Consider the following 72,089-nt stretch of genomic DNA (forward strand, 5'->3'; position numbering starts at 1 on the left):
AAACAATACTAATGCACGCTGGAGGTCGAATTACACGTCACAGGAATTTGCAGCTCAGATCATTTACATAACCATTCGATGATGCGTACGCGTACAAAGGATCACTAACGTCCGCCATGTCTTGTAGGTGCAGTCAGACAGTGTATAATTGGACATGAAAAGAGTAAGGGACAAAGAGATTTTCCAAGCAAATGGATAGCAAATAGTCCAGGGGCAATAACAGATAAAAACCTGAATTTGGCTGAGCCTATAGCTACAGCGATGAGTAAGGCATCATCGTCTCTCCATGTCCTGCAACACTATAAAAATCTCGTGCCTTTTGACTTAAAAATAAACTTGTCCAAACTTCTGTATTTACAATTGCTGATTGTAGCGACTCTGTCCCGTAAGGTATTTCTCAGGAAACCTCACGGCGCGTCTAGTTGGTGACGAACTTTTGTTTACGATGTGTCTGTGGGCTTCAGCCTTTCGATACTTCATCAACTTACGCTTCCCACACTCTGTATCCTCTATCGTATCATTAACGTGTACATTCATTCATGTGAGTCCTCGACCTTAACATTATTCTCTAAATAATACTGCAGAAATACTCGTTCCCATAAGAACAAAATGCTTTCTCTCCCATTCCATCACTCACTCGTCTTCTCCAAGCCCTATGAGCAGAAGAATGATCTGCCGCACTACATTACAGTTCTGAATAAAGTCTCTATCTTCAACATACACATAATGACAAAGCGACTAAAACCACAATAATGACTGCCTTAGTCCCAGTAAGCATCCCTTATCCCTTTTGCATCTAATTATCATTCTGCTAGTATCCCATTACTACTGTTATTGTTAGTAGTAGCCGAAATAATCTTACTGGTGATATTAACGATATTCTTATGAACCCGTCGGGAGGTTCGAGTCCTCCCTCGGCCATGTGTGTGTGTGTGTGTGTGTGTGTGTGTGTGTGTGTGTGTGTCGTCCTTAGCGTAAGTTAGTTTGTTACGTTAAGAAGTGTGAGACCGACGATCTCAGCACTTTCCCATAAGACCACAAATTTGAAATTTTCCAAGTTCTTATCAGTTAGTCAGGACCGTTATTCATATCGTCATTATGTACATTCAAATATGTCAGATCATTTTTAAGTCTCCTACTATAGTTTTTTCCCTATTTAACATATCCACAATGACGTAAAATGTACAAAAGCATGGTCCAATGAAAGAGAGAGCTTGAAGGCTCTAAGCTAATCTGGTTAATAAATAATGTTTGCAATATGTCATTTGTTTTTGGTATTTACAGGTTGTCTGACCGATGTTAGTCTAAGGAAACTTTACTGAGGCACTCAAACGCTGCCAATAATTTTCTATAGGCCTTTGGACACTATCCTTTGATTGTGAGACAACGTGATTATCGCCATGACAAATAACAGACTTTGTGATACGGCAAATTATGTACCTGATTATGTTAGAATCACAATTAATAGCATCTCTTGTACTTCCATACTATCAACAAAACACGTGTTTACACTATTAAAATACAGTATCACGTACAAACCATGCTATTCATTTACGAAAGTGTCCAGCAAAAATGATTACATTTCTAAATTTTTTTTAAGGCAACAACTTCATAATATTGATGACCCCTCTCAAAATAGACTTCTTTGGATGCGATGCGCTTGTCTCACAGGATTTTCTGCCAGTCTGTAAATACATGCTGGATACCAGTTTTTGAAAGGACCTTCTTTGCCTCTGCAGCCTTCACTACTGCTTCTGATGAGCGAGAATGTCTCCCACGATGGTGTTTTTTTCGAGTTAAGTGATAGGAAAGTCACAGAGGGCTCAATCCGGACTATAGGGGGAGTGAGGGATGCACCTCACACTGATTTGTGCACGAAATTTAGTAACCACATTTGCAATATGCGGTCGTGCGTTATCGTGATGGAGCATCCCACTTGTTGCATGGATACGTTGTCTTTTGAACCTTTTTTTTTTGGTCATCAGTAAACTGATGATGCGACCCGCCACTAACCTCTTCACCTCAGAGTAGCACTTGCAACCTACGTCCTCAATTATTTGCTTGACGTATCCCAATCTCTGTCTTCCTCTACAGTTTTTGCCTTCTACAGCTCCCTCTAGTACCATGGAAGTCATTCCCTCATGTCTTAGCAGATGTCCTATCATCCTGTCCCTTCTCCTTATCAGTGCTTTCCACATATTCATTTCTTCTCCGATTCTGCGTAGAACCTCCTCATTCCTTACCTTATCAGTCCACCTAGTTTTCAACATTCGTCTATAGCACCACATCTCAAATGCTTCGATTCTATTCGGTTCCGGTTTTCCCACAGTCCATGTTTCACTACCATACAATGCTGTACTCCAGACGTACATCCTCAAAAATTTCTTCCTCAAATTAAGGCCGGTATTTTATATTAGTAGATTTCTCTTGGCCAGAAATGCCTTTTTTGCCATAGCGAGTCTGCTTTTGATGTCCTCCTTGCTCCGTCCATCATTGGTTATTTTACTGCCTAGGTAGCAGAATTCCTTAACTTCATTGACTTCGTGACCATCAATCCTGATGTTAAGTTTCTCGTTGTTCTCATTTCTACTACTTCTCATTACCTTCGTCTTTCTCCGATTTACTCTCAAACCATACTGTGTACTCATTAGACTGTTCATTCCGTTCAGCAGATCATTTAATTCTTCTTCACTTTCACTCAGGATAGCAATGCCACCAGCGAATCGTATAATTGATATCCTTTCACCTTGTATTTTAATTCCATTCCTGAACCTTTCTTTTATTTCCATCATTGCTTCCTCGATGTACAGATTGAAGAGTAGGGGCGAAAGGCTACAGCCTTGTCTTACTCCCTTCTTAATACGAGCACTTCGTTCTTGATCGTCCACTCTTATTATTCCCTCTTGGTTGTTGTACATATTGTATATGACCCGTCTCTCCCTACAGCTTACCACCACTTTTTTCAGAATCTTGAACAGCTTGCACCATTTTATATTGTCGAACGCTTTTTCCAGGTCGACAAATCCTATGAACGTGTCTTGATTTTTCTTTAGCCTTGCTTCCATTATTAGCCGTAACGTTAGAATTGCCTCTCTCGTGCCTTTACTTTTCCTAAAGCCAAACTGATCGTCACCTAGCGCATTCTTAATTTTCTTTTCCATTCTTCTGTATATTATTCTTGTAAGCAGCTTCGATGCATGAGCTGTTAAGTTGATTGTGCGATAATTCTCGCACTTGTCAGCTCTTGCCGTCTTCGGAATTGTGTGGATGATGCTTTTCCGAAAGTCAGATGGTATGTCGCCAGACTCATATATTCTACACACCAACGTGAATAGTCGTTTTGTTGCCACTTTCCCTAATGATTTTAGAAATTCTGATGGAATGTTATCTATCCCTTCTGCCTTATTTGACCGTAAGTCCTCCAAAGCTCTTTTAAATTCCGATTCTAATACTGGATCCCCTATCTCTTCTAAATCGACTCTTGTTTCTTCTTCTATCACCCTCATAGAGGCTTTCAATGTATTCTTTCCACCTTTCTGCTCTCTCCTCTGCATTTAACAGTGGAATTCCCGTTGCACTCTTAATGTTACCACCGTTGCTTTTAATGTCACCAAAGGTTGTTTTGACTTTCCTGTATGCTGAGTATGTCCTTCCGACAATCATATCTATTTCGATGTCTTCACATTTTTCCTGCAGACATTTCGTCTTAGATCCCCTGCACTTCCTATTTATTTCATTCCTTAGTGACTTGTATTTCTGTATTCCTGATTTTCCCGGAACATGTTTGTACTTCCTCCTTTCATCCATCAACTGAAGTATTTCTTCTGTTACCCATGGTTTCTTCGCAGCTACCTTTTTTGTACCTATGTTTTACTTCCCAACTTCTGTGGTGGCCCTTTTTAGAGACGTCCATTCCTCTTGAACTGTGTTGCCTACTGCGCTATTCCTTATTGCTTTATCTATAGCGCTAGAGAACTTCACACGTATCTCGTCGTTCCTTAGAACTTCCGTATCCCACATCTTAGCTTATTGATTCTTCCTGACTAATGTCTTGAACTTCAGCCTACTCTTCATCACTACTATATTGTGATCTGAGTTTATATCTGCTCCTGGGTACGCCTTACGATCCAGTATCTGATTTCGGAATCTCTGTCTGACTATGATGTAATCTAATTGAAATCTTCCCGTATCTCCCGGCCTTTTCCAAGTATACCTCCTCCTCTTGTGATTCTTGAACAGGGTATTCGCTATTACTAGCTGAAACTTGTTACAGGACTCAATTAGTCTTTCTCCTCTTTCATTCCTTGTCCCTAGCCCATATTCTCCTGTAACGTTTTCTTCTACTCCTTCCCGTACAACTGCATTCCAGTCGCCCATGACTATTAGATTTTCGTCCCCTTTTACATACTGCATTACCCTTTCAATATCCTCATACACTTTCTCTATCTGCTCATCTTCAGCTTGCGACGTCGGCATGTATACCTGAACTATACCCTACTATATCTAGATTGAGCCTTTGCACTTCCCTTTTCAGATTTTATAGTTTCCCTACCACGTTCAAGCTTCTGACATTCCACGCCCCGACTCGTAGAACATTATCCTTTCGTTGATTATTCAATCTTTTTCTCATGGTAACGTCCCCCTTGGCAGTCCCCTCCCGGAGATCAGAATGAGGGACCATTCCGGAATCTTTTGTCAATGGAGAGATCATCATGACACTTCTTCACTGCAGGCCACATGTCCTGTGGATACACGTTACGTGTCTTTAATGCAGTGGTTTCCATTGCCTTCTGCATCCTCATATCGTTGATCATTGCTGATTCTTCCGCTTTTCGGGGCAATTTCCCACCCCTAGGACAAGAGAGTGCCCTGAACCTCTATCCACTCCTCCGCCCTATTTGACAAGGCCGTTGGCAGAATGAGGCTGACTTCTTAAGCCGGAAGTCTTCGGCCGCCAATGCTTATTATATGTCAAAATTTAAGCAGTGGCGGGGATCGAACCCGGGACCGAAGATGTTTTGATTATGAATCAAAGACGCTACCCCTTGACCATGAGTTCACAAATATGTGAATCTTATGGACTTGCAAAGTTTTCAGGACATCACTGAAGTATTATCCCGTTATTTATGAGTGTGCAGGTAAAACATGCTGATAAACCATTGCATCGACATCAAAAAATGAAATGACGATAACTTTCACAGTGGAAGCAACCACCTTGCTTTTTGGGGCTTGTTGATGAAGAAGATTTCCACGCTGAGCTTTGCTGTTTCTTCTCAGTATTAGATTATGTAACCAGGCTTCATCAGCTCAATTACTTCCGAAAGAAACTAACGATCTTCCTCTAACATCAACATCAACAACATGCAAGCGAATGTTGTTTTATTCCTAAATCATTATTCTTGGAATCCATGTCGCACGAACAGGTCGCACGTGTAAATTGTCTGACATCAACATGAATTTTTCAGTATTTCAGAAAGTCTTCGTAATATTATTCATCAGTCCTCTCTCTCAATGATAGCAGCGTTGTTGACGTTTTCTAGGTAGCAGTAACCGGAAAGCCGGGTCCAGCTGCCATTAAAATTGATTGTCTCGCCTCGTTAAAACAATTTAAGCCAATGGTAGTCGCTCTCTTTTACCGACCGCCCACCCATGTATCTCTATTAGCAGTAAAATTTTCCAAGCACCAACTGGTTCAAATGGCTCTGACAAGGGAACCTCCACATCGCACCCCCCCCCCCCCCCCCCCTCCCCTCAGATTTAGTAATAAGGTGGAACAGTGGATAGGCCTTGAAAATCTGAACACATATCAATCGAGAAAACAGGAAGAAGTTGTGTGGAACTATGAAAAAAATAAGCAAAATATACAAACTGAGTAGTCCATGTGCAACATAGGCAACATCAAGGAAAGCACGAGCTCAGGAGGGCCGTGGTCCCGTGGTTAGTGTGAGAACCTAGTAAACGAGAAGTCCTTTGTGAATGAAAGTCTAATTTTTTTTTTCAGGCAATTATTTTCTGTCCGTCAGTCCGTCCGTCCGATGCGAGGTTTTCGGCAAGTGAAATACTTTCTGAAAAGATTCTATGATTTTGCGAAGCTGCACAGGTACACAGAGTAGTATTGTTTACGTGATCGTGTGTCAATCATCAAAGTTCAGGCACACACACATAATCAACTTCGCTCTCCAAAATTCCAGGACATGTTCAGATTTGCTTGGACATATGCAGGATTTGACGGTCTACACACGGAAAAATTTGAAAACGTTAAAAACATATGTTTTGACAGAGCACAGTGAAAACTGTCCGACTGTGAAACTGTTGAATTCATTTGGTGCAGTTTATGTGACAAACTCTGAAGTTTTCATCACTTTTTCGGGAGTGATTATCACATCCACAAGAAAACCTAAATCGGGCAAGATAGAAGAATCTTTTTACTCATTCGCCAAGTGTACAAGTTAGGTGGGTCGACCACATATTCCTGTCATGTTACGCCCATGCCGTCACCAGTGTCGTACAGAATATATCAGACGTGTTTTCCTGTGGATTAATCGGTTGACCTATGACCTTGCGATCAAATGTTTTCGGTTCCCGTTGGAGAGGCACGTCCTTTCGTCTACTAATCGCACGGTTTTGCGGTGCGGTCGCAAAACACAGACACTAAACTTATTACAGTGAACAGAGACGTCAATGAACGAACGGACAGATCATAACTTTGTGAAAATAAAGAAAGTAAACTTTTCATTGGAGGGAAGACTAGAACCAAGGACTTCTCATTCCGCAGCTGCTCACGCTAATCGAGGGACCACGGCGCTCCTGAACTCGCGGTTTCGTTGATGTTGCCTATGTTGCGCATGGACTACTCAATTTGTATATTTTACTTATTTTTTTCATAGTTCCACACATCTTCTTCCTGTTTTCTCGATTGCCAGCCGCGGTGGTCTCGCGGTTCTAGGCGCTCAGTCCGGAACCGGGCGACTGCGACGGTCGCAGGTTCGAATCCTGCCTCGGGCATGGATGTGTGTGATGTCCTTGGGTTAGTTAGGTTTAATTAGTTCTAAGTTCTAGGCGACTGATGACCACAGATGTTAAGTCGCATAGTGCTCAGAGCCATTTTTTTTTTTTTTTTTTTTTTGTTTTCTCGATTGAACTGTGTTCAGTTTTTCAAGGCCTATCAACTGTGCCAACTTATAACTAAATCTGAAGGGGTGCGATGGGGAGGTTCCCTTGTGAGCACTAAGGGACTTAACATCTGAGATCATCAGACCCCTAGAACTTAGAACTACTTAAACTTAACTAACCTAAGGACACCACACACATCTATGCCCGAGGCAGGATTCGAACCTACGACCGTAGCAGTTGCGCGGCTCCGGACTAAAGCGTCTAGAACCGCTCGGCCACAGCGGCCGGCCACCAGCTGGTGATTCATAAAATAGGGAAATAACTTCGCTTTATAAACTTTCTACAGCAGAGTACTGGCAAGTTAGAACATATAATTATAATTAACTACCAAATACTTCAGATCAAAATGTTATGAAAAATTTTTAAAACCTCTACAGCCTACCTCCCACGATGAAAGCTGGAACGCCTAGTAGCGGACGGTTGAGGCCACATTGACTACCACTGATCTTCGAGCTGTGCTCTAAGGAAGAACAGACGCTCCATACACCTCCTGTAACACTGCATAGACCTCAGCTGAAGATTTGTTGAGCTCAAAGTAGAATTTGAAATCAGCATAATGTTCATGGCGCGCCACCTTTGTAATTGCGGTAGGCGATACTGAACATGTCTCTCAGCTTGCCCGCCTCTCACAAGCGGGAGCCATGGGAGCCAACAATGAAACTAGTATGGCTCAGTCCAGCACCATATCATAACCTCTAGCGCAAGAAATTACGACCGCAAAAAAACTTATGATCATTCTTTACTGAAAACTCCTCGTATTGCGAGAGAAAGTCAACAAGTCAAGACAAATTTCTTCTGGTCCGTAGTTTGACAGCATAGACTCAACAATGACACGCGTTAACCTTTATGCTGTTCAACTATCTTAGTTGTTTCTGCAATAGTTTTGTTCGCTGAGAGCTTAGAGCATTTGTTATGAATGTCCTATTGCTTATATGCACCAAGGAAGAAATGAGGGACGTGATTCGTTTTCTGTACTGTGAAGTGATTAAAGCTGCGGCTCTTATTCTCGGAATACAGCACTAGTATGGTGATAACTAACTTACTGAATGAAACATCCACAAGTGGATAAATCGCTCTAAAAGTGGTTCTGTGTCTGCCTGCGGGTAGGCCATCCACTCGAAAACGGACAGGAACATCTACAAAGGTGTGCAAATAATTCGTGATAATCGTCGTGGCAGAACTGATGAGTTGAACGTTAGCCACGATCCAGCATTTGCAGTCGTCTACGATTCGCAATGAAGAAATACGTTGTCTCACCCCATCGCATTTTGAATCCTTCACTAGTTTCGAGCTTTCTTAAGTGCATCTATAACAGATGTTGTTGAAAATGAGCCATCCTCGAAACATAACGTAAGCTCTGGTCATACGCCCTGGCACATCCATTTGTATCGACCGACCGCCGTGTCATCTACCACAACTTCCTACACTGGATGCCGTATGAAGGGGCGTAGGGTCCGCATACCACTCGCCCGTCCGTTGTCAGTTTCAGTGACCTGGAGCCAACAATAGTCAGTCACGTAGCTAGCCTTTCGGTATCGCGAGACTGAGTGTACCCCAATCCAGTCCTAACAGGAAGGAAAAATCCCTAACTGTGTCGGGAATCAAACCCGGGGCCTCTGCACGAGCGTTAGACGCGTTGACCACTCAGCTAACGAGACGGACCACTCTCGAAAATAGTAGTGAGCAATAAAGTTCAATTCTAAGAGAATACGTTCACGAAAAACACACGTTATTTATAAGATGCACCAAATCCACAGTATTGAAGATATGGCAATGAAATTTTGTACCATGCTTTACATGAAATGAGCAGAAGTTACTTGAATTATACATATTTAACTTAATGAACCCCTTCTCTCAGAAACTGTTCAAAAAATTTTCTCTGTTTAATCTCTTTACTTAAAATAACGTTATTTCATGATATTTTTAAATATATGGAGTAAGAAAATTTTAATAATTTTTTCCTTATAATTCCGTAAGTATAATATGAAATTTATACAAAATTTCAAGCACTTCGCTCCATACAGATCACGCTCAGAATTTCAGAATTTGCTCTTGCGACCACGTTTACTGCCGTTTATAAAAATAAGTGTACAAAATTTCATAATTCTAGCTTTCTTAGATTCTGAGACGAAGGTAAGATGAACTATTAAAAATATAATGTTAGGGAAATGAAATTTAAAGTTCTTATGTCACCTTTTCAGAAGACCCCAGATTTGTACTCAAGGTGCTCTTTCCCTTCAAGGCTGCTCTACTGATTTCTTGTTTTCTGCCTTCTTTCTTTTACCAGGACTTCAGTTGACTTTTCAACTGCAGAGTGGTGCTGCAAATCCATTTCTCGCAAGACATCTTGAGTGAAATTTCCTGTCTTAAAGCCCATTCTCTCTAATACCTTCATCCTCCGTACGTTCTCGTAATTAAATACAAGAACTGCATCATAAGTTTCAATTATGACAACTGTAGTAGATGAAAATGTGGCGAAACAAGAACTGCTTCTTCATAAACAATGCAGGTGGTTTGTTATTGTTTTTAAGATAGGGAAGAGCGTCACAGATGACCTACAAAACCAAAGAGTAAATAATATGACAGAGTTGTAGATATATGCCGTGCAAGTTTGTTAAAAAATAATTCATCGAATCGTTGTTCATAGAGCTACTATTGAAGTGTTGCTTATAAAAGTGGTGGCGGCAGGAAAGTCTTGCCATACGTTTCAAAAATTTTCAGGCATTTCGGACGCGATTTCATCATTGAAACTTTGGAAACTTATTATCCGTAAGTTCTACTGACAAATAAAAAATGAACTGGAAACTGACTTTTTCGATCAGTCTCATGAACGTACCTTCTTAAGATACAGGCTGGTGGGGCAACGCCTGTCTTCCAATGTAACGTGGCTGTGGTGCCCACCCACTGAAAAAGATCGCTAAACTAACGTAAAGTTTGTGTTCATTGAACACCAAGTCAGCTGACAGACAGACACAAACAGGAACGTTTGGAAATACCTAAAGTACTTTTGAGGGATTTTGAAGAGGAAAGGAAGACTTTCTCATTGGTAGTAGCTTAAGAATCGATGATGAGAAGTGGGTCCATCACTACGAAGCACGCAACAATCGTCATAGCAATATCCACTTTCACAATCAGCAAAAACAGTCCTAAAGCCATCATTCTGATGATGACTATGTTTCGGTAAACTCCTAATGAGTGAGCTACTAGGCTATCTGAATCCAAAATCAAAACAGAGAGGTAAACTTTCAAAAGGTATGATTTTCCTCCAGGATTATGCAAGCTGCTGTGTAGCTTAGAAAATTATCCAGTGAACCCAAAATCTTTGTTGTGTGCTGCTGGAGCAAATAATCTACAGTCTTGATCCAGCTCTAATTGATTTTCGCGATTTAGGTCAGATGAGAAAAGAACTGTATGAGTTTTGGGGGAATGGCGAGGTTGTGGATACGATGCTCAGTGGGTGTGCACTATGCCGCAAAGCTTCTTACAGGACGGAATTGGGTTAGGAAGATTGTCTAGAGATGGACCAAGTGTATAGCTGTTAAGAAAACTCGTGTAGACAAATTACGTTGGTTTCCCCCCCAAAAAAAAGCCTTTAATTTTAGGGTTCAGTACTTCAATAGGCAAAATCTGAAGCCCTACAGGATCACTTCGTTGTCTATCTGCCTATCGGTCTGTCTGCCTGTCAGGCTATTCAGACTCGTTTTTTCTCAGGAACGGGTACATGTATCAAGGTGAAATTTGCGTAGCATGTTGAGGTCTACGGTCCCTTTGCGAAGAAACAAGCGGAGCTTCAAAGTCAGTGCAATCGAAAGATACAGCCAATTATGACATATGCCTTGATACTCGCAAACGCACTCATTAAAACCTATAGTGTTATTCCCGTTAACCTACAATCATGAAATTTGGCAGTTATCAAAGTTTTACGGTAGAGCCAAAGGAAAAAATTCGACAGTCGTTAATGTGTAATTATATCACACGAAAAAATAATTTTCTGTCATTTGTTCTCTGTCTGCCTGTCCGTACATCTGCTCAGCCCCCTTTTTCTCAGGAATAATTAGACGTATCAAGCTGAAATTTCTGTCACATACTTAAGTCTATAGTCCTTTGTGGATGTAAAAATGTTAAGCAGCTACGTCAGTGCAGCCAAAGGATACTGTTATTTATGTCAAATATTTTGATACTCGGAAACGCGCTCATTGCGACATGCTTTTAATAATTTCCACAACGAAACTCTGTCTCAAAATCTGGTAGGAAACACAAAGAGATTCTGCTCATACATAAAGCACACCAGTGGCAAGACGCAATCAATACCTTCACTGCCCAATAACAACGGTGATGTCACTGATGACAGTGCCACTAAAGCAGAGTTATTAAACACGGTTTTCCGAAACTCCTCCACCAAAGAAGACGAAGTAAATATTCCTGAATTCCAAACAAGAACAACTGCCAAGATGAGAAACATAAAGGTACATATCATCGGTGTAACAAAGCATCTTAAATCACTTAATAAAGGCAAGGTCTCCGGTCCAGATTGTATACCAGTCACATTTCTCTCCGAGTATGCTGATAAAATAGCTCAATATTTACGAATTATATACAACCACTCGCTCACAGAAAGATCCGTACCTAAAGACTGGAAAATTGCTCAAGTCACACCAATACCCAAAAAGGGAAGTAATAGTAATCCGCTAAATTACAGGCCTATATCACTAACGTCGATTTCCAGTAGGATTTTGGAACATATACTGTATTCGAACATTATGAAGTACCTCGAAGAAAACGATTTAGTAACACATGGTCAGCACGGTTTCACAAAATATCGTTGTTGTGAAACACAACTAGCTCTTTATACTCATGAAGTAATAAGAGCTAGCGACAAGGATTGTCAAATTGATTCCATATTTTTATATTTCCAGAAGGCTTCTGACACCGTTCCTCACAAGCGTCTTCTAACCAAACTGCGTGCCTACGGGGTATCGCCTCAGTTATGTAACTGGATTCGTGATTTCCTGTCAGAAAGGTCACAGTTCGTAGTAATAGACGGAAAGTCATAGATTAAACCAGAAGTAATATCCGGCGTTCCCCAAGGAAATGTTATAGGCCCTCTATTGTTCCTGATCTGTATTAATGACATAGGAGACAATCTGAGAAGCCGTCTTAGATAGTTTGCAGATGATGCTATCATATACCGTCGTGTACAGTCATCAGAGGATCAAAACGACTTGCAAAATGATTTAGATAAGATATATGTATGGTACGAAAAGTGGCAATTGACCCTGAATAAAGAAAAGTGTAAAGCTTTTCACATGAATACTAAAAGAAAGCAGCTAAATTTCGATTGCGCGGTAAGTCACACAAATCTGAAGCCTGTAAATTCATCCAATTACTTAGGGAATACAATTACAAATAACCTAAATTGGAACGATCACATAGATAATATTGTGGGTAGAGCAAATGAAAGACTGCGATTCATTGGCAGAACACTTAAAAGGTGCAACAGATCTACTAAAGAGACTGCTTACACCACGCTTGTCCGCCCTATTCTGGAGTATTGCTGTGCGGTGTGGGATCCACATCAGGTGGGACTGAATAATGACATCGAAAAAATACAAAGAAGGGCAGCACGTTTTGTATTATCGCGAAACAGGGGAGATAGTGTCACATACAGGGTATTTCAAAAATGACCGGTATATTTGAAACGGCAATAAAAACTAAACGAGCAGCGATAGAAATACACCGTTTGTTGCAATATGCTTGGGACAACAGTACATTTTCAGGTGGACAAACTTTCGAAATTACAGTAGTTACAATTTTCAACAACATATGGCGCTGCAAGTGATGTGAAAGATATAGAAGACAATGCAGTCTGTGGGTGCCCCATTCTGTACGTCGTCTTTCTGCTGTAAGCGTGTGCTGTTCACAACGTGCAAGTGTGCTGTGGACAACATGGTTTATTCCTTAGAACAGAGGATTTTTCTGGTGTTGGAATTCCACCGCCTAGAACACAGTGTTGTTGCAACAAGACGAAGTTTTCAACGGAGGTTTAATGTAACCAAAGGACCGAAAAGCGATACAATAAAGGATCTGTTCGAAAAATTTCAGCGGACTGGGAACGTGACGGATGAACGTGCTGGAAAGGTAGGGCGACCGCGTACGGCAACCACAGAGGGAAACGCGCAGCTAGTGCAGCAGGTGATCCAACAGCGGCCTCGGGTTTCCATTCGCCGTGTTGCAGCTGCGGTCCAAATGACGCCAACGTCCACGTATCGTCTCATGCGCCTGAGTTTACACCTCTATCCATACAAAATTCAAACGCGGCAACCCCCCAGCGCCGCTACCATTGCTGCACGAGAGACATTCGCTAACGATATAGTGCACAGGATTGATGACGGCGATATGCATGTGGGCAGCATTTGGTTTACTGACGAAGCTTATTTTTACCTGGACAGCTTCGTCAATAAACAAAACCGGCGCATATGGGGAACCGAAAAGCCCCATGTTGCAGTCCCATGTCCCTGCACCCTCAGAAAGTACTGGTCTGCGCCGCCATTTCTTCCAAAGGAATCATTGGCCCATTTTTCAGATCCGAAACGATTACTGCATCACGCTATCTGGACATTCTTCGTTAATTTGTGGCGGTACAAACTGCCTTAGACGACACTGCGAACACCTCGTGGTTTATGCAAGATGGTGCCCGGCCACATCGCACGGCCGACGTCTTTAATTTCCTGAATGAATATTTCGATGATCGTGTGATTGCTTTGGGCTATCCGAAACATACAGGAGGCGGCGTGGATTGGCTTCCCTATTCGCCAGACATGAACCCCTGTGACTTCTTTCTGTGGGGACACTTGAAAGACCAGGTGTACCGCCAGAATCCAGAAACAATTGAACAGCTGAAGCAGTACATCTCATCTGCATGTGAAGCCATTCCGCCAGACACGTTGTCGAAGGTTTCGGGTAATTTCATTCAGAGACTACGCCATATTATTGCTACGCATGGTGGATATGTGGAAAATATCGTACTATAGACTTTCCCAGACCGCAGCGCCATCTGTTGTTGACAATTGTAACTACTGTAATTTCGAACGTTTGTCTGCCTGAAAATGTACTGTTGTCCCAAGCATATTGCAACAAACGGTGTATTTCTATCGCTGCTCGTTTAGTTTGTATTGCCGTTTCAAATATACCGGTCATTTTTCAAACACCCTGTACATGATACGTGAATTGGAGTGGCAATCATTAAAACAAAGGCGTTTTTCGATGAGACGGGATCTTCTCTTGAAATTTCAATCACCAGTTTTCTCCTCCTATTGCGAATACATTCTGTTGCCACTCCCACCTACATAGGGAGATATTCTCATCACGATAAAACAATAGAAATCAGGATTCACACAGAAAAATTAACGTGCCTGTTTTTCCTGGGTGCCGTTCGAGAGTGGAACGGTAGAAGACAGCTTTAAGTTGGTTCATTGAATCCTCTGCCAGGCACTTTTTTGTGAATAGCAGGGTAATCACGTAGATGTATATGTAGAAAAACCATAGGGTACCTTCCGCAGACCTAAAATCAGTAATTATAAACACGAAAAATAAATTTCTTTTGTCACTGGTTTTCTACTTCAAACTTGAAACTGAAATAGCCTCGAAAGTCTTGGGATCGCTGGGACCGATATCTGGCCAGTATCAGAGTCGATAACAGGAAAAAATCGTCGAGATCCTCTGCTCCGAAATGGATGAACTGTTTACATCCATAATTAAGTTTGTACGGCACTCTCAGTGCGAGAGTACTACTTTTTACTTCCTCTCGTATTTACGTTACATTGCAGCGGCAACTTCAATGTTGTATTTCTTTTTACTACTTTAAAGTATAATTATTCTTGATGACTAGCAAATAGCTGTGCTGAAATGATTAATTCCAGTTCGAGGCAACTCTAGGTGGAAATGCTGAGAGGGAAGCACCTTGCGGGCGAAGCTCAGCCGAGCAGCCGCCTTGTCAGCTACCGCTCGATTTGCGGGGCAGGTGTGACAAACGTGAATATACTTAAGCGTAAAAAAAGCAGCATTTCCCAGTTCACGCGAGTGATATAATCGGATTACCGATCTAAGAGGATTACTGGCTCATTGCCAAAAATCTCGATGCTGTCAACCAGAGTTTCGCAAATGCTCTTTAATTTTTGTAACACGACACGTTGTAATTCCTTCAGTAATCTGCTACGAAGCTACAAATTACTGCCGAAATCCAATAAAATATGCAGACATGAACAAGAGGGTTGTCGTGTATGATATCCTTGAACGTAACGGTTCTTTCTGAATTAACCGACCCACATACCACTTTGAAAATGTGTGTATAACTTCGAATCGGATCGGTATATTTGGCTTCCGTGAGAGACACTCTACCAACTTAGCCTCATGAGGAAGTTTCGTGGCTGGTATCACAATTATAATGAGCCGGTAACCTCCACTACGGCTGCTGAGTAACAATATGTACACACGAAGATCTGTGTACCGCAGATGCCCACATCATTTTTAATCAGAATACAGTTTGTACACGACAAACACGTTCGTTGACGTGAATGTAAACAGAATGTGCAACTGGTGATGAACAATATGCCCGAAAAACGGTCTGGCAAATAAATAGTCTTGGAGTGTAGTTCATACTGCACAACAAGACGTTCTTTATCACATTATCTACGAAACAAAATATTCCACAGCTAGAAATAAAGTTTTTACTTCACACACATTTTCAATTATTTGTGGGGTGCATCTCCAAGAAAAATGTCTAAGCAGTTAATTATATTAACAATAGCGGCACAGTATTGGTTTATCATTATAGAAAGCTTCGTACTAAATTTACTTTCTCGTGACATTTTCCATTCACAACGGTTCAGAAATCTAAAAAAAAAAGAAAGTGTTCAATAGCACAGCCAGAAATTCTGACACTTCACTCCTTTTCACATTTGTCAGACATCAGCAAAAACATCCTGTGAGTGCGTTAGCGTCTCTGGAATCAGTGACTGGGATTAGAAGTGGACCCTTATTCTAGGACAGAGCACATTGGTGTTTAGATGAAAAATTGGTTTATTCCTATTTTGTTGTTAAAGAAGCACATGAGTTTACATAGATCGTGACATGACAATTTCAGAGCAGTTGTCAAAATAACGCATTACATCCTATTTAGCAGAAATAACACTGAACACAACAATATCAAATTTAAATAGAAGGTTCTCTACAAGATTTTTCTTACTTACACATAGTGAAGCTGACCAGTATAACGACAAATCATCCAATTCCGGTTCTGATTTGGGTACTATTTAGGATGACAATCAAGTCTACGGAGAATGGTTAATTTTTGTGACGAGATGATCAAAAGATTACTCAAGGTTGCTCGAGTTCACAGTGGACGCAAGCTGGTGAACCAACAAGTTTACGCCTCTGCCAGTGGCATTTACCTTTAGCTGCAACGTGCTGTCAGCTATATGGCTGCTCTCGCCCTCTGAAAATCATATAAAAAGCTAATCAAAATCTTTACTGATTTAATCAGCTGAAACTGTCCTACACTCAGCGTGTATACTAAATGCCCTCTCAGTTCTCGCAAGAACAATTAACTACGTGGCTGTTTCGTTTCTCCACTGTCGGACTCTTCAACTAATTTCTAGCTGAATGTCAGCCAAAGTGAATGCAGTGTTTACACAAAATTCCTTTTTTGGCGTCGTACAGAGCGTGATGCGCCCTGTTCTACACTTGACGCTGGTTCAGAGGAGAGTCCCCAAAGTTTTCGGTATTGTGTCTTTTGTAACAAACTGTCCCCCACCTGTGCCCTTTCGTGCTTCATGTCACAACTTTTTCAGACCAATGGGAGAGTTCCTTTCAACTTGTGGAAACTACCTCTGTCAATGTCAAAGGGCCTACCTTTAAACTGCATCGAAATATCGCCCCTTTTTACTCCTTCATAATTTGTTTTAGCCAAATGGACATTTTATGCCTGCTCCTGACACTAAAAGTTATATGCATACATCACGAACGTACCACGGGCATTTCACATGATCGGCTGCATCGCTGGTCTGTTTGTATCCATCTGGAAATCCCCCAATACAGTTTTCTACAGAATTTCTCCGTTACAAGCAGCGCTGCGCCGCTATTTGCTCCCCTCGATGTGTCGCCCAGCGCATTCGTTGTCCCTCTCACTGTGGGTCACCACCTCTATTACAAGCCTTCCATTGTATGCGGGCCATGGTGTCTTAACTCGCGTCTGCCCCCAAAACTAAAATGATTCTTCCAGCAGCTTTCTTCACCTCTTGCTCATTGACATGCAGGATTTGTGTGTTCGCTGTGTTAATACGATCGAATCGAGTGTCATCCCTTTGCATTACATACTGTACATTTTGATAGGCAAATCTGTTCATTATCGCCAATGTATGTCATGTGACATATCCATCTACTTGTTACACCATATAAAATCTCATGTAAGGTGCGATATTGTTATTTATTCAAGCTACCACCTTAGAAAATGACACAACATTCTCGATATGTACTACACACTTGCTGTAAATATGCATCCGAGCGCACGCGAGGCTCAAACAGCTCTACCCAATGCTCAACAGGGAAAGCACACTGAGTAGGAGGGTGTCGAGGTCCACATACATGACACTGATTGGATCTCTGATGACGTACGCAGCTCCCGTCTGGAGATAGGCAGCTCCTACACGACTGCGCCACCTGCAGATCATACAGAACAAGGTGCTACGAATCATTAGCAACGCTCCACGCTACACACGCACCGTGGATCTTCACCATGAATGCCGCCTTGATATCCTCAAGGAAGTGTTCAAAAAAACACGCTATACGACTGTACAGGAACTCGAGACACTCGAACAATCCTTTCATCTTCACTCTGGGAAACAACGATCACAACCACAGGTGGAAGCACAAGCGGCCAAAGACAATGCTAGGGCATAGCCACCTATGGTAAACTAACACACGCAAACAAGCGAAAAACGTCTGCAAGTCCCTGCATATCAGCAATACTGACTGGTAACTACCAGCTGCTATTAGAGCCGACCAACAGGCCACAGCAAGGACACCGACGAGCTCGCCCACAGACGCACAAACAATCCGCCAACATTCCCTCACACTGTGCTTCCGGTATATGACCTATCGGACACAAGAACGATAGTAAAATTAACTGTTGCAGGTTGCTCACGCTGAACGAGGACTCTTCACCAGCACCCAGCGCCAGCCTCCGAGCAGCAAAACCGCACAACGTCAAGGTATCGACATGCGTGATACCCACTACCAACAAAGCCTATCCTTGGACGACCTATCGCAGGCAGCAAGACAACCGCCACTGCTCTTACCACCCGACCTAACTATTGCAGAGGTTTTTTTTCCCTTGGCTCTCGCCTTGGCACTTTCTTTCCTCTGCCCTTCAAACCGCTCCCTTCGTTCGATTTCGATCCAATCTATCTCCAGATGGGCTCGTATTAATGGTTAACCTTAACCAGACGTACGCAAACACCGCAGTACCCACATCCTGTGACACCTCACTTTAGTGAACACTAACCCCTATGCCGTTGGCCATCATGCCGGTGTGGGCGTGGAGAGGCTCCACCTAATAAACAAAAAAAATAAAAAATAAACAAAAATTTAAAAAAAGAGCTAATGCTGTCTAAAGCAGATATTTAGTAAAGATACTTTAACATGTAGAATTAGATCTACACAGTTATCTACACAGTTTTAACTGTAGGACAACAATAGCCTACAGAGACGACGGCGAACAGATAAAAGATTTGGAGAAGCATGACATTGTCCTATCGATATCTGATTGATGTGATGGTGAGTTTACGTCTGCACCAATGTATTAACTAAGAACAGTGGTACTGCTCAAATAATAGGCGACGATAAGGGGAAGACCGAAAGGCATATTCGTTCTAGACAGAGGATGGAGGTGAAACTGTAATGGTTGTTTGTGGATAAACTGTATGCGTCTGTACTCCTTTCACTCAGGACTAAATAAATTGTAGACAAGCAATTCTAAACGTAACTCTTGGTACTGTGTGCCTAATTTTTCCAGTTCAGAATTGAAATACTGTAATCCAATAACACATGATATCACAATATGTGATGTTGGTCAAATAATAAAGAAAAATAGCTACAAGAAATAGTATCACATTTATTAAAACAAGGGAGATTTTAATTTATAGAAGCAACAATTAATTACAACAAAAATACTATTCCCTCTGCTAGAAGAAGTAAGAGAGCGTAGCACCAAGCACTCGATTATGGAGTGCAAGTTTTCTTCGTTAATTGGTCATTTTCTTTCCCATATTATTGAGTTAGCTGCTGTATCGTGGAACAAAGGAAGGCGGTAGAAAAAACTCTCCTTTATATCGTACCGACTAACTATTGCGTTCTTCAGCATAGTGTTGGCAAGATATGGTCGTATCCCTATTGTTGGAGTACTCATATTCCCCACTGCAGCCTTCTTACGAACTCACCAACAGCTAAACGCATCGTCTTCAGGTGCGGTGTTTGGTGTCACAGAGCGCCAACGAACGTTCATCAGATATATGAGTATCTACTCTGAAATCAAATATGGCTCATCAGTTAAAGTTTAATGATATATCTGAAACATTCACCAACAAAAAAGCTAAGCTCTAGACAGAATGAAATTTATCGCTAACATAAAAAACCTACCAATAACTTTACATACAGCAATTGGTTAAATAAAGTAAAAAATGGATTAGAAAAATGTACCTGAAGCTTAAGGAGACACAAAATGGGAAAGGCATATTGAACAACAAATGATATTTACAGAATTAAGTGAATAACAAGAAATTAAAAAATAATGCGGTACATCACGGTAGTGAAATCAGAAAGCCTCTCCGCAACTGTGTGTCTATAACTGAATTATAAATTAGACAATGAAAAATATTACATAGAAGAACCACGAGAAAAATTATATTCCACTAGCGAGTAAAGAAGTTCACTCATTAAGACACAATGAAGAACTGTAGCAAAACGTAGAAAGATAACTAACATTTACACAGGATGAATGAGAGTCCACCCCAATGAACCATAGACCTTGCCGTTGTTGGGGAGGCTTGCGTGCCTCAGCGATACAGATAGCAACCACAACGGAGGGGTATCTTTTGAGAGGCCAGACAAACGTGTGGTTCCTGAAGAGGGCAGCAGCCTTTTCAGTAGTTGCAGGGGCAACAGTCTGGATGATTGACTGATCTGGCCTTGTAACACTGACCAAACCGGCCTTGCTATGCTGGTACTGCGAACGGCTGAAAGCAAGGGGAAACAACAGCCGTAATTTTTCCCGGGGGCATGCAGCTTTACTGTATGGATAAATGATGATGGCATCCTCTTGGGTAAAATATCCCGGAGGTGAAATAGTCCCCCATTCGGATCTCCGGCCGGGGACTACTCAAGAGGACGTCGTTATCAGGAGAAAGAAAACTGGCGTTCTACGGATCGGAGCGTGGAATGCGAGATCCCTTAGTGGGGCAGGTACATTTGAAAATTTAAAAAGGGAAATGGATAGGTTAAAGTTAAATATAGTGGGCATTAGCGAAGTTCGGTGGCAGGAGGAACAAGACTTTTGGTCAGGTGAATACAGGGTTATAAATACAAAATCATATAGGGGTAATGCAGGAGCAGGTTCAATAATGAATAAAAAAATAGGAGTTCGGCTAAGCTACTACAAACAACATAGTGAACGCATTATTGTGGCCAAGATAGACACAAAGCCCATGCCTACTACAGTAGTACAAGTTTATATGCCAACTAGCTCTGCAGATGACGAAGAAATGAAAGAAATAGATGATGAGATAAAAGAAATTATTCAGATGGTGAAGGGAGGCGAAAATTTAATAGTCATGGGTGACTGGAATTCGAAAGTAGGAAAATGAAGAGAAGTAAACGTAGTAGGTGAATATGGGTTGGGGTTAAGAAATGAAAGAGGAAGCCGCCTGGTAGAATTTTGCACAGAACATAACTTAATCATAGCTAACACTTGGTTGAAGAATCATAAAAGAAGGTTATATACAAGGAAGAAGCCTGGAGATACAGATAGGTTTCAGATAGATTATACGAGGGCTATCCACAAAGTACATTACGTTTTGGAATTAAAAATAAATAAAGAATTAGAATTTTTTAAAATTATATACAGATGAAAGCCACACTTAAATACTACTTTTCTACATAGTTGCCATTTAAATTAAGGCACTTATCGTAGCGATGGACGAGCTTGGAAATTCCTTCGTCGTAAAAAAAAAAAAAAAAAAAAAAAAAAAAAAAAAAAAAAAAACGTCGGCGCCTTCAACCACGTGGCTACCTCATTTGGGACAGAGAAGGTGTGATTTTTATGGATTCCCTGGAAAGAGGCACTACAATAAACTCCCAAAGGTATTGCCAAACTCTGCACAACCTCAGAAGAGCAATACAAAACAAGCGCAGGGGAAGGTTGGGCTCAAAGATCTTGCTGATTCGCGACAACGCCCGGGCCCACACGGCAAATGCCACTCGTGAAGTTCTCGAATCTTTTAAGTCGGAGTTGTTTCCACATCCGCCGTACAGTCCCGACCTGGCACCGAGCGACTTCCACTTATTCCCAGCAATGAAGAAGTGGTTGGCTATGCAGCGTTTTGATGACGACGCACAGCTTCAATAAGAGGTAACCACGTGGTTGAAGGCGCAGGCGGCCGAATTTTACGACGAAGGAATTTCCAAGCTCGTCCATCGCTACGATAAGTGCCTTAATTTAAATGGCAACTATGTAGAAAAGTAGTATTTAAGTGTGGCTTTCATCTGTATATAATAAAAAAATTCAAATACTTTATTTATTTTTAATTCCAAAACGTAATGTACTTTGTGGATAGCCCTCGTATAATGGTAAGACAGATATTTAGGAACCAGGTTTTAAATTGTAGGACATTTCCAGGGGCAGATGTGGACTCTGACCACAATGCATTGGTTATGAACTGTAGATTAAAACTGAAGAAACTGCAAAAAGATGGGAATTTAAGGAGATGGGACCTGGATAAACTGACTAAGCCAGAGGTTGTACAGAGTTTCAGGGAGAGCATAAGGGAACAATTGACAGGAATGGGAGAAGAAATACAGTAGAAGAAGAATGGGTCGCTCTGAGGGACGAAGTAGTGAAGGCAGCATAGGATCAAGTAGGTAAAAAGTAGAGGGCTAGTAGAAATCCTTGGTTAACAGAAGAAATATTGAATTTAATTGATGAAAGGAGAAAATATAAAAATGCAGTAATTGAAGCAGGCAAAAAGGAATACAAACGTCTCAAAAATGAAATCGACAGGAAGTGCAAAATGGCTAAGCAGGCATGGCTAGAGGATAAATGTAAGGATGTAGAGGCTTATCTCTCTAGGGGTAAAATACACTGCCTACAGGAAAATTAAAGAAACCTCTGAAGAAAAGAGAGCCACTTGTATGAACATCAAGAGCTCAGATGGAAACCCAGTTCTAAGCAAAGAAGGGAAAGCAGAAAGGTGGAAGGAGTATATACAGGGACTATACAAGGGCGATGTATTTGAGGGCAATGTTATAGAAAGGGAATAGGATGTAAATGAAGATGAAATGGGAGATATGATACTGCGTGAAGAGTTTTATAGAGCACTGAAAGACCTAAGTCGAAACAAGGCTCCGGTAGTAGACAATACTCCATTAGAACTACTGACAGCCTTTGGAGAGCCAGTCCTGACAAAACTCTACCATCTGGTGAGCAAGATGTATGAGACAGGCGAAATACCCTCAGACTTCAAGAAGAATATAATAATTCCAATCCCAAAGCAAGCAGGCGTTGACAGATGTGAAAATTGCAGAACTATCTCTTCAATGAGTCACGGCTGCAAAATACTAACTCGAATTCTTTACAGACGAATGGAAGAACTGATAGAAGCCGACCTCGAGGAAGATCAGTTTGGATTCAGTAGAAATATGGGAACACGTGAGGCAATACTGTCCCTACGACTTATCTTAGAAGCTAGATTAAGAAAAGGCAAACCTACGTTTCTAGCATTTGTAGACTTGGAGAAAGCTTTTGACAGTGTTGACTGGAATACTCTCTACGTCTGGCAGGGGTAAAATACAGGGAGCGAAAGGCTATTTACAATTTGTACAGAAATCAGATGGCAGTTATAAGAGTCTAGGGAGATGTAAGGGAAGCAGTGGTTGGGAAGGGAGTGAGACAGGGTTGTAGCCTCTCCCCGATGGTATTCACTCTGTATATTGAGCAAGCAGTAAAGGAAACAAAATAAAAATTCGGAGTAGGTATTAAAATCTATGGAGAAGAAATAAAAACGTTGAGGTTCGCCGATGACATTGTAATTCTGTCAGAGACAAAAAAGGATTTGAAAGAGCAGTTGAACGGAATAGACAGTGTCTTGAAGGGAGGATATAAGATGAACATCAACAAACGAAAAACGAGGATAATGGAATGTAGTCGCATTAAGTCGGGTGACGCTGAGGTAATTAGATTTGGAAATGAGACGCTTAAAGTAGTAAAGGAGTTTTGCTACTTGGGGAGCAAAATAACTGACGATGGTCGAAGTAGAGATGATATAAAATGTAGACTGGCAATGGCAAGGAAACTGTTTCTGAAGAAGAGAAATTTGTTAACATCGAGTATAGATTTAAGGTCAGGAAGTCGTTTCTGAAAGTATTTGTATGGAGTGTAGCCATGTATGGAAGTGAAACGTGGACGATAAACAGTTTGGACAAGAAGAGAATAGAAGCTTTCGAAATGTGGTGCTACAGAAGAATGCTGAAGTTTAGATGGATAGATCACATAACTAATGAGGAGGTATTGAATAGGATTGGGGAGAAGAGGAGTTTGTGGCACAACTTGACTAGAAGAAGGGATCGGTTGGTAGGACACGTTCTGAGGCATCAAGGGATCACCAATTTAGTATTGGAGGGCAGCGTGGAGGGTAAAAATCGTAGAGGGAGACCAAGAGCTGAATACTCTAAGCTGATTCAGAAGGATGTACGTACTGGGAGATGAAGAAGCTTACACAGGATAGAGTAGCATGGAGAGCTGCATCAAACCAGTCTCAGGACTGAAGACCACAACAAGAAAAACGAATGAGAATAGGCAGAAAAAAATGCAAACCTTCAAATGTCTCTGAGAAGATGAATTAATAGCTACGTCCGAAAAGTTAAAAGATTTAGAAATACACAATATAAAAGCAAAAGAAGCGACAAAAAGAGACGTTTCCAGAACGAAATGCTTAAATTTAGAACTGCAAGGTAGAAGCAGTATGAGGAGCGATGTGTAATGAAATAAAGAAGGGGAGATGGTTGGTTGGTTGGTTTGTGGGGGTTAAAGGGACCAGACTGAAGTGATATCAGGTGTTCCCCAGGGAAGCGTCCTTGGACCTCTGCTGTTCCTGATCTATATAAATGACCTGAGAGACAATCTGAGCAGTTCTCTTAGATTGCTCGCAGATGATGCTGTATTTTACCGTCTAGTAAGGTTATCCGAAGACCAGTATCAGTTGCAAACCGATTTAGAAAAGATTGCTGTATGGTGTGGCATGTAGCAGTTGACGCTAAATAACGAAAAGTGTGAGGTGATCCACATGAGTTCCAAAAGAAATCCGTTGGAATTCGATTACTCGATAAATAGTACAATTCTCAAGGCTGTCAATTCAACTAAGTACCTGGGTGTTAAAATTACGAACAACTTCACTTGGAAGGACCACATAGATAATATTGTGGGGAAGGTGAGCCAAAGGTTGCGTTTCATTGGCAGGACACTTAGAAGATGCAACAAGTCCACTAAAGAGACAGCTTACACTACACTCGTTCGTCCTCTGTTAGAATATTGCTGCGCGGTGTTGGGGTTCTTACCAGGTGGGATTGACGGAGGACATCGAAAGGGTGCAAAAAAAGGGCAGCTCGGTTTGTATTATCACGTAATAGGGGAGAGAGTGTGGCAGATATGATACACGAGTTGGGATGGAAGTCATTACAGCAAAGACGTTTTTCGTCGCGGCGAGACCTTTTTACGAAATTTCAGTCACCAACTTTCTCTTCCGAATGCGAAAATATTTTGTTGAGCCCAACCTACATAGGTAGGAATGATCATCAAAATAAAATAAGAGAAATCAGAGCTCGAACAGAAAGGTTTAGGTGTTCGTTTTTCCCGCGCGCTGTTCGGGAGTGGAATAGTAGAGAGATAGTATGATTGTGGTTCGATGAACCCTGTGCCAAGCACTTAAATGTGAATTGCAGAGTAGTCATGTAGATCTAGATGTAGACTGCTACGGTCATCGGTCCCTGGAAATGGTTAAAAGATGACAATTCATGGAGAGAAAAAACTAGCGAATGAGAATAAAATGAAATCGTCACAGTGTCATTAGTTGGTCTAAACGGAAGTAAAACGAAACAGATCTTCTTTTGTTGAATATCCTACTCACTGGCCTTAAAATAATAAACAACATATGGAGAGTTCTTGTAGTATATTCGGAGGATCGGACGAGATCTATCCCAAGTCCTTTGTGGCTCCCCCGCAGCCCTGCGCACATGTACTGTTGTTCTTAAACAAACGTTAAGTCAGTTCACAGCGATAGTTTTGTGGGAATGAGTGCCAAGTTGGACTAGTGTCACACAGACTATTGAATTCCTGCGGTGTGAAACAAGGTGGATAACTTGGTCTTGCAGTGACTTCGTTAATGAATAGAGAGAGCTCCGAAAGTGAATCGAGAGTGTGGCTTGAGTTTTTCTGGTGCTTTGCCTTGTTTGTTACCATTGTAGGTTTGTACACGGTACGTAGTAGTTCGACCAATATAGTCTGGGGATGTAATTGTGACTGTGAAGCAGTCAGGTATGGGTTTCCCCAAGTCATAATCTTAGGTCCATTTTTGTTCGTCACATATGTAAATGTTCTTCAGTCTAACGTACAACAAGCAGAGTAAGTGGTTCTTTTTTCAGATGACTCTAGTATCGTAATCACTCGAAATACACATACAGAAACAGGAGAAATGTTAAACAATGTTCTTGCCAGTATCGTTCACTGGTTTTCTGCGAATGGTCTCACACTCAGTTTTAAAAGACACAACATATTCATTTCTGGACATCTAGGGGTACTGCGCCAGTGTGATAACTGTAACATATGGTGAGGAAATAATAAATATTGCAGAAACTTCAAAATTCTTAAGTGTCCTCATCGATGAGAATTTACACTGGAAAAAAGCACATTTTGAAAATGCAAAAACAACTTAGTTCAGCAACTTTTGCAGTTAGAATCATTCCAAATCTTGGGGAGAGGCAGATCAATAAGTGGATATATTTTACACTTTTTTTTGGTTCAATAATGCCATTTGGGACTATGTTCTGGGCTAACTCATCTTTAAGAAAGAAATATTTCCTTGCTCAGAAACATGTTGTATGATTAATACGTGGTGCTCACTCCCAGTCATCCTGTAGACATCTTTTCAAGGAGTTGGGTAGTCTGACTGATGCTTCGCAGTATTCACGGTGTGTCGCCTGAAACTGGTACCGCAAATATTGCGGAAATGGAAAGTGCTATTGATGTGGGGTTTACACAGAATGAATTGATAGTGAGAGCCTCCTATTATTAGCCAATGCACAGACTGCAATAATATTTAGAAAGTGTATTTGTGCAAATATAGTTTTTTAAATGGAACAATGTCTATGGACATTAACAGACTAAAACTAGGGTAAATTAGAATGTCAGCGGTGTTCGTTGCAGGATTCTAGTACGAGTCGTCTACGATGTAGCGCGTTTTGAAAAGTTCCCACACCGTCGCTTGGCTGGTCCATTCAACCTGCGTACTTGCTAGGTACGATGTTGTTATTTCTGCTTACAGTGTGCTTGTGTGTTCCTTGGGTGCATTGCGACTTTCTAGTCAGTTAGTGTATGACAATCCCAGCAGTTGATCGTGAATGGACGATGAGATTTACCAACGCAAAAAAGCCGACATGCTCATGGAGTACGGAGAGTGTAGGAAGAATGCAGTTCGTTCTTGTACAGTGTATGCAGCAAGAGATCCCCATAGATGTCAACTATCTCGGCAGTTGTTTATCAACCACTTCAACCATTTACGTGAAAGTGGTAGAGTGACACCTAGACAATGTAACAGCAGGAAGCAAGTGATGACACAAGAGGGGAAAATTAATGTTCTTGCTACTGTAGCAGTTGATCCGCACGTTAGCTCCCGCTCAATCGCACACGGAAGTGGCACGAGTCAGGCAACTGTCCAACGCATTCTCCATCGAGATAGGTTCCATCCCTATCATATCTCTCTTCATCAAGAGCTTCATGGAAACGATGCTGAAAATTGTGATAACTTCTGTACATGCTCATTAAGACAGAGTACTCCAGATATATTGTGATAAAACTGTATTTACCAATCATGGGTAGGCAAACCGCCGAAACATTCACTATTCGGCTGTTGACAGTCCCCGTTGGTTTCATCACGTGGAACGTCAGCGTCCATGGAGTGTAAACATGTGGTGTTGGATAGTGAACCATCAGCTCACAGGCCCTTTTATCATAAACGGAGACTGGACGCGCAAAAGTATCGCATCCTCCTAACAGACTATCTTCCAAGGATGATAGAAGACGTTCCTCTGCAGACTAGAAGGAACCTGTGGTACCAACATGATAGCTGTCCAGTCCCTAGTGCACAAAATACTACAGTATCTCCTCACGAATTGTTTGTAGATGACTGGATTGGATGCAGAGGATCTTTACCTTGCCCGGCCCGTTCCACAGATTTGACGACTGTATAATTTTTCTGTGGGAAAAGCTGAAAGACGCTTTCTACAATGACATACCAACCACACCCGATGACGTGCAACGAAGTATTACTGCTGCCTGCTCGGAAATCTCCGCAGAAATGCTAACACGTGTGCAGGAGTCATTGCATATCAGACTGGAAGCGTGTATTGCAGCTGTCGGTGGTCATTTTTACTCAACCTGTGATGCTCAGTTGCCTCGTTACCGACCAGAATCTCCATAACTAGTGTATGCACTTGTGTTGTTCTTTAGCATGTACCGCTACTGGTATTGTAGAAGTGTCGGTGTGGGAACTTTTCAAAATTAGATATCTTGTAAACGACTCGCACTACAATCCTGAAACAAACACCACTGACATTCTAATTTACCCTGATTTTAGTTTCTTGATGTCAATAGACATTGTTCCATTTAAAAAAGTGTATGTTTGCACAAAAAATACACTTTCTAAGCATTGTTACATTCTGTTGATTGGCTACCAGCACCACCCCCTGACTACTAATCCTTTCTGTGAAAACCGCACAACAATAACACTTTCCATTTCCGCAATATTTGGTTCAAATGGTTCAAATGACTCTGAGAATTATGGGACTTAACATCTATGGTCATCAGTCCCCTAGAACTTAGAACTACTTAAACATAACTAACCTAAGGTCATCACACAACACCCAGCCATCATGAGGCAGAGAAAATCCCTGACCCCGCCGGGAATCGAATCCGGGAACCCGGGCGTGGGAAGCTAGAACGCTACCGCAAAACCACGAGATGCGGGCCCGCAATATTTGTGGTGCCAATTTTAGGCGATTCGCTCTGCATTTACTCCCTCATCAAGTTTGTTGTAAATAATCCTCTACAGTCCAAAAAGAAAAATTATGTACAAAATTTGAATACCAACAGGGAAATTCACATTCATTTCTCCTCATCAAGGATGTCTATAGCCCAAAAATGGGTGCACTGAGCTGCTACAAAAATTTTTGATCACTTCCCCTTGATATAAAATGTTTGACAGAAAGCAAAGTAAAATTTGAAAACAAACTAAAAAAGTTTCTTCTTGACAATTCTTACTCCGCAGAAGAATTTCTATATTACGCATAACGTTTAAGAAGAAGTGGGTAAGAATTAGTAACTCATATCTATCTTTTTTTTAAGCCTCACAAATGATCAGCAAGTAACCATATTTGCAAATCAATTTGCAACGTGAATGTAAAATAAGTCGTTCCACATCATTACGATTTATTGTGCAAAATGATCCAAGGAAAATGAAACTAACTTTCATAATTATATATTTGAATTGGGGCCCTTGTCGATAAATTTGTTGCGTGATTTGTACTCGCTAAGATTCAGACATTATGTGTATTCGGCTGTACGTGTGGATGTCGTCCCTAGGACGTTTCAGCACTGAGAGGTTGTTTCGAGTAGTTGCTTATTTAATTGTTAATTAAGTTGTTTGTTGTGTGTGCAGAAGCCTTCCTGCACTAGGTGGCTTAGTCTTGTTGTAAACGATGGTGCTGCTAATGATGTTCCAACTACGAGAATTGATTCCAGAATGAACTTTGCACTCTGCAGTGGAGTGTGCGCTGATATGAAACTTCTTGTCAGATTAAAACTGCCCGCATCTCGTGGTCCCGGGTTCGATTCACGGCGGGGTCAGGAATTTTCTCTGCCTCGTGACGGCTGGGTGTTGTGTGATGTCCTTAGGTTAGTTAGGTTTAAGTAGTTCTAAGTTCTAGGAGACTGATGACCATAGATATCAAGTCCCATAGTGCTTAGAGCCATTTGAACCATTTAGATTAAAACTGTGTGCCGGACTGAGACTCGAACTCGGAAGCTTTGCCTTTTACGTGAAAGTGCTACCCCACAGCTTCAGTTCCACCAGTACTTCGTCTCCTACCTTCCAAACTCCACAGAAGTTCTTGCAGAGCACCTGCCCGCGAAAGGCAAAGGCCGCGAGTTCGAGGCTCGGTCTGGCACACAGTTTCAACCTGCTCGAAATTTCACGACAATTGTTGTCCTGCATAAACATTTACTTTATTCAGGAAACGGTATAATTACGGACTAAAGGGACTAGGATTAATTGTGTAATTCTCGACGAACACGAGCGCTGTAAAGAAGGTTGTGTATTACTTTACCATTACGAGACTAGTTGTTATGCAGCGTTTATCCACGCTAAGTTGCCAGAGCATTGGGTAAGCAATTTCCTCCTGGTCTGGAACTTTTTTGATAACCTGGCCAAGAAGCAATCACTTCCGTGTCGTACCTATGCTAGTCGTCTAAGTTCAGTGCACCCTAATGGGCCTTTGATGTGACTTGCTTGTGGTACTCCGTTCGGTGAACGGTTAGTGATTTAACCCATAGTGTTCTTGTTTGACGACTGAAGTCAGTGTTACCCGTGTGGGGTTGAAATTCGTTAAGACACCTGTAAGCAGACCATTGTGATGGCCGTTATTGTGAAGAGACTACAGTGCGCGTATTACCAGACGTTGTGCTCTCAGTGCTGACCACTGCGAACAGCATTAGCAGCCGTGCTCTAGGCTGTTGATTTGGTTAACGCAACAAAGTACCAGCATTCTGGTTTCTTAATGTAGGCTACAAGTATTATCGCCACACTCAAACACGTTTTTTGAGTCTTATAGTTCTAGGCCAAAGTTAAGTATCAGAGTAAGATCTGAAAAGTGAATAGGGCTGGCCTCTGAATACTAATTAAAGGATTACATATTGTGGTTTTTCCAATTTCCTACCTGCTTAAGTTATTTTTAATACCAAGGCTGCCTAGTACCAAATTATTCATAAGGCACGTTACCCAACATGGTAGCGGGCCATATTGGTAAATTTAATAGCTAGACAGTCGGTGCCGTTTGAGTGGTCGATGTGGCACTGACTCAACGAGTCTTTCGAAGTCCCCTGCAGAAGTATTGAACCATGCCGCCTCTATTGCTACCCATAATTGCGAAAGTGATGCCATTGCAGAATGTTGCGCACGAGCTGACCTCTCGATTATGCACCGTAAAGCGATTCATGTCGGGTGATCTGGGTGACCAGATCATTTGGTCAAGTTGTTCAGAATGTTCTTCACACCCACTGCGAATAATTGTGGCCCGGTGACATGGCGTATTGGCATCCATAAAAAATTCATAGTTTTTTTAGGAACATGAAGCCCATGAACGGCTGAAAATAGTCTCCAAGTAGCCATTTTCAGTCAATGATCGGTTCAGTTTGACCAGAGGATGCACTCCATTCCATATAAAGCCCCCACCACTATGGAACAACCGCCAGCTTGCACAGTGTCTTGTTGACAACTTCGGTCTATGGCTTCGTGGGGTCTGCGCCGATCTCGAACCCTACTATCAACTCTTGCCATCTGAAATCGGGACTCATCTGATCAGGCCACGATTTTCCACTCGATATCGTCACGAGCCCAGGACAAGCGCTACAGACGATGTCGTACTGTTAGCAAGGGCACTTGTGTCGTCGCCTGTTGCCATAGCCCATTAATGCCAAATTTCGTCGCACTGTCCTAACTGATACGTTAGTCGTATGTCCCACACTGATTTCTGCGGTAAAAAAAAAATGGAAATGAGCGTACAGTATTCAAATCCAGGGAAGTTCGGCCGCCAAGTGCAAGTCTGATTTCAACCGACGCCACATGGGGCGACTTGCGCGCCGGTGATAAAAATGAAATGAAGATGACGACAACACAACACCTAGTCCCCGAGCGGAGAAAACCAACCCGATATGGAATCGAACCAGGACTCACTTGCATGGGAGGCGAGCACGGTACCACCTAGCTAAGCAGGCGGACTCATTTCCGTGGTTACTTCACATTATGTTGTACTGACAACTCTATGCAAACGCCTCTGCACTCGGCGTTGCATTGTTCGTGGTGGGAGATAATGCGTGAAATTTGGTATTCTCGGCACACTCTTGACACTGTGCAACTCGGATTACTGAATTCCCTAGCGATTTCCGAAATGCAATGTTCCGCGCGCCTAACTCCAACTACCATTCCGTGTTCAAATTCTGTTAATTTCCGTCGTGGAGCCATAGTGACGTCGGAAACCTTTTCACATGAATCACCTGAATACAAATGACAGCTCCGCCAATGTACTGCCTTTTTATAGCTTGCGTGCGTGATACTACCGCCATCTGTAGGCCTATATGTGCATTTCGCTATCCCGTGACTTTTGTCCCCTTTGTAGTAGCTGCCAAACCCACCATTGCTTGGGCACTCATTTTGCCAGGACTTATATGTACTCATCAGCAGACTCGATGTGAGATGACCCCAGATTTTTTCTGTACGCTGGACGGAGGTGCTTTGTGTGCCTAAAACGCAAAAGTAAACGTGTCCATGGCAGGGTTTCTCTATATCTCTATTGTTTTCGCCTACAGCCGTTTGCGCTTCGCAGTTGAAAGCTGTCAAAAGTGCTGCCAGGTCTCAAATGTTTCTTTAATGTGACTGGATTGCAGGAGTGTCTTATTAGTAAAAAATAAATGTATTAAAACTTCATGCATGATGAGGCATTTTTCACGCATCCCAGTGTTTATGACGTCACTTGTACTATACATCTCTTGTACTATGTTTGGTACAATGATATAATTTTGTAGGTTCGTTTAGCGGCATATGTCAATACTGTCTGCTAAATTTAAATATTATACATGATGGTCCTTAGCCCCCCCCCCCCCACTCCAGTGACTGTTGTCTGACAGTAAGTGATATTGAATCAAGTTTGGCTAAAATCGATCCAGTGATTTAGGAGGAGACGTGACACAGGCGCGCGCGCTCCACACACACACACTTATACGGCTCTCTGTCTCAGAATACACTGTTGGTCCTTTTTGCGAGCGTCTATTGCAGCTGACTTCATATTTTGCGGCTACGACGTCACTGCTAGGAAAAAGATATGGCGAAAGACCTAAAGATGAAAATTTTTCTGTTCTTTAGAAGTTCAGCACAATCGTGCCAGTCAAATAAACCGAGTCCTCCACTTCTTAACCATCTAATCGCCATACCTCTTGTAGCAAATGAAATGTAATAAAAATGTGAATGGAACATACTCACTTTAGTTTCACAGCGTGATTTTCGTTAATGACGTGGAAAGCTATGTAACAATACAAGCAGGGAGCAAATACTCTGCGGAGCTTGATAAATCCACAAAATAATAAGACGACAAAATTATATGAAAGATGGATCGACTGTCACCTTTCAGTCGTATCGGGGAAACTACTGGATTGCAAACCTGTGTTTATTATAATTAATTGCTTGTTTCAGCGTCCTCTGCTCGACCCTTTAGTTTGTACACATAACGGTAGAGCAGGCGTGCCCAATCGTTTTAGGCTTGAGATCTAGTACATGCAATTTGATTCATTTAGAGATCTACCAACTTAAAAAATCAAAAAGTTAAGGGCAAAATATCATAGACAAAATTAATCATTTTAATTACACCAAATACATAAAGGTAATTTCCTATCGTTCAAAAGCTGTAGGCCCACTGCTCGATTTTCAAGCGGAAAAAATTAAAATATACACCATCAAAAATGTTGAAAAGATTTCAGTGGCCTAATTGACTTTGCAACTATTTGGCAAGTTTATTTCACTGAAGGTCCAAAAAGCTGGTACAGGCATGCGTATTCAAATACAGGGATATGTAAACAGGCAGATTACGGCGCTGCAGTCAGCAACGTCCACATAAAACAACAACGGTCTGGCGCAGTTGTTAGATCGGTTATTTCTGATACAATGGCGGGTTATCAAGATTAGAAGTGGGTGGACGTGATGTTATAGTCGGCGCACGAGAGATGGGACAAAGCATCTCCGAGAAGCGACATAGTGGGGATTTTTCCGTACGATCATTTTACGAGTATACCGTGAATATCAGGAATCCGGTAAAACATCAAATCACAGAAATCGCTGCGGTCGGAAAAAGACCATCCAGAAACGGGACCAACGACGACTGAAGAGAATCGTTCAACGTAACAGAAGTGCAACCATTCCGGAAATAGCTGCAGATTCCAATGCTGCCCCATCAACAGCTGTCAGCGTGAGAACCATTCAAAGAAACGTCATCGATATGGGCTTCTAAGTCGAAGGCCCACTCGTGTACCTTTGATGACCGCTTGACACAAAGCCTTACGCCTCGCCTGGGCCCGTCAATACTGACATTGGACTGCTGATGACGGGAAACATGTTGACTGGTCGGACTAGACTCGATTCAAATTGTATCGAGCGGATGGACGTATACAGGTATGGAGACAACCTCATAAATCCATGGACCCTGAATATCAGCAGGGGACTGTTCAAGCTGGTGGAGGCTCTGTAATGGTGTGGGGCGTGTGCAGTTGAAGTGACATGGGACCCTGATATATCTAGATACGACTCCGACGTACGTAAGCATCCTGCCTGATCACCTGCGTCCATTCATGTCCATTGTGCATTCCGACGGACTTGGGAAATTCCAGCAGGACAATGCCACACCCGACACGTCCAGAATTGCTACAGAGTGGTTCCAGCAACACTCTTTTGAGTTTAAAGACTTCCACTGGGCACCAAACTGCCCAGACATGAACAGTATTGAGTATATCTGGGATTCTTTGCAACGTGCTGTTCAGAAGAGATCTCCACCCTCTCGCACACTTACTGATTTATGGACAGCCCTTCAGTATTCATGATGTCAGTTCCCTCCAGCACTACTTCAGACATTAGTCGAGTCCATGCCACGTCATGTTGCGGCGCTTCTGCGTGCTCGCGGGGGCCCTACACGATATTAGGCACGTGTACCTGTTTCTCTGGCTCTTCGCTGTATAATCTGGTGAACATATTTTGAGATCTTGTCTTACATAGTGCGAGAGTCGAGGATCAGTCTGTTTATTTCTACATTTCGAATTGACTGTGTTCGTCGTTGAAAACGCTGCCTCACATAAATAAGTTTACGCCAAAAAAAAAAAAAAAAAAAAAAAAGTACGTTGTCACTTTTACAATGTTAGGGACGGTTTCTACAATCATTAATTTCGGAACGTTATCTTCATTATATTTTCTTTTGAAGGAAATATCATTTAGAAATCGAATAATTTCCTCTTCAAGTTCAGTCTCACTTCAAGAAGTCTACTCACTTTACTTGAAATGTCTTCCACACCCACTTTTTGGAAAGGTTCCATTGCCTTGAAATCCGAAAGCCGATTTTCTGACGTGCTATCGCGTTGCCCGTATGCTTCCTTAGAGCTTCTTGATCCAATTATATTTGCCGACGCAGTACGACAGTTTTGTCTGTGAAACTTCCTGGCAGATTAAAACTATGTGCCGGACCAAGACTCGAACTCGAGAAGCTTTGCCTTTTGGCTGTATTTGAGGAAAATGTTTGAAATTTAATTGCAGTTCGCGAGTAGTAATCTAACCACGCAGGAGGAACGACTGTTGCTTGGCAGGGGCGTTAAAGACGGTGAAATGCAAAAAAATGGTTCAAATGGTTCTGAGCACTATGGGACTCAACTGCTGTGGTCATCAGTCCCCTAGAACTTAGAACTACTTACACCTAACTAACCTATGGACATCACACACATCCATACCCTAGGCAGGATTCGAACTTGCGACCGTAGCAGTCGCACGCTTCCGGACTGCGCGCCTAGAACCGCGAGACCACAGCGGCCGGCGGTAAAATGCAAATAGAGACGAAAGAGGAGAAGACTGCCTTGTTAGATTTAGCGCCTTACAAATACCATGCGAATCACTCATTGGCAACCAACTGGTATTTTACAACAACGACAAAAAAAGAATAGATTTACGATAAAGGATTTGAAGGATCGACTTGCAGTGCCATGGTGATCGACCGGTCGATCGCGATTGACGTGTTGAGACTGTTGTTGTAGGAGGCAAATAGAGACGAAAGAGAAGAAGACTGCCTTGTTAGATTTAGCGCCTTACAAATACCATGCGAATCACTCATTGGCAACCAACTGGTATTTTACAACAACGACAAAAAAGAATAGATTTACGATAAAGGATTTGAAGGATTGACTTGCAGAGCCATGGTGATCGACCGGTCGATCGAGATTGACGTGTTGAGACTGTTGTTGTAGGAGGCAGTTTCGGAGAGGGACGGTGCCGAGCGCGCGGCCTTCAAAGGGGAGCGCTCTATTACGAGAAATGAAGACAGAGCAAAAGCGAAGTAAGAGCAGGGTAGTAACTGCGCGCTTCGGTGACATGACGAAGGTGGGGTGAGCGTTTTGGCTGCCCCGCGAGCGGTCGCGTCGCATCGTGACGCCGCCGGCACGAACGGTGCTGTCGCTCTGCTTTTTGTGGACCGTGCGGCGTGCGAGATGCAGCACAGAAGGCGCCGGTCCCGCCTGCGACGTCTGTCCGGCCAGACAGTCCGAGCGCTGGGGTACACCTCGGTGTCTCCGTGCCGTTCTCTTGGTAAACGTAGCTGGTTGCGTTTGTTCGGATGTGAAACCTAAACTTGGTTCGAAGCAGTTGATTCCTACCACTTTCCAGGTAGCCTCTTCGGCACAAATGCAGCATCCTAAATAGAAAGAGGTGTCATAAGAGGGGTATTCATAAAGTCTAAACGATCATTTCGAGAAAAGCAAGTTTCGCGAATTGACCTTGATGATGCTAGTTCTCCTATGGATATCTACCTTTCCCTGTAACATCGCACTATTGTACCGTTACAGTCTGGTACTCACGGGCTACGTAAATGGGGAGAATTTGCCCCAGTTTGCAGTAGAGATAGATGTAAGCCGTCCAGCGTTGTTTAAGTTCCCAACAGGCAGTGAGGTGTCAGCTACATTCATACTGGTAGGGAGTCCCTGATTTGTTTAGATACTGAGGGGGGGGGGGGGGGGGGGGCAGGAGTTCGTGGGAATTCGTAACACTAACAAGAAAAAAAAATATTGTGAAGTAGGACTCGCGCATGAGGAGTTCCGTACAAACTTAACTGTGTATCTAGAGAGTCCCGGGAATCTAGAATCTCGACAATTTTTCGCTGTACTGTCAAGATAATAGTTCCGAGAATTACAAGGCCTCGTCAGAATATCTACAATGGTTCCTGAGACTAGACTCGACATAGAAAAAAAAACAAGCAGGGAAGTTCAGTCTATACATGTAGAGAGAGAAGATTTTTGATTTACTACTAAACCATTGACTACAACTTGCATTTTATGTTTGAATGCAGTTATATCTTTCTATTATGCTTTCGGTTGGTTGGTTGATCTTAGGGAGGGCCCCAAACAGTGAGGTCATCGATCCGTATCCTTTTCACAGATATGAACCTAATGTATGTTCTAGTGCCAACAGGATATTTTTTGTGTACTATGTGAAAAATTTAGCAGTTTTCGATTTTTTCTCTTACTTGTGCTGTGAAACTTTGCTTCTTGCCAAGTTTCATGATCTAGATCGAAATACCCTGCAGGCTTTGATGAGTGAGTTTTCAAGCATCAAAATGCGTGACATAGGTTCACGTATCCTTTAAATGCATGGACTTGGAACCTTAAATTTTTTGCACCGCCAAAATGCCACAGACCTTATTATGTGACATAAATTCCATCTTGATATGTCTACCCGTTCCTGGGAAAGACATGTTTTATCAGACTAATAGACGAAAAGTCGGATAATAGGTGACAATTTTGTTTTTCGTGTGATAAGTTTAGAAATGAAGAAATCACGTAATTTTTCTTTACTTGTACCGTGAAACCTTGCTTCTTAGAAACTTTCATTATTCTACGTCAACGGTAGTCCCATGTTGGTTTTGAAGAGTATTTTTAAATATGTGACATACATGGCCATATGATTTGATCACATTGACTTAGACGCCAAACTATTTTACTCTGCGAAGGGACATTAGACTCTAGTATGTGACAAATTTCAACGTGATACGTCCACCGCTGGGAAAAAGGGCTCTTAAGAGTTGGATTGACAGACAGACAAAACAGCGATCCTATAACGGTTCCGTTTTTTACTGATTGAGGAATGGAATCTTAAAAACAGGAATGTATTGAGAAATGCGAATGTAACAGGATACTGAGAAGCTCAGAGCAGCTTTCACGGATGTTCGCGATTACAAAACGTCACATGGAACAAGTATGAATATTAAACCAGACAATATACACAATTAAGACCAAATTGGAGAGAGTAGGCAGAACTGTAAGAAGTAGATCAAACTGACAAAGGGGGGAGGGGAGGGAGGTTTTTTTTGTTTCCAATGATTCTTCTCGCGTGGCTGGCATCGTTGGTGTGCAGTCGTATTGGAGATAGTCGTGATCACAAAACTGATGAAACGACGAGCAAAATCGAAAGTTCCGGCATGAGGGTGAAGGTCTATAGCATTCTGAGGCAGACAACAAGGAAATTGCGTATGGAAAATGTTGTTGATATCATAAATCACGGTGGAAGCACTGTTTGATTTGCATGTCTCTGCTCATTAACTCGGCACGAATCCGGTTGCGAGGTTGTGGACATAGGCGGGAGAACGTGTTGTTGGCGAAAAGAAGTGTGACGTCAGACTGCAGCGTTGAAATGAATACTTTTTGGTAGTACAGAGAGTTTCATGTCGTCGTTGGAGATTGGAAAAGAAGCGCTGTTTCTGGCCGGATTCTCGGTTGGAAGGAATCCTTGTGGACGGACCGCAGTAGTTCGTAATTTTGCGATTCGCGACTGGCACCGTTTTGGCGGCAAGGAACATGCAAGACGTGAATGAGCGCCGCATGATAAGCACTGCTCGGTAGGACACGGAGGTGTCCGCACCGACTTGGCATAACAGCGTGGTAGAGGATCTAGCACCTTGGAGACCTGCTGAGATGCTGACGGTTACCGTCTCCGAAGAGAGGCCTGCAGGTCTGCACCGCGCCTCCTTAAAAAGGGCGCTGAAGATTCGATGATTCTTGTTGGAAGATCGTGTGTAGGAAACAGTTTTCTTCACGCAGCAAGACACGGTGTTTTACCAAACGGGCATCTTCAACTTGGTGAGTCGGTGGAGTGATTGGCTCAATTGTAACAGTGATTTTACCTGATTGGCATACCGATTCTAGACTATCAACCCAACGAACAGAAACTTTTTGATTGCCTCTTACATTTTTTGATCCTTCTGCAATACTATTCTTCATATGCTCGCACTGTCATGTTACATGGTTTCACTCTTACATACACAGCTGATTATCGAAGTATTATTTCAGTCACTTCTTCCCAGTCTTCATTAATCTTAGCATATGATTGTTTTCGTCGAAAACACTTTTCTCCCAGCGCTACCGCACACTATAATTTCTTACTTGTTGTAAAACTTGCTTCCTGAACATTTCAGTTCTTGCACTGTTCTAACATACATTACTTTCTTGTGCATCTGATAGTACTGTCTAATATGGTACTCTGTGTCTCTTCTACTCACTAGCCCCCGCAGCCGAAGTCGCTATCCCATTGATATAGTCGTTTAGGATCACTCTAGTGAAAGATACGTTCATTATAAGGGTTTGGTGGGCAGAGGAAGAGAAACGACAGCATACAATTCCTGAGCACCAGATTTCGTGGGACGCAGTCAAATCCCTTCACAAGGTCGATTGGAGGAAATATGTTGCAGTACTACTGACTATTGGCTGCCTTAGCATCGTTGGTTCTGGTACTGAGCTTCACCCTCTGCCTTTCATTAGTTTCTATACTCATTCATAACTAAACTAACGAAACACTGTACAATTACTCATCACAGACGTTCACGCTGTGTATATACGCCTTTAGCATTTCGACGACGGGTTAGTCTCTCTGCACTTACGTCAATACTCCGCAATCTATTTTAGGGTGTATGGTGGAGAGTACTTTATGTCCCGTTTTCACTACCCTCTTTCCTGTCCCAGTCGCGAATGGTGAGCGGGAAGAACGAATCTTCTTAAGACTGCAGGTGACGTCGAGTCTCTCCATCATTACCTTCAAAGCTTTTGGAGAAATATTCGTGAGATAAGAATTATATTGCTTGTCTCTTCTAAGAATCTGTGCATTCGGAACTTTAACGGTAATGCACATCGTCATGCAAAACGCCTTTCTTTTGGTGCTTGCTCGCCGGCCGGAGGGCCCGAGCGGTTCTAGGCGCTACAGTCTGGATCCGCGCGACCGCTACGGTCGCAGGTTCGAATCTTGCATCGGGCTTGGATGTGTGTGATGTCCCTAGGTTAGTTAGGTTTAAGTAGTTCTAAGCTCTAGGGGACTGATGACCTAAGAAGTTAAGTCCCTTAGTGCTCAGAGCCATTTGAACCATTTTTAGTGCTTGCCACTAGAGCTGGACGAGAATGTCCGTGTTGTTTCCAGGCTTACTAAGGGAATTTTTGACAATACGCTCTGCTCTTCTTTGGTGCATCTATATTTCCTCTCTTAGCCTTAATTGTTAAGGCTCCCGGGATGAGAAGCAAATACTAAATTATTGAACGAACGAAGGTTTTGAAAGCTACTTTCTTCGTGGGCGGGCTACAACCAGTTCGACGATGAACCGTTGTAACGAGCAGGAACCAATGTGGCAGGAACCAATGGAATGGAATGGCCCGCGATGGCAACCGTCATAAACTCAAGCGGGCATGCATGGGACTAGCTAAGTCTTACATTGGGTCGTCGTAAGAACCATGCCCACACGTTCTGTGTACTCGAGAGGGACGCAGTGAAAGAGCGGAAAACCCTTTTTTATGGAATATATAACGCATTTTTTATTTGAATAATTACCTCCAAAATTAAGCTGCGTCTTATAATCGAAATTAATATAATATGGTCATATATTCGATGTCGTGGGAAACCTACCTCCATCTGGCAACAATGGATGTAACTGGCAGCAGCGGTACACCGATGCGACGAACATGAGATGCGGGGATTCACTAGCTTGCTAACACTGTCTCCCTCCCACACCGCCATCACAATCGCAGAACACCGTCCAGCCTATGATGCGTCATTGCAGTCTACGGTGCCAGTAAACTTGAATTGAAAGCTATTTGTGTTACGGTAACAGAACAGTATTTTTTTCAGTAGCTTTTTCGTAATGGGAAAAATAAAAGGTATTCATAAAATACGGTCTGTGAATTGAGAGTAATAATATATGGAAAGCACATGGAAAGAGAGCAGCTGAGTGGCATTTCGGCCTTTCATCAACACAAGAAGCTATTCGCGATTCGTGGGCTAGTAAAGAAGAACTGAAAAAAATGAGGAAGACTAAATATATAAATAGAGGACTGAATGCAAAATGGCCAAAACTAGAAGATGACGCACTGAATTTGATTAATCGTCAACGTCAAAGTGGCAGTGGAAATAAAAAACAAAAATGATTCAGATACACGCTCATAAGACAGCGCTACAGTGAAACTTAACAGACTTCATGGGTTGAGTTGGTTAGTGTAACAGGTGTATGAAGCGTCATGGACTTAGCATGCCAACCAAAACCTAAATATCTCAGAAAATGCCACAAGAGCAAGAATAGAAAATATTATTTTTCTATCTCTTTATAATTCAATACCAAAAGAAAACCAGTATGGATAGCGAATATGGACAAAACTTCTGACATTTGATGTATCGAGCACAAAACTGCTGACGGCCGTTGGTGGCCGAGCAGTTCTAAGCGCTTCAGTCTTGAACCGAGCGACCGCTACGATCGCAGGTTCGAATCCTGCCTCGGGAATGGATGTGTGTGATGTCCTTAGGTTAGTTAGGTGTAAGTAGTTCTAAGTTCTAGGGGACTGATGACTGAGATGTTAAGTTCCATAGTGCTCAAAGCCATTTGAACCATTTGAACAAAACTGCTGCCATGAAAGGTACGAAAACTGTAAGTGTAAAACCAACTGGACACGAAAAAATACACTACACTGTTGTCTCGTGTTGTGCTAACGTACTAAACTTAATATAATGATTATTTTAAAGCGCAAAATTATCCTAAAATCTTCTTAAATACTGCCAGGTGGTGGTGTTCACGTAAGATGGACGAGGCTGGATGAAATTATGGAGTAACAGAGTTTGGTAGAGAAGGTAGAGTGCTTTATTGAAGAAGAGTTATCTTATTGCGCTAGATCAGTTTAGCAGGTATTTGAAAAACTCTGTGATATAGAAACTGAGACGGGGGAATACAGTCACATACACTCACTAATAGACTGCCTTTTGTTTTGATTACTGATTTATTTTTATTTCACAGCGTTCTGTTTGTAGCTTAAGAAGACTTTTACGACATCCCCCGTTCTACTTGAATCCATCCCAGCCACGTTCGCTACTTTGCAGCTGTTGCTAAACCTTCTTTGGGCAGTTCAGTATCGGGGTAACGCGGCCACGCAGCGGCCAGTCTTCCCGAGCCGTGGTCTCGTGACGCGGGACGCTGGAGGCGTGAGGTCGCTCGTGACCCCGCATTCTGCACGCCACTCCCTCAGGACAAAAGCCCTTCTGGGAAACACACGGCAGGGTGGTCTCTACACAACCTCGCTGCACAGACGGACCAATACCCTAAGCTCCCCCTCCCCCACTCCCTCCCCACCACTAAAATATGTTTTCTAACGGAAAATGTTCGTGATTCATAAGATGTGTTGTCAAAGATACCTTCTGAAAACACAGATTCTTTAGTATTATGTAATGACATGCTGTCAAATTTTAGAATGTTTATTCGTAGAATGCAGGCTACAACGCTAAGCTATACAACCAAATCTTTAAATAAATACACCTTCGGGTCAGCAACAACAACAAAATAACATGTTGTAGACTCAGGCTTAAAATAGGTAACCTACTATAAGATTGAAAGGAAGTGCAGAATGGCTAAGCAGGAATGGCTAGAGGTTAAATGTAAGGACGTATAGTATATATCATTAGGGGTAAGACAGATACTACCTACGGGAAAATTAAAGAGACTTTTGGAGAAAAGAGAACTACTTGTGTGAACATTAAGTGCTCAGATGGAATACCAGTCCTAAGCAAAGAAGAAAAGCAGAAAGGTTGAAGGAATATACAGGGGGTCTATACAAGGTAGATGCTATTGAGTGCAATATCATGGAAATGGAAGAGGACGTAGAGGAAGGTGAGAAGAGAGATATGATACTGCGTGAAGAATTTAACAAAGCACAAAAAGACCTAAGTCGAAACAAGGCCCCGGAAGTGGACAACATTCTTTTACGGCTATTAATAGCCTTGGGAGTGCCAGACATGACAAAACTCTTCCATCTGGTGAGCAAGATGTATGAGGCAGGCGAAATACTCTTAGACTTCAAGAACAATATAATGATCCCAATTCCAAAGAAAGCAGGCGCTGACAGGTGTGAAAATTACGAACTATCAGTTTATAAGTCACGGCTGCACAGTACTAACACGAGTCATTTGCAGAAGACTGGAAAAACTGGTAGAAATGATCTTGGGGAAGAACAGTTCGGATTCCCGAGAAATGTAGAACACATGAGGCAATACTGACCCCATGACTTACCGTAGAAGGAAAGGCAAACCAAAGTTTATAGCAATTGTCGACATACAGACAGCTTTTGGCAATGTTGACTGGAATACTCTCTTTCAAATTCTAAAGGTGGCAGGGGAAAAAAAACAGGGAACGGAAAGCTGTCTACAATTTGTACAGAAACCAGATGCAGTTATAAGAGTCCAGGGGCATGAAAGGGAGCAGTAGTTGAGAAGGAAGTGAGACAGAGCAGAACTCTGTTATTCAAATTGTCTATTGAGCAGGCAGTAAAGGAAACAAAAGAAAAATTTAGAGTAGTAATTAAAGTTCAGGGAGAACAAATAAAAAATTTGAGCTTTGTCGATGACACTGCAATTTAGTCAGAGACAGGAAGGACTTGGAAGAGCAGCTGTACGGAATGAACAGTATCTCGAAAGGAGGATATAACAAGAACATTAATGAAAGCAAAACGAGGATAATGGAATGTAATGGAATTAAACCAGGTGATGCTGAGGGAATTAGATTACGGAATGAAACACTTAAAGTAGTGAATGAGTTTTACTATTTGGGAACCAAAATAACTGATGAAGGTCGACGTAGGGAGGATATAAAATGTAGACTGATAATGGCAAGAAAAGCGTTTCTAGAGAATAGAAATTTCCTAACATCGAGTATAGATTTACGTGTCAGGAAGTCCTTTCTGAAAGTATTTGTATGGGGTGTAGCCATGTGTGGAAGTGAAACATGGACGATAAATAGTTCAGACAAGAAGAGAATAGAAGGTTTCTAAATGTGGTTCTAGAAAAGAATGCTGAAGATTAGCTGGGTAGGTCACATAACTAAGGAGGAGGTACTGAAGAGAACTGGGAGAAGAGAAATTTGTGGTACAACCTGAGCAAGAGAAGGGATCGGTTGGTAGGACACATTCTGAGGCATCAAGGGATCACCAATTTAGACCGGAGGGAAGCATGTGGGGTAAAAATCGTAGAGAAAGACCAAGAGATGAATACAGTAAGCAGATTGAGAGGGATGAAGGTTGCAGCAGTTACTGTGAAATGAGGCTTGCACAGGAAAGAGTAGCATGGAGAGCTGAATCAAACCAGTCTTTGGACTGAAAACAACAACAACACTAAATACATTTCTCCGGAAATAAAAGCGAGACCCACGAAATATGATACCCATGTGTCGAACCATGTGCAAGTAAACAATAGAATAAAAAGACGATTTCGTCTGTAGAAGACGAAATTTGGCTTGCCAACACTGAAAAACAACCGCTATTAACCTAAGAAAGGTTATTATTTGAATGTCATGCCAAGTATTTCCTGCCAATCACTACAATAAATTCAAGAACAAAACTATGTAGATCTGCATAAAACAGACCTTAGCATAATGTTTCATAAACTCTGTCTAAGTAATACCACAGGTTATTGATCAAAAAGGCAAGTCATTAATTCTTTGGTTAAAGCAACAAATTCGCCCCTTATATCCTAAAAATCTTCATTCATGTCAAGCAATCGACAATACCATTTGGTAAGGAGTCAGAGCGTGTCCTAAACAAAATTTCTATGCAGACTTGTCCATTTGACTGACATGCACTGAAACTTACTTGAAAAGCACATGAATAGAAAATAATAGAAATCCTAATCAAGGAAACATACCACAAAATGATACAAAGCATAATTATAGAAACAGAATAAACCCGAAACTTTAATTAGAACATTAGTTAACTTAAAGAATGCACCATCACGAAATACTCATACACGCACACTCGCGAGTACGGACGCGTGAGCGCGCGGAGAGAGAGAGAGAGAGAGAGAGAGAGAGAGAGAGAGAGACGGATTGCTACACGAATTATACACTTTTACAAACAATAAATACTTAACAAAACATCAGTGTACTAATAAAAAAAAGAAACATGAATATACCACTAACACCCAACGTTATATCTTTTGCCATTGCATCTATGTACATAAATGTCCCAATAGGAGAGACAGTTACCGTCATTAAGGAACAATAGAGCAAACAAGGGAATACCACAGATGCACACATAGGAACAACCCATAACAGAGCAGAGCTACTCCCTTTCAATACTTCACTCCCCCATATGTGGCCTACACACCAAAATTGAAAAGGAGACATTTACTGATATTATTGGTCGTAAATAAAATATAGTTTGAATACAACACCGTTATGTACAGTATTAGTACATGTATTAGTTTAGTAGATGAATTTTGATCAAACAGCTACATAGTAACACTAATGCAGTCCACATAAAAATTAAATTCACTTTTGAAACAGATGCACACGCCAAACTTAATTTCGTAATCATCACTGTACACCAGTTGAACAATATACATAATCTTAGAATATACAGAAAACCCACAACGACAAGAATAACCAACCGAGTCAACCGATGGCTCACAAATACCCAAGTCTCGAATATATACCCATATTACCCAGACTGAGACGAACCCCACTAGATAAACTTTACTATAGGTAGCAGGAAAAGATAACTACAACACGCACTACAACAAAAGAAACATCAACATAAAGAGAATGTGAATTAAGAAAGAACAAATCATGACAACCTACTAGAACCAGTAAAACTAGTGAAGCAGTCATCAAAACAAGAACTTCTTAAGAGGAACATTCAAAGCCACGTACTAATATCGATTGCTGATGTCTTCTATGTGGTGCCTGGTCTGTTGCAACTCTCAACTGCAGTTTACTCTGTACAAGTCTCTTCAGATCTGTATAATCACTGTGCCCTCCATTAGAACCTGTTTCCTCTAGTCGAGACCTAGGTTTTACCTACAGTTTTACCCTCCATACTTTTCCCAATTACCAAAATAACTATATTGCGAAGCTTCAGGATATGTCCTTTCGACATATCGCTTTTGCTATTCAAGTTGTGTCACAAAGACATTTTCTGGACGGTTCGCTTCACTAGTTATCCGATACATCCATCTAACCTTCAGTGTTTCACATCCATAGCAGGCAAATAATTTTCAGAAAAAGACTTTCCACACTTAAAATTACAATTGATGTTAACACCTTTCTCTTTCTTCAAAAACTATTTGCTGCTATTGTAGTTCCACATTTTACGTTGTCATCACTGCTACTATCGTTTGTTATTATACAAACAAAACAGCAAAACTCGCCTGCTACGTTTAGATTAGGAAATGAGATAATAAATGTTGCAGGCGAGTTTTGCTATTTGGTTAGTATAACAACAAACGATGGTAGCAGTGGTGAATTAGATTACGAAATGAGATAATAATTCCCTACGCATTTCTTGATCCAGTTAGACTACATTGGATTAGTCTTATACTCCTTTTGTTGATGTTCATTTGATGCTCTACTTCCAAGACTCTCTTCGTTAAACCTGCCTTCCTGTTCGTTTGCTGACTGATAAAAAAATGAAGGCCATTGACATTCCTTAAAGTTTTTGTTTCTTTTCCTTGAGCTTTTATTTTCGTTTCCACTTTTATTTTAGCTCCATTTGCAGTTTTAGTCGTGTACAAATTGAATAATATAGGGGACAGGCTACAAAGCTGTCTCGTTCTCTTCCCAGCTACTGCCACATTTTTAAATCCTTACACTCTTAGTACTGTAGTTCGATATCTGTTCAAGTTGTTTATAACATTTTTCTCGATCTATATTATCTATTTCAGAAGCCAGACGCTGTATTCCAGTCAAAATTGTCAGAAGCTATTTACCTCTGCTTAGACCTCAAAATAGCTTTCCACTTCGTGTGTTTCTCGGGTCTTCCACTTAAATTCCAAACCTATACGCTTCCAGCCATTTATATTTGTCTTACTGCGTCCACCTTGTGTCAGCGTCCCTCCCACCTTCTAGTCAACAGCATCATCTCCCGAAACTTGGTTTCCTCACCTTGTGAGTAAAGGATTGATTGCATGCTGTATCCACTCCATTATCTCAAACGCTGAGCCTCCTCTCTTTTGGAGAATAGAAACTATTTATTCTCTTATTATTTTATCTCTAGTCAGATGATTTTGTTTTTTCTATTTGAAAGCCTTAAGGTTTCATCATCAGACACATTAGCTTTGTAATCAGGCCGCAAATACATCAGGATATCGTAAAACATATCATCAGACGCGGTTATCAAACAGCAGAGTACACTAACGGAAAACATCCCATCAACGATAAGAAGTTGAGTGAGATAAACGAACATTGGTAGGTGTGTTTCTATATCTGAAAGATGACGTATATTCAAATTTCGCGCCAGTCACGTAAGAGTGGCGCCATTAGTGCCGCTATGAGGATTTATGTTTGCTTTAAATGCATACTATAAGGGTCGTGAACGTCAGTTACCTTTGAGATCGGACATTGTGAGGTGATATTAGTCGAGTAGGTCTTTAAGATGATGAAGACGCCATTATCAGCAGCTCACTGAGTCTAAAGACGGTCGTGTAATGGAGTAACGAGAAGCTGGATGTTCCTTCTGCGATACTGCAAAAAGAATTGACAGAAATGTAGCTACTGTAGATGACTGCTGGCAGCTATGCTCACGGAAATGTACGGTCGCAAGAAGACCGGACTCCGTATGGCCACGTGGCGTATGGCTGTGGCGCATCGAACTGCGTCTGCAGTAGCAACCAAAGTTTGCCATCACAGTGACACAACGAACTGTTACATATCGGTTATTTCGAGGACAGCTGAGAGCCCGACGTCCCGTGGTGTGCAATCCACTGATCCCAAACCACTACCGTCTGAGTCTTCATTGGTGTCAAGCGAGAGCTCATTGGAGGAGGAAAGGAGATGTGTTGTCTGGTTCTGCTCCGGTGCCAGTAATGGCCATTTGTCGGTTAGGAGAAGGCCAGGTGAGGATCTGCAACTAACCTGTTGGCGACATAGACACACTGGACCAGTATCTAGAGTTATGGTCAGGGGAACGATTTCGTATGATAGCAGGAGCACTCTCGTGGTTATCCAAGCACCCTGGCTACAAATTTGTACGTCAGTCTGGTGATCCGACCTGTGTGCTGCCACTCATGACCAGCATTCCAGGAAGTGTTCACCAACAGGATAACACTCACTCAAATGGTTCAAATGGCTCTGAGCACTATGGGACTTAACTTCTGAGGTCATCAGTCCCCTAGAACTTAGAACTACTTAAACCTAACTAACCTTAGGACATCACACACATCCATGCCCGAGGCAGGATTCGAACCTGCGACCCTAGCTGTCGCGCGGTTCCAGACCGTAGCGCCTAGAACCTTACGGCCACTCCGGCCAGCAACGCTCACTCACATACCTCTGTTGCAATCCAACACTCTCTACAGTGTGTCGACAAGTTGACTTCACCTGCTCGACCACCAGTTACGCCTCCAATCGAGTACATATGAGGTATCAGCAGACGAAAACTCCTGCGTCATTCACAAACAGCATTAACCGTCCCTGTATTGATCGACCAAGTGCAATAGCCATTGAACTCCATCCCACAAACTGACATCCGGCGCCTGTACTACACAAACCTGGCACTATGCATACTTGCATTCAATATTCTGTCAACTGCACTGGTCATTTATGAACTCCACAGTTCACATTCCACATTTGCAATGGCGTATATCGTGCTTACATTAGTCTGTGATCTCTCAACGTTAGTCACTTTAGTCACTTAAATGTGTTACTTACGCAAATGTATTCCCAAAATTTCGGGTCTGTACCTTTTTTTTATTTTCTTAGTGTTTCCAGAATGAGATCCCCTAGGCGGTGGCAAAGCCATGTCTCCGCAGTATCCTTTCTTTCAGGAGTGCTAGTTCTGCAAGGTTCGCATGATAGCTCCTGTTAAGTTTGGAAGGTAGGAGACGAGGTACTGGCAGAAGTGAAGCTGTGAGGACGAGGCGTGAGTCGCGCTTAGGTAGCTCAGGCGATAGAGCACTTCCCCGCGAAAGGCAAAGGTCTCGAGTTCGAGTCTCGGTCTGGCACACAGTTTTAATCTGCCAGGAAGTTTGATTTCTTAGTGCTGGTTATTTTTCCCATCAATGTGTATGGGTGGCATGACTCCTCAGTTTTTCCCGCCGTAGATGATTAAAAATTAATTATCCTGTGTACCAAATGGCTCTGAGCACTACGGGACTTAACCTCTGAGGCCATCAGTCCCCTAGAACTTAGGACATCACACACATCCATGCCCGAGGCAGTTTTCGAACCTGCGACCGTAGCAGTCGCAAGGTTCCGGACTGAGCGAGTAGAACCGCTATATCCTGTGTACCGTCGAATCTCATGTCCAACGGATCACGTTGTCATCATTAGGTACAAACTGTCGACAGGTGGGCACGGAGGTTTCATCTACATTACCCAATCTCCAATTGCCACTAGCTGCCGTGGCTGGTCCGTTGCTATTGCGTCTCTGTTTCGCTACCTGGACCGCGTCCACTGATCCGTTTATGGTATGCGTGCAGGGGCGAATCCAATAATCAGCGTGTTCATTGGTGTTCCTCCTGCACTGGAAAGCTCCTCAGTGTTTATAGGCACTTCTTTTATCCTAACGCAGACGTCGTTGTGGACGTAGTCACAGTCGCCGGTGATTAACATTACGCTTCGTCGAATCTTAATCGTTTCGTTTTCAACACAGTTCCAATATCAGACCTAAGCTTCTTCCAACGTATAAAATGTCAGATAATTTACGGGAATGTAACTGAGTGACGGCGCCGACAACCGCTGGTATTTCGACAAGAGCACACCCTGTCTTTTTCAAGCCAAAACTGCAGAAAGTAAACGCTGAGCAAGGGAATTTAATACCACGGTTTGCAGAGACATACCGGAAAGATAACACACACAGTATGTGTCTGTGTGTTACATTTCAAGAATTGCTCTGCAAAATTCTCTCGCGCAGCGCTTACTTGCTGCAGGTTTGCCTTGAAAATGACTGGGCGTGCTCCTGACGCAATATCGGCGGTTCTCGGATTCGTTATCCGGCGGCAGTCTCGTAAGTTATTTGAATACAGTTCCAGTAGTCTATACCCCCTCCTACTTCGACTGTACTCCATTCCACAGAACTCAGAGACAATGGTCTGCCACAGCAGATTGGCTTTGCATTAGTAACAGGGTATGTCAGCAGCAGCAGTGGACCATAACTCATACACATAGGACTGGGTTTGCACCATACTTGCTTAGGCCCACATCGTCTAGTTTTATACGTGGGCAGTTTGGTATATAGTGTATTGTTGGCACATATGGAGGCCACAGCTATTTAAAGATCGAGTCACTCCATCTTAACCAGAACTTTTACCAATGTATGTTACGTTTCATTACTGGCCGCTGAAGGTTGAAATATGCCTATTGGTTCATCACTTTCATTTTCTTTACGATATATCTTGTTTTATGCGGGTTGCGTTACTTGTAATTGCTGTATGCCTTAACCAGATTCCACTGACCGATACAAGCTCTGCAGCGAACCATTTCCTTGGTCACCGTGACAAGTCTTTGGGCGATTCGATTTGCTCTCGTCCAGTAGAATTCGTTCATGGGCTGCTACCTCTGTGGGCTTCCTCGTTTGAAGGGATTTAGTCATTCTAAACTGTTCTGTTTTGTTCGGTTACTTTTTCTGCCTCTGGATGGAGATGTCGAAAAAGCGTCGTGCTCGTTTCTGATGAGGAGAGCAAAACTGCCTTTTTCTGACGTATTTCCATAGAGCTGAGCAGATAACGCAAGCCATAAGGAACTGCGTGAGAAAGGTACAGTTTATTTGCTGTGATGTGGTTCAGTTTTCGCGGGCAGGTTATACGATACTACACCACTGGCCAATAAAATCGCCACAGCAAGAAGACATGCGGATGATAAACGATTATTCATTGGACAAACATATTATACTAGAACTGACATGTGATTACATTTTCATGCAATATGGGTGCATAGATGCTGAAAAATCAACAAAAAATGGTTCAAATGGCTCTGAGCACTATGGGACTTAACATCTGAGGTCATCAGTCGCCTAGAACTTAGAACTACTTAAACCTAACTAACCTAAGGACATCACACACATCCATGCCCGAGGCAGGATTCGAACCTGCGACCGTAGTGGTCGCGCGGTTCCAGACTGAAGCGCCTATAACCGCGTGGCCATCTTGGCCGGCGAGAAATCAACACCCAGAACAACCACCTCTGGCCGTAATAACGGCCTTGATACGCCTGGGCATTGAGTCAAACAGAGCTTGGATGGCGTGTACAGGTACAGCTACCCATGCAGCTTCAACACGATACCACAGTTCATCAAGAAGAGTGACTGGCGTGTAGTGACGAACCAGTTGCTCGGCCACCATTGACCCGACGTTTTCAATTGGCGAGAGATCTGGAGAATGTGCTGGCCAGGTCAGCAGTCGAACATTTTCTGTATCCAGAAAGGCCCGTGCAGGACCTTCAACACGCGGTTGTGCATTATCCTGCTGAAATGTGGGGTTTCGCAGGGATAGAATGAAGGGTAGAACCACGGGTCGTAACACATCTGCAATGTAACGTCCACTGTTCAAAGTGCCGTCAATGCGAACAAGAGGTGACGGAGACGTGTAACCAAAGACACCCCATACCATCACGCCGGGTGATAAGCCAGTATGGCGATGACGAATAAAAGGTTCCAATGTGCGTTCACCGCGATGTCGCCAAACACGGATGCTACCATCATGATTCTGTAATCAGAACCTGGATTCATCCGAAAAAATGACTTTTTGCCATTCGTGCACCCAGGTTCGTCGTTGAGTACACCATCACAGGCGCTCCTGTCTGTGGTGCAGCGTCTAGGGTAACCGCAGCGCTGGTCTCCGAGCTGATAGTCCATGCTGCAGCAGACGTCGTAGAACCGTTCGTGCAGATGGTTGTTGTCTTGCAAACATCCCCATCTGTTGACTCAGGGATCGAGACGTGACTGCATGATCCGTTACAGCCATGCCGATAAGATGCCTGTCATTTCGACTGTTAGTGATACGAGGCCGTTGGGATCCAGCACGGCGTTCCGTATTACCCTCCTGAACCCACCGATTCCATATGCTGCTAACAGTCATTGGATCTAGACCAACGCGAGCAGCAATGTCAAGATACGATAAACCGCAATCGCGATAGGCTACAATCCGACCTTTATCAAAGTCGGAAACCTGATGGTACGCATTTATCCTCCTTACACGAGGCATCAGAATAACGTTTCACCAGGCAACGCCGGTCAACTGCTGTCTGTGTATGAGAAATCGGGTGGAAACTTTCCTCACGTCAGCACGTTGTAGGTGTCGCCACCGGCGCCAACCTTGCGTGAATGCTCTGATAAGCTAATCATTTGCATATCACAGCATCTTCTTCCTGTCGTCTAAATTTCGAGTCTGTAGCACGTCATCTTCGTGGTGTAGCAACTTTAATGGCCAGTAGAGTATAAAATGAAGATTATTCCGGGGCCAAGTACGGGGTCGAGTGCGTCCATGGAATCAAATAGGCGTTAATAGCAGGGGCGGTTATTCAGGGGTAGTAGGTGAAGCGACATTTCACCAATATTTTTATCCTGCCACAATTTTAAATGTTTGTTAGTCTTACAACGTATGCTGGTTTTAACTCAAACGTATTTGCCTGTTTGCGTTGTGCGGAACTTTCTTGTAGCAGCAAACGCTCGATTCTGATCTGGCGAAGTGAAGTTGCCTTCCCCTTCCTCACAGCTCAACCTCATGGTTGGAACCACAGCCAGAACATAACTGTGTATGGTTGCTATAGCTACCGTGACGTCGCCTGCTTTAGTTTGTCTGTGGAAGTGGCACGCGAAGAGGTAGACTGGAAGTTTATTCCCAGCCACTTCCGGTTCCAGACTATAAAGCCGTGGTTGTTGCTTGCATTCAGCTCACGTCATCTATTACGAGTTTCGTGCTGCATGTTTTAAATATATTAAACTTGCTGACGATACATTGTGTTTTCTGTTAGAAACACCACTTTCTATGGTGCATTAAGAAATTTTCAATCAGGTTTTGATGGTAGTGCATGAGAGATTTCGCGATTGTGAAAAATTCAGTTTGTTTGGCTTGCTGATACCACAAGGTTTTAGGAAAACCCACACAAGTCTTTCCTTCTAGGGCATTTGCAAACTTACAAAATTTATCTGGCCTTGTATTCTTCAAGACACAACGCTTAAGAAACGAACTCTGTTTTGTGTACTGAAGAGAAATGAAGAAAAATTTCCACGGAAAGATGTTAGAAATGCTTAACTAGAATAAGGACGCCCTACTGATACTTATAAACTGTTCTCCTTATTCTGTCCGTGTCTTTTACTGAAGGCGCCCATATCCCGGTGGCAAATGGAGGGAGAAGACGGTATTATGGAGGTTTTAGAAGATTCGGAACAGGATCTTTTTTATTGCTCCTTAGAAGTCTCCATATGTCTTTCAGAATATTAAATACACATCATAGTTACAGATCTAGACCCCCTTCCCCCAGAAACTATCATATGGGCACCCTTTCTTCTACTACCGTACAGTATCTGCGGAACGAAGTTTTTCTTTCCTGGAGCGTGTAAATACATACTTGTGGAATGCAGTTCCAGAAGAGAGACTTTGTTTGCTAACGAATGTTTCAGTTCCGAAAGAATTTCTTGCACAGTTAATAGACACACAGCCATTCTATGAAGACATCACTGACAAGTGTGCAGTCTTGAAGGGCCAAAGGAATGATCTGGTGTACCAAAAATAGGTAATTTCAGTTATTAAGACAAGTTTGTGTAAATACTGTGAGGGCATGTTTTTCTTTCCTGCTAGCTCGCCACCTAAATCGTCAGCCGCCAGCAGCCGTCAGTTCATAGGTTGCTAACATAGAACTGGTTGGAAACTGGTTATTGTGTCTCTATACATTATTTTGCTTCGTGATTACAGACGTAAGCACATTACCCTCTTCTGAAGCATAAAGATTAGTTTTCTCAATCAGTTACAACTAGCCTATATGTCGTGAAGAGAATGTTGTTTTACTCGTATGTCCAGATCTTCGAATTGTATATCCCTACGGGGCTGTTAAGTTATCTATTTGTATTTACTGGAAGTACTCTGCTTTTTGATTCATTTCTAACGGCTTTGTCTGAAAACGAACTTTATCATATATTTTATTTCGATCACTTGAGTGCGCCACGCAGCTGGGCGGCCATTTTTTTTTATATGAGCGAACGTCCAAAAATATTCTGGTGACTAGGCACCAAACTATTGAGTTGCCACTAAGCAGTTTAATAAGCAATAGTTTTGTGCATGCTGTTAGGTTAGAGGTGCTGAGAAAAGTTAGTTGACGTGCGTTGCATTACTCACTGCTCTTTGTGGAGTATTAGACTTCCTAAATTCACGATTATGATGTTATGCACAACGGAGAATCAAGCTTTTAAGTTTCACTTGTTGATTTTAAGTACTGAACTTATGCACTCATAACTGCAAATGAGTAGCCTATGCCAATCGAATCTGACCAGATCTTCCCAAATAAAGATGTTTTACCCTTTTTAATGAATCATCGCAGTCAACACGAGTTGAGGTGACCGCCCCAATGCGCTACTGGACGCCATAAGCAAAAGGCTGACACATGTTCAGCATAATCCAATGATTATCCGAGCTAATATATATATATATATATATATATATATATATATATATATATATATATATATATATAGTCCCACTTATTTGCGTTACGCTCAGTCTAAGAGAGGATGGGTGTTGTGTGACTATTTTTTATTCAGTGTGCGAGTCAGAACGCGGTTCTAATTTTTTTCCGGATCATTAAAATTTTCAATTTGCACATCTTTAAGGGTTAATTATCGGTACTCTGAAAGTAATCTATGCTTTTCTAAATATACACACACACATACACATACACATACACACACACACACACACACACACACACACACACACATACCTTTGAAGGTAGGTGGATAAAACACTCGCGCTGACTGCGACGATTCATTAAAACGTGTAAAACATCTTTGCTTGGGAAGACCAGGTCAGGTTCGATTGCCATAGGCCTACCTAATTGGACATTTCATGTCATGCCAGATGACTGCACAGATACTTCTTGAAGAGAACCATGATCATTTTCCCCCCACAATTCTTGACTGTACAGAATTTCGGATGTTGTTCAGTGACATGGTACGATTATTTTTCGCACGCTCACACAGGGTCACACAGGGTCGTAACACAATTATGATTCACTCGGTATGCTATCACTCGTACCTTTCTTTCTTTCGAAATATCTTCACAACAGCAAACAAGCTTGTATTATGCAATCACTAAATCGTACAATACAAACTACTGATTATCAGCAACCCTCAGATGGAAAAGTAGTTTGTTGTGGCTGTCTTCGTTGCGGGAATGACCAACACAGCGTCGGCGTGATGCTCTTTCAGTGCACGCAGTGGACGCAGAGACGGGCACATATCGGTTAGTTTTCCATCCGTAAGCCTATACTTATTCTTGTATCTCACTGTTAACGTATAAAATACACTGAAGAGCCAAAGAAACTGGTACACCTGCCTAATATCGTGTATGGCCCCCACGAGCACGCAGAAGTGCTACAACACGACGTGACATAGACCCGACTAATGTCTGAAGTAGTGAAGGAGGGAACTGACACCATGAATCCTGCAGGGCTGTCCATAATTCCGTTAGAGCACGAGGGTGGAGATCTCTTCTCAACAGCACATTGCAAGGCATCCTAGATATTCTCTATAATGTTCATGTGTGGAGGGTTTGGTGGTCAGCGGAAATGTTTAATCTCAGAGAAGTGTTTATGGAGCCACACTGCAGCAATTCTAGACGTGTGAGGTGTCGCATTGCCCAAGTCCTTCGGAATGCACAATAGACATGAATGGATGCAGGTTCAAAAATGTTCAAATGTTTGTGAAATCTTATGGGACTCTCACAGGTGATACCTATGTAAGTATACTGTTTGATAACCTACATCCGCCAAGCGGGATTACCCGAGCGGTCTAAGGCTCTACGGTCATGGACTGTGCGGCTGGTCTCGGCGGAGGTTCGAGTCCCCCCTCGGGCATGGGTGTGTGTTTTTATCCTTAGGATAATTTAGGTTAAGTAGTGTGCAAGCTTAGGGAATGATGACCTTAGCAGTTAAGTCTCATAAGATTTCACACAACAACTGCGCCAGACACTTGCTGTCTTATACAGGCACTGACGACCGAAGAGCCGTCTTCTACCTGTTTACATACCTCTGTATTTGAATACGCATGCCTATACCAGTTTCTTTGACGCTTCAGTGTATTACGCTGTGGGAAAAGCGAACATACGGCAGATCCGAACAGTGCTGAATGCAAGCTTGAGGTCGAAGAGAAAAGCGGGTATTATTGTTCTCAAAAACAAGTTCTATGAATGAGTGGAACAATTTTTTTTTAAGGAGACACATGCCCCCCACCGTAAAAAAAATTCATGTTTATGCAAACATTTTCTGTGTAATACGTATAAATACATAAAGGCGGGTAAGAAATCAAGCGAAATGCCCCGGAGACCAAGGGTCTGTTATTCCAAAATACTCAGAAAATATCCCTGAACAGCATCCAAAATTATGTTGGTGGAGTTCAGGTCCACCGTGTAGAGCTAATGATCCGCCTCTAATAATAATGAAATCTTGTCAGGGGACTACACTCGGAAAAGCCATCATGTGATAGTAGCTATTGGGAGGCACCAGGAAATTCTGTTATTCAAAAAAACTATAAATACGACGTAGCCAGAGACAAGTGAATAGATACTGTCATCGACCGTATCGAAAGTGTTTCCAGTAAACAACATCTTTCGGTTGCAGAATTCGTAGCTCTCTCAGATGGCGTCAGAGGCCGACAGCGCTCTGCAGACTCTCACGGCCATCGGCGAAGTGAAAGCCGGTACAGTTATGGGCTCCGTACGGACAGCGGGGAAAACCGTATTCACTATGATCGCAAGAAATAGGCTGGAGGTCGTTAAAGGAGAAAAAGAGTAATAATTTGATGTAATATCCCAAAGGGAAAGTAGGTTATCCAGCTGCATTATCTAGGTTTCTAGACACTTAACGCATTTCCATGTACTTCTGACGCAGATACGCATGAAACGTCTAAAACGTAGTCCTAATGTCAGCTAAAACGCAAAAAACCATCAGGATGTAATGGCTGTTTTCATCTCAGTGACAGATGAAATATAGAATTGCCATTATTTTATCGTTCATTTTTCATTTATAATTTTATCATTCATATAGAAACCGACCTCGGGCAAGATCAGTTTGGATTTCGTAGAAATATTGGAACACGGAGGCAATACTGACTCTACGACTTATCTTAGAAGAAAGATTAAGGTAAACCTACGTTTCTAGCATTTGTAGACTTAGAGAAAGCTTTTGACAAGGTTGACTGGAATGCTCTCTTTCAAATTCTGAAGGTGGCATGCGTAAAATACAGGGAGCGAAAGGCTATTTACAATTTGTACAGAAACCAGATGGCAGTTATAAGAGTCGAGGGGCATGCAAGGGAAGCATTGGTTGGCAAGGGAGTGAGACAGGGTTGTAGCCTCTCCCCGATGCTATTCAATCTGTATATTGAGCGCAGTAAAGGAAACAAAAGAAAAGTTCGGAGTAGGTGGAGAAGAAATAAAGAGTGTGAGGTTCGCCGATGACATAGTAACTCCGTCAGAAACAGCAAAGGACTTGGAAGAGCAGTTGAATGGAATGGACAGTGTCTTGAAAGGAGGGAATAAGATGAACATCAATAAAAGCAAAACAAGGATAATGGAATGTAGTCGAATTAAGTTGGGTGATGCTGTGGGAATTATATTAGGAAATGAGACACTAAAAGTAGTAAAGGAGTTTTGCTATTTGGGGAGCAAAATCACTGATGATGGTCGAAGTAGAGAGGATATAAAATGTAGACTGGCAATGGCAAGGAAAGCGTATCTGAAGAAGAGAAATTTGTTAACATCGAGTATAGATTTAAGTGTCAGGAAGTCGTTTCTGAAAGTATTTGAATGGAGTGTAGCCATGTATGGAAGTGAAACGTGGACGATAAATAGTTTGGACATGAAGAGAATAGAAGCTTTTGAAATGTAGTGCTACAGAAGAATGCTGAAGATTAGATAGGTAGATCACATAACTAATGAGGAGGTATTGAATAGGATTGGAGAGAAGAGGAGTTTGTGGCACAACTTGACTAGAAGAAGGGATCGGTTGGTAGGACACGTTCTGAGGCATCAAGGGATCACCAATTTAGTATTGGAGGGCAGCGTGGAGGGTAAAAATCGTGGAGGGAGACCAAGAGCTGAATAAGCAGATTCAGAAGGATGTAGGTTGCAGTAGGTACTGGGAGATAAAGAAGCTTGCACAGGATAGGGTAGCATGGGGATCTGCACCAAACCAGTCTCAGGACTGAAGACTACAACAACAACATAGACGCCATTATCAATGCCGTACTGAGTTTCAATGAGGTCGTGTAATAGGACTACGGGAAGCTAGATGTTCCTTCTGCAGTATCGCAGAAAGACTTGGCCATAATGTAGCCACTGTACATGATTGCTGGAAACAGCGGTCAGCGCGGTGTAGCCGTGCGGTCAGAGACGTCTCGTCACGGTCCGTGCGGCTTCCCCCGTCGATGGTTCGAGTACTCCCTCGGGCATGGGTGTGTGTGTTGTCCATAGCGTAAGTTAGTTTAAGTTAGATTAAGTAGTGTGTAGGCTTAGGGACCGATGACCTAAGTAGCTTGGTCACTCTGTTATACCTTCGTCCATTATATTCTTATCTGTAGTTACAATAAAAGTACCGTCCCATGCTGTGGCATTTACTTGACGTAAGATCCGCTTTTCTCACTGCTTAACAATGAGTGTGCTCGCATTGCCAGTTTAACTCCTGTTTAGAAATATGAACAAGCCTCGCACAAATGTTCTCAAATTGATCATAGGGCGTTATTAGGGATCGGGTTAGTGAAGACGCTGAAGACCAAGTGTGACTCTACGGTCTTGCATCCTAGGTTGATCGCATATCGTCTCCAAATGTTCATCACGAAATATAACCGTCATTCAAGCAAGGAAGGGCAAATTCGGAAGGCTCTACATCCCTCACCTGCAGCACCGGCGGAAACTGAGGATGAACTTTAGGAGGATGCGGCCTTGGCTATTACTCCGTTTTGTGGGGCCTTATCCGGAAAAAGTAAACACCAAGTGAAAACCATCTTCCGTCCTCCAAGCAAAACCAAGACCCTTCTTGGTATTGGCAAGGACAACTTTGGTCTACGTAAATCAGAGGATTATTAGATACCTTTCCAATGCGGTAGTGTATACATTGGGCAGACCATTCGTACCATTGAGGACCGATGCTGAGAACATCAACGGCACACTAGACTGTAACAGCCCAGTAAGTCGGCAATCGCCGAGCATTGCCTGTCGGAACTTCACAGCATAGATTATGACAAAACCGAAGTCCTGGCACAGACTTCCAAATACTGGGACTGTGTCATCAAAGAAGGCGTAGAGATCAGAGTAATGGAGCCACAACTAAATCGTGACAGTGGTTACATCCTTAGCAAGTCGTGGGAACCCGCGATCACCCTGATTAAGAAGAAAAAGGATATTTCCCAGAGTGTACCGACTTAGGGGGAGGAGGGAAGAATAACGAGAGCGGTGCCGGCAGACCCTCCTGAACGAGAAGACCTAGGACGCAGCGCCCAGACGGCGGGAGAACGGACGCTGCACCTGGAACACGCGCGGGGCGCGGACCGCACCGACTCATAGGAAGCGCCTGAGGTAGGAGCGGTAGGGGAATTGTCCTATATATACATGGCGCCGGCCCACCGCCGGCCAGTAAATCAGCGCACCTCACGATGGCAACGTGGTCGATTGCCGAAATATTGTGTTCTATGCAAACTCATACCAGGCTGTTCACCCGAGATTTATTTCGTCATAAAATACGCGTGGAGAAATTGAAGAATCACAACAAGAAGTTAGTCTTTCAGTCCCGAAATTTTACAACACTTGAAGGCAGCATCAAAATGTTTGAGTCTCCACATGCTGCCTCAAATTCCATCAGCCTACAATTTTGAAGTGACTGGAACGTTGCTGCTCGACTTTCCGCCCAGAGACTAGAGTAACTCCTGCTAACAACCTCTCCACATGCTCACTTGATACATGACTGACCGGCTAAAGAACGCTGGGGACGCGAGGGCGGCCAAACTGAAAACCTCGGTAACACACACCACGTTAGTCCACAACTTCTTGTAAATTTACGTTAAAATGAACCGCGTTTCAATTATATGGTTTTTCTTAACACCATTTACACTGATATAAATAATCGGAACACCAAGAAGGAGTTGTGCGACTTAAATGGAAACTGATAGGCATGTTTTTATATCTAGAAGATGATGTCTAGACAAATTCCGAGCCACTCGATTAAGGGTGGTGCTAGTAGCTCCACTATGGGGATGTAAATCAGGTTTACGTTAAATACACGGTGTAATGGTCGTGAGCATTGGTTACCTTTGAGATTGGACGTCGTGAGTTGATGTTAGTCAAGAATGCCTTTAAGGTGATATAGACCTCATTATCAATGCCGTACTGTGTTTCAGCGAGGTGGTGTAATAGAACTAAGAGAAGCTACACAACTGCCCATTAAAATTGCTACACCAAGAGGAAATGCAGATGATAATCGGGTATTCATAGGACAAATATATTATACTAGAACTGACATGTGATTACACTTGCACGCAGTTTGGGTGCATAGATCCTGAGACATCAGTAGCGAGAACAACCACCTCTGGCCGTAATAACGGACTTGATACGCCTGGGCTTTGAGTCAGACAGAGCTTGGATGGCGTGTACAGGTACATCTGCCCAAGCAGCTTCAACACGATACCACAGTTCATCAGCAGTAGTGACTGGCGTATTGTGACGAGCCAGTTGCTCGGCCATCATTTAGAGATCTGGAGAATATGCTGGCCAGGGCAGCACTCGAACATTTCCTATATCCAGAACGGCCCGTACAGGACCTGCAACATGCGGTCGTGCATTAATCTGCTGAAATCTAGGGGTTTCGCAGGGATCGAATGAAGGGTAGAGTAACGGGTCGTAACACAAATGTAATGTCCACTGTTCAAAGTGCCGTCAATGGGAACAAGAGGTGACCGAGACGTGTAACCAATGGCACCCCATACCATCACCCCGGGTGGTACGCCAGTATGGCGATTACGAACACACCCTTTCAATATGCGTTCACAGCGATGTCGCCAAACACGGACGCGACCATCATGACGCTGTAATCAGAACATGGATTCATCCGAAAAAGTGACGTTTTGCCATTCGTGCACCCAGGTTCGTCGTTGAGTACACCATCGCAGGCGCTCCTGTCGGTGATGCAGCGTTAAGGGTAACCGCAGCCACGGTCTCCGAGCTGATAGCTCATGCTGCTGCAAAAGTCGTCGAACTGTTCGGCAGATAATTGTTGTCTTGCAAACGTCCCCATGTGTTGACTCAGGGATCGAGACGTGGCTGCATGATCCGTTACAGTCATGCGGGTAAGATGCCTGTCATCTCGACTGCTAGTGATACGAGGCCATTGGGATCCAGTACGGCGTTCCGTATTACCCTCCTGAGCCCACCGATTCCATATTCTGCTAACAGTCATTGGATCTCGACCAACGCGAGCAGCAATGTCAAGATACGATAAACCGCAATCGCGATAGGCTACAATCTGACCTTTATCAAAGTTGGAAACGTGATGGTACGCATTTCTCCTCCTTACTCGAGGCATCACAACAACGTCTCACCAGGCAACGCCGGTCAACTGCTGTTTGTGTATGAGAAATCGGTTGGAAACTTTGTTCATGTCAGCACGTTGTAGGTGTCGCCACCGGCGCCAACCTTGCGTGAATGCTCTGAAAAGCTAATCATTTGCATATCACAGCATCTTCTTCCTGTCGGTTAAATTTCGCGTCTGTAGCATGTCATCTTCGTGGTGTAGCAATTTTAATGGCCAGTAGTGTAGATGTTCCTTCTGCAGTATTGTATAAAGACTTGGCCATAATGTAGTCACTGCATATGATCGCTGGGAACAGTGGTCAGCGCGGGGTAGCCACGCTGTCTGAGGCGCCTTGTCACGGTCCGTGCGGCTTCCCCCGCTCTTTACAGACCTGAAATATCGCTTCCCACTGACTACAGGAATGTAAGGAGCTGCTCGACTATTCTACCCCAGTGTAATCACAGTCAAACTGCTCGCTCGACTTCTGGCAACGCTTTGGAACTCGAGTGTGATTCCTTCCGCTGACTTCATGCGGATTTTTTTTTTTTTCAGCCACACAGTTCAATACTCAACGGTCCTTGTAGTACAGTACAAGAGGTCTGTCTGGTCTTTATTTAGTTGTAGTTGCTCCTTCGCTTTCCCACTTAATAATCACACCACCAACAGTTGGTTTCGCAGAGTGGCCTCGTGGTTAGAGGCGCCATGTCACTGACTGCGCGGACCCTCCCGCCGGAGGTTCGAGTCCTCCCTCGGGCATGTGTGTGTGTGTTGTCCATAGCGTAAGTTAGTTTAAGTAGTGTGTAGGCTTAGGGACCGATGACCTAAGTAGTTTGGTCCCATAAGAAAAAAAAAAAAACACAGTGGTCACCAGAATGTGCGGTCGCAAAAAGGTCGGTCTCTGGACGGCCACGTGGCACTACAGGGGTGGGAGATAGTCGTGTTCGGCGAATGGCTGTGGCGCATCGTACTGCGCCTGCAGCAGGAATTCGAGCAGCAGGTGGCGTCACAGTGACACACTGCTTACTTCGAGTACAACTCCGAGCCAGACACCCTGTAGCGTGCATTCCACTGATCCCAAACCATAGCCGTTCGGGTCTTCAGTGGTGTAAAGCGCAAGCTCATTGGAGGGGGATTGGAAGTCTGTTGTGTCTTATGATGAATACTGGTTCTGCCTTGTTGCCAGTGATCGCTGTGAGTTGGTTACAAGCAGGTCAGCTGAGGGCCTGCGACCAAACTGTTTGAGACCTAGAGGAGCAGAAGGAGGATATTAGTGTTTAACGTCCCGTCGACAACGAGGTCATTAGAGACGGAGCACTAGCTCGGATTAGGGAAGTATGGGGAAGCAAGTCGGCCGTGCCCTTTCAAAGGAACCATCCCGGCATTTGCCTGGAGTGATCTAGGTAAATTATGGAGAACCTAAACCAGGATGGCCGGACACGGGATTGAACCGTCGGTTTGAGACCTACACACTCTGGCCCTACAACGGGAGTTATGGTCTGCGGTGCAATTTCGTATGACAACAGGAGCACTCTCGCAGATATCCCACGCAACCCGACTGCAAACTTGTACGTCAATCTGGTGGGCGATGCGACCTTTTGCGCTGTCATTCATGACAGCCATCCAGGGAGCGTTTTCCAACAGGATAACGCTCGCCCACATACCGCTGTCATAACCCGACGTATGTTGCTTTGGCCAGCTTGATTACCAGATCCGTCACCAGTCGAGCAAATATGGGGCATCGTCGGACGACAACTCCAGTGTCATCCAAAAACATCATTGACCGTCCTCGTATTCACCGACAACAGGCTTGCAACTCTGTCCCAAACACTGACATCCGGTACCAGTACAACACAATGCATGCACGTTTGCGTGCTTGCATTCAACATTCTGGCGGCTACACCGGTTATTAATGTACCAGCATTTCACATTTGCAGTGGCATAAATCGCGCACACAATAACTTGTTACCTTGCAATATTAATCACTTAAATATGTACCTAGGCAAATATATTCCTGAAAATTCATTCTCTACATTAATTATTTTTTGGTGTTGCGATTTCTTTTCCGTCATTGCGTACTGAAATGAAAGTCTCCTCACGCTGGTCACCTTCCGATCCCACAAAACATTACCACATACATAGAGGGTGATTCAGTTTCCCCTACTAATGGTATTTTATACAACCTGCAATGGCATATCTGGCCTTCGAAAGCGATAAGAGAGATTTAGATATTCATCATTTTGATTTGCACCTCCTTGTGTTGGCCGTGTTTGCAGTTAAAATTGTTGGATGTGAGGTCCACCAGTTATGCAAAACACTGTTTTTTCAATGTACCCAAATATGTATCGGTACCACTGTGCTATCACAAGTGGGTTTTCGTTTTTATTTATTCTGTAATGTGAATATTTTTGTTAAATGATTATAAAATAATGTGCACTTCAGTTCAAACAACAGATCGTTTCTTTTTGTAAATACCTTTACATTTGGTATGCATGAATTTTCTGGACCACTTGTGTGATAATTAATACAGGTAGCTTGTCATCTGCAAACCAAAAGATGTTGATGAGAAAGTTTTTTGCTGGGAGTTGACCTATCTTCTAGAATGTAATTTAGTTTGTCGCGATGTTTTCGCTCCTATATTCGTTTTTACTTACGTTTTCGTGTGGAAAGCACTTCCATTCTCCGCATCATGCTGGGGTGTTGTGATGCACAACTAACTATAGCAAGCATTTTCCACAAATAACGTAGTAAAACATTTTTCACTTCACCAAAACACAGATTGATTATGGTTTGTTGTGTGTCACAGCCCAGTCAGGGTTCATTTGTTCACCAGAGAATTCGGCGCCAAATTTGAATTTTGTTAGCATTTTATTGAATGTGTGTGTGTGTGTGTGTGTGTGTGTGTGTGTGTGTGATTTACATATTCTCTTACTCGGTATATGCAAACGGTTAGTCCCACAGAAAAATATGTACGTGACCTTTTGGTGGGAAATTTAATGTAGTCATATTTTTTACTGGGATATGTTTTCACAGGCGGCCACGTGTTCCGAATTATTCAAGAAAAAGCACAAAAGTTGCCTTCAAACGCAACTCCGCCACCAGACACAACCCTCACCAGTCGGTATTTCTACTACATTGTTTGTGACACTCCCTTCCACCTCTGTAGAAAAATTTCCGACTACACGAACTATACCCGATATTCGAATTTTTTGGTCTCTATTGATTGGATTATTAGTCACCAGCATGGTTGGCTGTTTCGTTTTATTATTAATTACACGTGCCCGTGATTGTATGAAAGAAAAACGAATACTGTAAACCTTACGCGAAAACTAGTTACGTTGAAAATTCGGTCAAACTTAACCCTTATAAGAACAGTACTTTCGTAGTTAGAAGGCCCGTTATTGTTTATTTACGCTTTTAGGTAAAATTTACATAAACGTCAGTTTTACAATTTGTAAATGCTCGATTACGTCGTTGGCGTTATAAGGCCTGTCAATGAAGACCAATGAAGATCGAATGTGGAAAATAATTCGCGCAGTCGCAAATTTATGTACAGTGGTATGAGGGAGAGCCTTGAACAACGTGCTAGAAATCCTAACCGTTGGGGGTTGTGTGTGGGAGTGGGGGTGCGATGAAGATCACTACTGTACGTTTTTCTTAATAAATCTAAAACTACGACCTCTAGCGAAAGAAGTAAATTACATTAAATTTACTACAAAACGGTCCTGTTCATTGTTTCTGAATGACAAATAGTTTGCGCTTAGCGAGCGAAAAAATGTGATTATTGTTAGCCAGTTATAACATTGCGGGTTGCATAATGTGACACCGGTAGTGGCAGCGCATTTACCCCGTATTACAATAAATACTAATAAAAACAAGACATGGTGCCAGAACGTACAATTTTTAAATATAAGAATTACAATATTTTTATGTACCTGAGAGCTGTGCATCAGATCAGTGCATATTTGCCTCCTTGTTTCCATGATGCTACTGCGTTTTATGTAAAACTCATAAAATTTAAATTATGGTCTATGTAATTGGAGGCCTGGTTCACAAAAATAGCTTACATATCCAAACGTAAATACGCAAAGGGAAACGGGTAAGGATGTAGGATATCGCTTGCTGACGCTATAATAACTATACTTGTGGAATCCTTTTAGCTCTGGTTCATTTGACTGAGTGGTTTCAATAAGAGTGTCAGTATTCTGGATCCATTTAAGTTAGAGTCTGTTTATATAGCATGTTTTTACCGTACAGTGCAGTTACTGTTTGACATTTTGTTCATGACTGTAGAAGTCTTGCTTTACAAGTTGCGTAATTAAAATGTTTTTGTAATGATTGTTTATGAAAGTCAATTAAAAACCGTAATTTGTACGGTGATGTTGAATGTTACACCGAATTGGTGGCCCTGTGAGGCACAATTTTATATCCTCATTCATTGTGTAGGTACATTGTACTCAACTGTAGTATTTTTCTGTATAATATTTGCAAGCAATATTTTGTAGCTAAAAGAAGACGAGTAAACAGCTGCCATTCTCCAGTCGCCGCTGTGGTCATGAGCACCCTTCCTGGAAATTCCTCGGCCCAAGCCGAGCCATCCAAGCTTATAAACTCTCAGAGTGTGGGTGTGAATCTGTAGCTCTTCAGTGGCAGTGTACTCACACTTTGTCCTCTACTATTTACAATGCAATCAGGCTGATATCGTTCTTGCAACTTATCTCTGCTGTTCTCTTCGGGCCTGTATGATTCGAAACGGTTGTAATTTTTTTTTCTCATTATTAAACACCAGGATAACTTTATGCGATTTGTATTTTTTTTTGTTTGAATACGGATTATTAATACGTGTATATAAATATTTTAAGCAGTTTGCGCATAAACCTTAATTCTTACATATTTTCGAAGTTCCGGGTCATAATGCCCTGACAAAACATTGTTACTATAACGTCAAATACTTTTTCAATTTTTTTTATTATACTTTATGGTAATAATCCTCCCCACATGAACCATGGACCTTGCCGTTGGTGGGGAGGCTTGCGTGCCTCAGCGATACAGATGGCCGTACCGTAGGTGCAACCACAACGGAGGGGTATCTGTTGAGAGGCCAGACAAACGTGTGGTTCCTGAAGAGGGGCAGCAGCCTTTTCAGTAGTTGCAGGGGCAACAGTCTGGATGATTGACTGATCTGGCCTTGCAACATTAACCAAAACGGCCTTGCTGTGCTGGTACTGCGAACGGCTGAAAGCAAGGGGAAACTACAGCCGTAATTTTTCCCGAGGACATGCAGCTTTACTGTATGATTAAATGATGATGGCATCCTCTTGGGTAAAATATTCCGGAGGTAAAATAGTCCCCCATTCGGATCTCCGGGCGGGGACTACTCAGGAGGATGTCGTTATCAGGAGAAAGAAAACTGGCGTTCTACGGATCGGAGCGTGGAATGTCAGATCCCTTAATCGGGCAGGTAGGTTAGAAAATTTAAAAAGGGAAATGGATAGGTTAAAGTTAGATATAGTGGGAATTAGTGAAGTTCGGTGGCAGGAGGAACACGACTTCTGGTCAGGTGACTACAGGGTTATAAACACAAAATCAAATAGGGGTAATGCAGGAGTAGGTTTAATAATGAATAGGAAAATAGGAATGCGGGTAAGCTACTACAAACAGCATAGTGAACGCATTATTGTGGCCAAGATAGATACGAAGCCCACACCTACTACAGTAGTACAAGTTTATATGCCAACTAGCTCTGCAGATGATGAAGAAATTGAAGAAATGTACGATGAAATAAAAGAAATTATTCAGATAGTGAAGGGAGACGAAAATTTAATAGTAATGGGTGACTGGAATTCGAGTGTAGGAAAAGGGAGAGAAGGAAACATAGTAGGTGAATATGGATTGGGGCTAAGAAATGAAAGAGGAAGCCGCCTAGTAGAATTTTGCACAGAGCACAACTTAATCATAGCTAACACTTGGTTTAAGAATCATGAAAGAAGGTTGTATACGTGGAAGAACCCTGGAGATACTAAAAGGTATCAGATAGATTATATAATGGTAAGACAGAGATTTAGGAACCAGATTTTAAGTTGTAAGACATTTCCAGGGGCAGATGTGGACTCTGACCACAATCTATTGGTTATGACCTGTAGATTAAAACTGAAGAAACTGCAAAAATGTGGGAAATTAAGGAGATGGGACCTGGATAAACTGAAAGAACCAGAGGTTGTACAGAGTTTCAGAGAGAGCATAAGGGAACAATTGACAGGAATAGGGGAAGGAAACACAGTAGAAGAAGAATGGGTAGCTCTGAGGGATGTAGTAGTGAAGGCAGCAGAGGATAAAGTAGGTACAAAGACGAGGGCTGCTAGAAATCCTTGGGTAACAGAAGAAATATTGAATTTAATTGATGAAAGGAGAAAATATAAAAATGCAGTAAATGAAGCAGGCAAAAAGGAATACAAACGTCTCAAAAATGAGATCGACAGGAAGTGCAAAATGGCTAAACAGGGATGGCTAGAGGACAAATGTAAGGATGTAGAAGCTTATCTCACTAGGGGTAAGATAGATACTGCCTACAGGAAAATTAAAGAGACCTTTGGAGAGAAGAGAACCACGTGTATGAATATCAAGAGCTCAGATGGCAGCCCAGTTCTAAGCAAAGAAGGGAAGGCAGAAAGGTGGAAGGAGTATATAGAAGGTTTATACAAGGGCGATGTACTTGAGGACAATATTATGGAAATAGAAGAGGATGTAGATGAAGACGAAATGGGAGATACGATACTGCGTGAAGAGTTTGACAGAGCACTGAAAGACCTGAGTCGAAACAAGGCCCCCGGAGTAGACAACATTCCATTAGAACTACTGACGGCCTTGGGAGAGCCAGTCATGACAAAACTCTACCAGCTGGTGAGCAAGATGTATGAGACAGGCGAAATACCCTCAGACTTCAAGAAGAATATAATAATTCCAATCCCAAAGAAAGCAGGTGCTGACAGATGTGAAAATTACCGAACTATCAGTTTAATAAGCCACGGCTGCAAAATACTAACGCGAATTCTTTACAGACGAATGGAAAAACTGGTAGATGCAGACCTCGGGGAGGATCAGTTTGGATTCCGTCGAAATGTTGGAACACGTGAGGCAATACTGACCTTACGACTTATCTTAGAAGAACGATTAAGAAAAGGCAAACCTACGTTTCTAGCATTTGTAGACTTAGAGAAAGCTTTTGACAATGTTGACTGGAATACTCTTTTTCAAATTCTAAAGGTGGCAGGGGTAAAATACAGGGAGCGAAAGGCTATTTATAATTTGTACAGAAACCAGATGGCAGTCATAAGAGTCGAGGGGCATGAAAGGGAAGCAGTGGTTGGGAAAGGAGTGAGACAGGGTTGTAGCCTCTCCCCGATGTTATTCAATCTGTATATTGAGCAAGCAGTAAAGGAAACAAAAGAAAAATTTGGAGTAGGTATTAAAATTCATGGAGACGAAGTAAAAACTTTGAGGTTCGCCGATGACATTGTAATTCTGTCAGAGACGGCAAAGGACTTGGAAGAGCAGTTGAACGGACTGGACAGTGTCTTGAAAGGAGGATATAAGATGAACATTAACAAAAGCAAAACGAGGATAATGGAATGTAGTCAAATTAAATCGGGTGATGCTGAGGGAATTAGATTAGGAAATGAGACACTTAAAGTAGTAAAGGAGTTTTGCTATTTAGGAAGTAAAATAACTGATGATGGTCGAAGTAGAGAGGATATAAAATGTAGACTGGCAATGGCAAGGAAAGCGTTTCTGAAGAAGAGAAATTTGTTAACTTCGAATATAGATTTATGTATCAGGAAGTCGTTTCTGAAAGTATTTGTTTGGAGTGTAGCCATGTATGGAAGTGAAACATGGACGATAACTAGTTTGGACAAGAAGAGAATAGAAGCTTTCGAAATGTGGTGCTACAGAAGAATACTGAAGATAAGGTGGATAGATCACGTAACTAATGAGGAGGTATTGAATAGGATTGGGGAGAAGAGAAGTTTGTGGCACAACTTGACTAGAAGAAGGGATCGGTTGGTAGGACATGTTTTGAGGCATCAAGGGATCACAAATTTAGCATTGGAGGGCAGCGTGGAGGGTAAAAATCGTAGAGGGAGACCGAGAGATGAGTACACTAAGCAGATTCAGAAGGATGTAGGTTGCAGTAGGCACTGGGAGATGAAGCAGCTTGCACAGGATAGAGTAGCATGGAGAGCTGCATCAAACCAGTCTCAGGACTGAAGACAACAACAACAACATGGTAATAATGAAATTTTATCGTTCCAACTTACCCTGTACAATCAACAAGGCATCTGCCCTTACAAACATGTGCTTGTTTCTGGCTTTTTCAAGGCAGTTGCTTAGTACTTCACACTTCTTTGAATCTTTATTGTGTCTACTCAGTCTGAATGGTGACAACACGTCGGTTAGATCATGGACTGAAGAAGAATTAGCAAATTCTTCTACAGATAAACGAACACTTTGCAAGTTTGAAGATCATGGAAGTAAGTGTTCTGATGACAGTGACGACAGTCCACAGCATGTTCAAAATAGTGTACAGTGTTATCTCTCTAATAATGGGAACATAGAGAGTGATCAAAATGGTTCAAATGGCTCTGAGCACTATGCGACTTAACCTCTGAGGGCATCAGTCCCCTAGACTTAGAACTACTTAAACCTAACTAACCTAACGACTTCGCACACATCCATGTCCGAGGCAGCATTCGACCCTGCGATCGTAGCAGCAGCGCGGTTCCGGACTGAAGCGCCTAGAACCGCTCGGCCACTGCGGCCGGCTACAGAGTGATCACAAAGTCCCATTATCCCCTATGTATTACACAGATATATTAATGACTTGTTGATTCTTATTATTGCACATTATGATATGCATCTAAAGTACAGCTGATGAGTCCACTTACACCACGAAGAAACGGATCGTAATCAGCATATGGGCTCACGAACAAACACATACAGGGAATTAATGAAAGAGGTTCAGCATGATTTCACTGAAGGTTTGAGAAACCTTTCCCACCAAAGCCAACAGCTTTCCTGTAGGACAAAAAGCTCTTTGCAGCTGGTTGCACCAAAGAATAGCCTTGCTCAGTACGTCCACCAACACGACTGGAAACTTGTGTGGAAGCTGCAGTGCCTGTCGAAGGTTCGCCAAGATAGCCCGTTAATAAAAGGTCACAAGAATTGGGAGTTCAATACTCGGCATTAAAAAAGCATATGAAGAATGATTCGCAATTACAGAAATTACATCTTCGTTTGCAGGCGAACTGAGTGACAATGACATGCTAAAACGTTATGAGCCTTGTGGGTGAATGCTGTACGTCTTTTATAATCTTCCTTTAAGGGAGAAGTGCTTTCTGCAGAAGAGTGTGCAATATATCGCAGTGTGAAAGTGAGAAATATTTATTTATGGAGTAAAGAAACCCACAATTCTATGAATAAGCTGAACACGGCCGAGCACATATCATGATCTGGGCTGCAATGTCTACAACCCACCAGGAAGTTCCACATCTCTTTCACAGTGATGTGAATCACACTGTGTATCTCACCATGTTACGTGACTGGTTTATTCCACGTCTGCAAAACTGGGGATTGCACGGTTCCAGCAGGATGGAGCTACGGCCATTACTGTATTTCCGTTAAAGAGTATCGCAATGGGTTGTATCCTGTTAAACTGATTGGACAAGGTTCTGTACAGTTGTCTGCAGTTTTGTCGTGGCCACTCATCAGCTTACTACAATGAATTACGAAGGATCATTAAACAGAAAGTTGTTACCACACGTTACAAGATAGATGAAGAATTTAGGATGCTGTTCGACGTGCATTTAATGCAATCACGCCACAAACGATGAGAAGTATTTCACATTGTACATCGAGGAGAATCACACTCTGCATCGAAACCGATGGTGTATGCACAAACACTCTGGAATAAATAATAAAGAACAGCCACACTACCTGAAACTGTCCGCTGCCATCATTCCACATTAACGCGATAATTCCATTACGAATTTGTA

The sequence above is a fragment of the Schistocerca gregaria genome, chromosome 3 (assembly GCF_023897955.1).
Source record: "Schistocerca gregaria isolate iqSchGreg1 chromosome 3, iqSchGreg1.2, whole genome shotgun sequence".
Lineage (NCBI taxonomy): Eukaryota > Metazoa > Arthropoda > Insecta > Orthoptera > Acrididae > Schistocerca > Schistocerca gregaria.